This window comes from Gymnoscopelus braueri (genome assembly GCF_963280865.1).
Source record: "Gymnoscopelus braueri genome assembly, chromosome: 11".
In the NCBI taxonomy this organism is placed as follows: domain Eukaryota; kingdom Metazoa; phylum Chordata; class Actinopteri; order Myctophiformes; family Myctophidae; genus Gymnoscopelus; species Gymnoscopelus braueri.
The window spans coordinates 47501814-47560645 of NC_137613.1; the positions used below are offsets into that span (position 1 = coordinate 47501814).

Genomic DNA, 58832 nt, shown 5'->3' on the forward strand with positions numbered 1-58832 from the left:
TTGTTTTTTAATCGACACATTTCCTGAAAGAAATCATCAACAAAGCCTATTGCATCATTTTCAAATAGAGTGGCAAAATCTTTTTCCCATTTAGACAACACTTGTGAAGTCTCTCTTATCAAATTTCCCCCTTCTCCCCATACTTCCATTGGAATTAATTTTTTACGTCTTGGTCCTAACTTATTAATTTCACTCCAGAAGTGCTGAGGGCTTGATGATTGGATTTCTTCCAGATACAATAGCTGACCTCTTTGGTATCTCCGTTTAAAGAAACGGTATCTCTTATCAAATGCATGCTGACATTGTCTGAAATTATCTAACAGTTGCTGCCTGTCCCCTATAGCTCCTTTACATCTTAAAAACAATCGTTCTGCACTATGCATAGAGTACCACAGATCCTGCAACTCTTTATTCCAGTATGGTTTGCTTTGCTTAATTCTCTTTGTTTTAGTAGTATATGGCTTGTCCTGGGAGTATTTTCTCATTTCATCATGGACTAATTTACATAGATCACCATACCAACTATCTAACATCTCCTGTGTAGTAAAACAAGCCTGCTGTCTATCCACCAGGTCTATCAATGCTTTGCATCTCATATTAGAACACAAAAAATCATTTGGTAGTTTTCTGCTTACACTTCTTTTATAAGGTTTAAGTTGTTGGTCACTTTCCCTCGCTAAATCTACATCTATCTTAGTTCCATAACCTACTGTAAAATCCATTACTAACAGGGAATGGTCAGGCACTTTACTACGTTCTCCAATGAGATGCATGCAACCAGTTAATTCTACCATTTGATTAGAAGTTATCACTTTGAACAATGTACATGTTTTCAAACACTCATAAGGAGTTGCTATATAATCTACAACTGCTTTTCCTTTTATAGATACTGAGGTGTAGTTGTCATTTAGTGGACATATTCTGCCATTTACAATACACATTTTGGAGTCTTTAAGAAATTCTATCAATGATTCTCCGTGTTTATTTACCCCCTCATCTAGAACAACTCTCATTGGCACATCATCAATTTCCCTCACATAGTCCTCTAGGTTACCAGTTCTACCATTTACATCACCACAAACATAAATGGCATCCACATCGGAATATAAATACATGTGACTCAGTAAATGACCAAAAAAACCGGATGCATCTCTTCCCCATGGGGATGTCTCAGGGGGAAGGTAGCATGAAAAAACAACAAAACAATATTGTGAACTCAAGCTAATAAAATGTAAACCAAGAATTCCATCCACCTCTTTACTGATCACTTTAATTTTATATGAACTTAATAAGTCACATTTAACACAAATACCAACCCCCCCTGAACCCCTTGGTGCCTTAACATGCTTTTCTCTATTATTCCCATACCAGACATACCCATCCAAGTCAATAGAAGCCTCTCCCGTTAGATGAGTTTCATTTAATGAGATTATGTCTGGTCGTAGGTGATTTAAAATCACAGTTCTTAACTCACGGTTCTTGTCTGTCCATCCGTTTACATTCCAGTGGATTAAAGAGAGATTTTTGGCATCACTCTGTGTGGTTGTAGACGCGGCTCACTTCTCTCCTTTTTTCTCTGACGTCACGACCCTGCCAACTCCGGAACTTTATCTCCAGTTGTGTTCAGTTCCATCTTAATCAGCCCCGGGCCCCGTCCTCTCGGTACCAGCCGTTCCACGGCAACAATCACCGGTACCGGGTCGCACCGCAGCCCCTCAGCCAGCAGCGCGTTCATTCTCTGCATAAGATCCTCACCATCTTCAAACAGCAGGCCCGAGATAACGATGGAAACATCGGGGTCGAATTCTGCACGTTTAACTTTCTTGTTAAAGTTGGCTTCCACCTGGTCGATTCTCGCAATTACGTGCCCGATTTCCATATCCACATTGGCTTGAATCTCGCTTTGTTTTTTTTGCAGTTCTGCTCTCATGTTGTCTTGGTTCTGCTTTACCAGTGTAACCATCGAGTCACGCAGACTGTTGATTTTACCATCAAGTTGTTTCTCCAGAGAGGAACCCATTTGTTCAATTTTGTCTTTAAATGTCTTCTCCAGCGAGCAGCGTGTCTCGTCCATTTTCTCATTTAGTTTCTTCAGCTCTTCCATGACCGACATATCGTTTAGAGCCGTGTCTTTTTTAGCACTTCTGAGCGATATCTTATCACCTCCTTCACTCATATTTAATACTCTTCAATTTGATAACACTTATATGTCGTTTCGATTTGTTTGTCTCCGTTTATCTTAGTTTGTTCTCTTAATTTGTTTGGAGCACACGCCTATAAGTCTCACACCTATAAGTCTTTCTCACCATGCCCTTGCCCCCCCCCCCACTACCTATGTGATCTACATCATTATCATACTCATACCTCACAGAACCTACAGTCCTCTGACACAGGTCTCCTCTCCTAATACTGCACTATCATACAAACGTTTGGTGACAGAGCCTTCAGTGTGGCAGCCTCCATGCTGTGGAACACTCTCCTGACAGAGAATTGGAATGCCCCAATGCTGGATATTTAAGTCAGCCCTGAAAAGACATGTGTTCTGTTCACCAAGGCTTTTGTTCTAGTTTTCTTTTTCTTTTTCTTCTTTTCTTGGTGTAAAGTACCCTTGGGTTTATTGAAAGCTTTATAAATGTACGATATTATTATTATTATTATTATTATTATTATTATTATTATTATTATTAATAATAATAATAAGATAAAACCACACATTCACAAACTGTAAATTAACTTAAACAAAAAACGTGTGTGTGTGTGTGTGTGTGTGTGTGTGTGTGTGTGTGTGTGTGTGTGTGTGTGTGTGTGTGTGTGTGTGTGTGTGTGTGTGTGTGTACAGTGTGTGCACAGGTCTCCGCCAGGTCAGGTAGGTTATTGTGGCCTACTGGTGGCGCTATAATAGGCCAATGTGAAAAGGGTGGCATTTCTTCCTCGGCCTAGTGGGAATGTGCATGCATTCATGATTTTGAGTGTGTGTGTGTGTGTGTGTGTGTGTGTGTGTGTGTGTGTGTGTGTGTGTGTACAGTGTGTGCACAGGTCTCCGCCAGGTCAGGTAGGTTATTGTGGCCTACTGGTGGCGCTATAACAGGGCAATGTGAAAAGGGTGGCATTTCTTCCGCGGCCTAGTGGGAATGTGCGTGCACATTTTCAGGGAAATCGCACGCCGCGTTCATGATTTGAGACATTTTGTTCAAAACGGACCAATCCTGCAAACTTTGGAAGCCAACCTTAGCCAATCAGGATGGAATATGAAATATCGGACAGATGCGTCTTGATCACATGACTATAGAGATACTGTGTACCGATTTGCGTGATGTTTGGATAAAATCTGAAGGATTAATATCCAAAAATGTATTTGACATAAGTCGGCGCTGTAAAAAGCAGATGTGAAAAATGCAGTGCAGATGTTTTTCCTTGGCTTCTAAGGAGTGTGCGTGCAAAGTTTCACGCAGATCGGTGCAGTTATAGTTAAAAATGCAAATCGGCCTGTTATAGCGCCACCATGAGGCTGATTTGAAAAGTTTTAAGTGGCATTTCTTCCTCGGCCTAGTGGGAATGTGCGTGTGCAATTTTATGGAAATGGCAAGCTGCGTTCATGATTTGAGGCAGTTTGTTCAAAACTCACCAATCCTGCAAACTTTGGAAGCCAACCTTAGCCAATGAGGATGGAATATGGGAAATTGAACAGATCCGGGTTGATCACATGACTATAGAGATACTGTGTACCGATTTGCATGACGTTTAGTTAAAAGCTGTAGGAGTAATAGGAAAAAATGGGTTTTGCACACATCGGCCTCCAGGTGGCGCTATAACAGGCCCATGTGAAAAATGTGGGGCAGAGGTTCTGAATTGGCATCCAGGGAGTGGGTGTGCACAGTTTCGCAGCGACCGGGCCAACGGTGCCGGAGATTAGCTGCTAACACACAGACAGGACGGACACACGGACACACACACACACGGACGGACGGACGGACGGACAGGGGGCAAAACATACTCTCTCGCCATGCCTTTCGGCCTGGCGGAGACAATGAGAGTGAGTCAAAGAGATCAATATCGTATTCATCCCCTGCCCTGTATTAAAGTTTGTATAAAATAATATATGTTTTTTATTTTTTTTTATTAGAACAGTCGTCTGTCTACAAATGCGATATCCTCCCATAATTTGAGAAAACTGTTTATTAGCGTTTTTGTGTAAAACACTGTTGCCATGGTTACGGGGCTGCCTCCCGGGTTGCCAGATCATGTGCACATATCCCCTCACGGATGCGTCGACCGGGTATGGACTAGTTGAATAAGTTCGTCAAGATATGAATACACCTTCAGTAGCTGGAATTATTTGACATGAATACTTTCACTCTAGTTTTGGCTGTCATTGTATAGGAGTCGGTAGCATACGTGACGGTGTGTTTGAGTTTCTATAAATGTTTCCTTTTCAGATCTAAAGTATCACAATTAGCCAAAGTTAAGAGAATCTGACTTGAAAAGTCTCAATCTTTAATGTATTATGTACTATATCGTCTCTGTCTCCACAACTATTATTTTCAGGATTTAAATTAAGAAATAGCAAAAATAGCAGATCCACAAGCTCAAAACACGTTGCTGCGCAAAGCAACGTGTTTTGAGCTTGTGGATCTGCTATTTTTGCTATATCTTAATTTAAATTAAGCTTTTTGAGCTTGTAAATCTGCTATTTTGGATACTTTCGTGTGATGCTATAGTATGATCGAGTAGGGCATTCATTTATGAAAAAACTCAACAAGTTAAATATGGAGCTAAGAGGTTTCTGCCTGACAGCAACAATATGTTACTGGATGTTAGTGTTTATTTGAGATGTCACCTTGCAAAGAAACAAGAATACAAATCACAATGATGCACAAATTATTTATAGATAAATATTATTAATTTCAGGTGTGATCATTTGTCTTTTTTCATTTTTTGTCATTGTCATTCATAGATACACAATACAGACCATTGTTGACATGTACATCACTGTATTTACAGTTTGCATCATTGACTCAAATGAAAAATAATAACATTAAGCCTGAACCATATCAAGATATTCATTGAACAATGGATGTGTCCCCCTCATTGACTTTAACTATTTCTGCCTGATGTCATCTGCTTTGAATTTGACAAAATACTTGAAAGAGTAAACAAATACTACACAATAGAGTGACAGTTACGCTAAAGCTTGTGAATGTGGACTTGGAGCCGGGAATTGAAGCGGGAACCTTTTGATATCCAAGCGGCCGCTCTACCACGTAGGCTACTGCTCCCCATCTCTAGTGGACACCTAATGTGCCATTAGTGTCTATGCCAATGTGCTAGCTAGACATTTCTTAAATGTTAGTATTTCATTTTTTTTTTCTTTTTTTTTTCTTTTTTTTATTCAGTGTCATACCATAAAAAAAAAAATTACCAGCAGAACAGATGGTCAAAATGAATGAATGAGATAAAAGGTCTGTCTATAATGTAATAATAATATAATTAAAAGTAATGATAAATAAGCCCCTGAATTTATTGTTTGAAAAGATCCTTATATTTTCATGTTCTGTTTGCATATAGGAGTGGCAGGGTCAGGGTGTACAGGACTCTACTGTCACCTTGTGTGATCTTTTGATTCAAAATCATGCCAAGCTGTTGCCATTATGTGCTTCAGCCAGTATCCTCCTTATTAATGAGTACTGTAGGCTAACTATCATATTCATGGGTTGTGTAGTTGTGTATGTTAGTGAGTACTGCAATCTAAATAGTATAATTATGGATTGTGTAGTTGTGTATGGGTTGTGTCATTTATTTTACTCAAGGCCCCAGAACATGCGCGCCCGTGGTTGTGCCCTTCTTCGCACCCATTGGTTGTTTCTCGGTTGGACAAAATAATTTCTCTCCATCCACTACCATTGAAAAAACTTTTTTTTCAGTTGCTTCATATTGATATTCAGTGTATTCAATCCTTATCTTAAACTTGGTCTCAGTAAAAAGTAACATCTCAGGTGCAGTATAGTGACCGGCCATAAAGTATGTTTTTTAATATTTTAGCAAATTCAACATAAATAACCATAAGGTGGAACCAGGGCAGAACCAGGGCAGAACCAGGGCAGAACAAGGCAGAAAGGGCCTGCTGGTTAGTCAGCCAGGGACCTATCAGAAGGCTGACAATGGGTCAGTTGGACTGAACCGAACCCATATCCATCAGATCCAAAGTAGACAAGGTCATTTAGACCATATAGAGACCATGTATTATGCAAGTCGCCTACATAATGAAGTTGACCAAAGTTTCTCAGCTGCATTTAAAATACATTTTCGTTATTATATTAAGCCTTTAAATGTCTTAATGGCCTTATATAGATCAAAATGTGCACAGTTGTGGCTGTTACTAGGCTATCCGCTACCTTTACATGCTGTAAATGTTGTTTAAACCGCGAACGGCCTTTCCCTGGGAAGTTGAAGGCGGGGGGGGGGGGGGGGGGGCGAGTCAGCGCACTGAAGTCAAGGCACAGACTAATGTGTTGTTGACAGACAACGGATGCAATTGCACGCTTATTGCACGCAGTCACAAGTGTGTGACTGGCACCTAACAATGGGTCCTGCAATCTACCATTGTGGAAATCTTGCCCGTTAATCTTTGTAAGAAAGACAGTGAAGCAAGGTTGAGGAACCGGTCTTCTTGGGTGTTCCTTTGACTTCACCAGTCTCACGGAACTCCTATGTTTGGAAATGGTACCAGGGCGTGACACCAAATAATACTGCCACCCTGCGTAACTGAAAACCAGCTTCCACTTGCCCTATTGCAATCTTTACACAACAAACAAAATTCCATGGGGGCAGTGTTGCTGCTTGGAGCATACACAAACTCAACAAAGTTGCATTACCCATGCTCAGGTAAATAATAATAATAATAATAATAATAATATATTTTATTTGTAAGGCACTTTTCATTCACAAGGAATCTCAGAGTGCCACAAGGTAAAACACATCATATAAGGTTAAAAAAGTTGGGTTTAAAAACAGATGTGGCTACACAACAATTCAACACGAAAATGCCCTCCAAAACAAAAAAAGTATTCAGGCCTATTTAAAAACAAATAGATGTGTGCTAGTCACACACCTGTGACTGGCACCTGAGTGACTGGCAGGTAATTCAAAACAAGAGCGATGATCAACAGAAGCATTTTGGGGGATTTGGCACTGTTTTGGCGCTACCTGCACGTTTAGCTGTGTTAAAAAATAAAATAAATATATAAAATACAATACCAATACCAATGGTATTATTAAAGGGAAGAAATAATTGACCAAAGATAAGTTTCCAAACGTTTTGTGGGCAGTTTTTTTGGTTACTTCACACTGGACAGGTTTACATGTAGAGCTTTTTTGTTTATATTTTGTAGAAACGTATAACAAACAAATACAACCATAAATAATAAAATAGCATAAGTAAGTAAGTCAATAAATGAATAAATAAATAAATAGCATTAAGATGGAGGTGTATTGCAGAAAGGATAACCTACTCTATCTTTGTACTATTAATATGTTTGAATAGAGCCCTACAGAACTTATTATGGGTTGTTTGCTGTTGATTTTACTTTATGAACAGAATATCTTCCCACTTCCAAATACAACAAGGAGGCTAATACAAGGGATTTCATTGTCCTTATAGAAAAAAGTAAAGCATGTTTAAAGAATTACCTTTTTACATTAAAAGTTGATTTGTGTATCGTCACTTCAAGATGTCCCACTTTGCCTGTACCCAACCAATGTCAGATGACATAAGTTGCAATATGCAACCTATGCAATGTGTGGACAATGCATGGACACTTTCAAATTCAAGAATACCGTTAATAGCTTTTCTATAGCTATTCTCACAGAATCAGAATCAGAATCAACTTTATTATCACATTGCAGGTTGGATGAAATAATGTTTTTATGCATGTGTGAAAAGGGAGAAGGATAGAGATATACAGGAAGAGCAAGAACAAACACAAACTATCAAAAGTAAATAAAAGTAATCAAAAAGATATATACAAAAATACAACATAGCATGTAGTAGCGGGCATGTACACAAGTTTAGAACAATATAGCATCATATGCAGATGCTCTCTTGCATATGAGACATGGCATGGAATGGCATCTCTTCTGACAATAGATCAATAAATGAATGTGCACAGTTCCAATTCCCCTGTAAAATAGTGAGTGTTGAATGATTATATTTTACAGATTATATTTTATACAATGTTGATCAGAATGTTTTGTCATTACTTTGATGTGTTGTTCTCCTTTCCTCTGTCTACTGACTAGATAACACAACACATTGAATCAACCAGCTGCTGTAAATATGTAAGGATAAATATTGTTTACTGTACATTATGGCTGCAACAGTGAATGGAACTAATCAATCAATCAATCCATAAACAAAATTAAGTAATAATACTTAAAAAATCTGGTTAAAGATACATAATTGGGTGATTATGGTGTGTGTTGATGATCTTATCTGATCATCAACACAATCATTGTTTAGTTAACATCATTAATGCCTCATTTCCATCCTATATTCTGGACAAACTGAACTTTTCGGTCCCCCTCCCATGAAATTATGCAGGGTTTCTTTTGTCGCCCCCCTAATTATTACTAATTATTTCTAGGCCTGATCATAGTACTTGTTCAGTTATAATACACTATTACACTAATAGTGTATACAAATACATATGATTTGAATAAGCAATAAGGGATAGGACTAGATCATTTTTTAACTTCATCCTATGCCCTTTTCGAACACCCCAGAGTACATGTATTTGTTTTCATATTTTTATATTTCTTATTTTAAGTGTATTATGTTTATTTTATGTTAGAGAGGTAAATGAGAGTGAGTCAAAGAGATCAATATTGTATTCATCCCCTTTTTTATTTACTGTGTAAAGGCATTTGTTTACCACTGCCTGAACCAATGTGATATTGCATAAGTTCATCAAGATATGAACACACCTTCAGTAGCTGGAATTCTTTGGCATGAACACTTTCACTCTAGTTTTGGCTGTCGTTGTATAGGAGTCGGTAGCATCTTTTCCTTTTCAGATCTAAAGCATCACAATTAGCCAAAGGTAAGAGAATCTGACTTGAAAAGTCTCAATCTTTAATGTATATGTACTATATCGTCTCTGTCTCCAAAACTGTTATTTTCAGGATTAAAATTAAGAAATAGCAAAAATAGCAGATCCACAAGCTCAAAACGCGTTGCTTTGCGCCTCTTCGAGCTTGTAAATCTGCTATGTTGGACACTTTTGTTCTAAAGCTGTAGTATGAAGTAGGGCATTAATTTATGAAAAAAACACAAAAAGTTAAAATATGGAGATAAGAGGTTTCTGGCCAACAGCAATGACATGCTATACTGGATGTTTATGACCAGGTGATGTCGGTTGGATTTGAGATCAGACATCACCGTGCAAAGAAACAACATTACAAATCACAATGATGCACAAATTATTTATAGATAAATATTATTAATTTCAGGTGTGATCATTTGTCTTTTTCTTTTTTTCTTTATGCAGGAGACATGGCTACCGTACAGAGCCCCGGAGTGGACATGGCAGGGGCAACGAGAGGATATCTTGGTAGGTCACCAAAGTGATTCTTATTTCCTAGATGAACCATCAACTGTTGGGGTGGAGGGAGATATGTGCTTCACACTACAACAATAATACATACAACATGATGTCATTATCATTCATAGACACACAAGACAGACCTTTGTTGAAAGTTACATGCAATGCATCACTGACTTAAATGAAAGACAATACAAAATAATAATAATAATAATAATGATAATAATAATAATAATAATAACTAGAAATAAAATGTCTAAGAAATGTTAAGTGTGCCTGCCACTCGCTAAGTGTTTTAACTCCCTTTGATTACTTGTACGTACTTTTACTCAAATACAGTACAGTAATAGTACAACACTGCATCTGGAGTAGCAACAGAATAAATATAAAATATTTTTACCTTACTTTTATTATGTTTTGCTCACTTTATTTAGCTCACTAAGTATTTTTTATCATTTTAACAACTTTTAAGTATTTTTTACTGATTTAAAAATATATTAAGTATTCTATACAGATTTTAACAACTTTTAAGTATTTTTTACTAATTTTAACAACTTTTAAGTATTTTTACAAATTTTAACAACTTTTAAGTATTTATTTTACTGATTTTTTGCAACTTTTGAGTATTCTTTTACTAATTTTAACAACTTTTAAGTATTTCTTACTTAGTTTAAGAATGACATGACAATGCCTGGAAAGTGACACCCAGGACCATGCTCGCCACTAGGGGCGCAGCCACGTCCCAAGTGCCCAGAAAATCTGGCAAGGTTCCAGTCCCACTGGAACCCGCACTGACCATGGTCCACCCATACCCCCAGCTCAGCTGGGGACAAACACACTCAGGCAGATGTATACCATCACCTTGGGATTATTTTTTTTAAATTTCTCCATTATTTTATTTCTGAAAATCTTTTGAAATAATAATGGGAGAAAAATGGTAGGAAATGAAAATAAAAGAAAAGGGATATTTACTCCTAACCCATAAAAATGGGTCCGCGACCCAAAGATGGGTCCTGACACCGTTTGGAAAACACTGGTCTAGATCAGTGCTTCTCAAAGTGCGGTCCAGGGACCCACAGGGGTTCTTGGGGGGGTTCCAGGAGGTCCCCAGCAAAATTGGTTAATTCAGCATCACAATCATGTAAACCGTTTTATCAATTTATACGTTGGCTATTCAAAAATAGCAGCGTGTGTGTGTGTGTGTGTGTGTGTGTGTGTGTGTGTGTGTGTGTGTGTGTGTGCGTGCGTGTCTGTCTGTGATTGCGTGTGCGTGCGTGCGTGCGTGAGTGAGTGCGTGCGTGCGTGCGTGCGTGCGTGCGTGCGTGCGTGCTATTTTTACTATTTTTCATTATGACAAAGCATATACAGGGGGCTTACTGTAAGTGGTTAATTGTAAATATGTTTCAATGAACACTAATAGTTTCATATGTGACTAATTACTTTATTTACTCCAACAGGTGACTTTAAACTCAACACTAAAGGCTATGCCCGGGGTATGATAGGTGAACCTGTCACCCTCCCATTTCACCTCTCTCATGAGATCAGTGCGGTTTCCATGACAATCAGGTGGTTTAAGGAGACAGAGTGCATTTACATGTATAAGAATGGTCAGATGATAGAGAGGGGCTCTGAGGGCAGACTGACCCTGAACACCCAGGAGCTGGAGAAAGGCAACGTGTCTCTGATACTGAAAGACTACAGAGAGACACATGATGGATATTACATCTGTCAGGTCACACATGGGGAACAGGAGGTGGAGGCTGCTGTGAGATTATACAATCGTGGTAAGTGATGTACTGTCACAGTGCGTTATTATTAACCTTGACATGCACAATGATGTATCTCTTCATGTACTGTATAAATGACACTGTGCTTTAATATCTAGAATTGTTTACTGTAATCATTAGAGTCTTTATTATGTTTCATATTGTGGCTGTCATTTTTGTTTGTCATGAATAAATGTCCTTTTTATACTTTGTGGTATACTGTGTCACACAAATGTAGTGAAAATAGCCGATCTGCAATGTGAGAACTTTTTCCGACAAAATGCCCCAAATAGGGACGCCGTGTTGAAAGTCTTTCTGTGGTTTTATAAATACTAGAGGTTCGGGCCGTGCATCTAGCCCTCACACTATAAGCTAAGCTGCCCTCACACCTATGTTGCACCGTCGATCCCACTGATATGGGTATATACGGAGATCTCTGAGGCAACGGCTGTCGTCTTATTTGTGTAACCGCAAGCGCTGTGTAAGTGGGAAAATGTGACGCATATCGCGTAGGAGCACTAATGAGTATTGCGCAATAATGCACAAATACACAGTGTAAGGTAAAAATGAAAGTATGAAATAAGCAAGCATGAAATGTAGTGCACTGGATTTCTCATGGCATGCATTATTATTTGTACATAGTGTGGAAGCTATTGCACTGCTGGTGTGCTAGAAGAAGGCAGACGAATAAACGTCCAACCACTAAGCAATTTTAATATAGGATTGAACCAATTAAAAGTATTAACAAGCATGTGACTGAATAACTAAATAACTACATTGGATCCATTGGAACACAGGTTTTTTCCATTTCCTGAAAAGGCATACAAGGTTTCCCTTGATAGTGACAATCACTGTCTGATATCTGGATCTTTCTGTTTATATTTGAGGTATTTTGATCATAAAGATAATGACTTCAGAGTTATTTGATCCAAGTGACACCTGATGGTGACTTCCGTCATCCAATCATTTTAGGATTAATTAAGTGACATGTCTAAATCAGTGGTTCCTGAACTTTTTAGCTGGAGACCCAAAAGACAAATTTGCTCTCTCTCTAAGTAGTGAAAATACACATCACGATGCTACGCGTTGTGAGCTTGTAGATCGGCTATTTTCACTAGTTCTTAGAATGTTTTTTTCTTTTCTAGAGTGTATTTGATAATGTTTTGATATGACATTCTTTTGATTCTTCTTTTTAATTTATCCATTATTTTATTTTTGAAAATCTTTTGAAACTAGACCACCTGTCGGGGTATATGAGCACCCAAAATATGTGCAGTGTGGGTTATGCACTGTGCACAGACAGTAGATCAGGGATGGAAAGTGACTTTATACTTGGTACCTGTATCACTTCCAACACACATGAACGCGCGTCCCGTCCCCGCTGCGCGGAGCCACAGAGAGCACACACAAACACCCGCTCATAAACAGCCGGAGTGTGTGAGAGCTTCAGAACTTGACAGATGTGATTACATTTCCAAGCATCCTCTGTGTCAGGCCCAGCGCACAAATAAGTAAATGCGTCATATTTCTATAAGAGAAGTCTATAAGTGAAGTATCGTTTTTCTAATCATGGATGTGTTTTGTCTTTTCATGAATCATGAACATGAATGGGAACATGACTAGCATGTGAGTATCAAATCTAATACAAACTGAATGGATCTTAATGTCTTCACAGTGAATTGTGATTGTCTCTTACATTGCAAGTCTAATGTTTTATTAAAAGGATTGTTTGTGTAATTTGCACACATAACCCAAATATGACATTTCTGTTAAATCCCACCAATTATTATTAAGGTTATAAGGATAACAAATCATCTGTTGTGCTGATGTCTCAGTCTACAAATGGAACCAAGTAGACCCTTATTGGTCCATTTGGTTCCATTTGTACACTCTCAGAGTTGTGGGGTTATTTAGCACTATATTGGATCACTCTAATACAATATACTGTTTCCCTCCGCACGGCGGAGGCATCCGAGGTAGACTTACAGATTAGTCCCGTGTAGCGGGTAGTGCTGCGGCTAGGGGCGGCGCTATCTGCGCCTATACCAAATTCCTACGTGGCACTTCCTTCTTCCTCGTTTCCTCTGTGTGCAGAAAGTATTCTCGCAGCTATCTATAGCTTGGAGGAGCTAAGTTAGCCCCTCCATTGAGTGCTTCTGCTGTCGCTCTGCTTGATTTGGCTTTGTGCCGTCTCATTCGGGAGTTTGTCATTTGTTGTTTACGGATTTCCTGACACTGTGTACCTGAACGATACACGGTCTGGTCAACCTGTATTGCGGCACTGAAGGTTTTTGTCCTTTTATTGTTTGTCTCTGTTTGCCGGAACCCTCCCGGTTTGCCTTTGGGCTCGAGGACAGCACCTACCCCATAACAAGGTTGGGAAAAGCAGTGTATGGTTGGCTTATGCGACCTTGCAGTTCTTTTCCCCAAAGTTGAAGCAACACACGCAAGTTCTTTGCACGCTTCTCCTCACAGGGCTGTGCCATCATGTTTTCACAAACTTGTGTGCTCCATGGTGAGCGGGTTATGATATCCCTCTAACCCAGCGTAGATCGACAACACAGGAGTGCACTTTGTATTACCCTTGTGTGTTCCTGATTTTCTCGGCCCATTGAGTGGTCATACATATGTCACAACAAGCACACATTATACAGTCCTATTTTTCCTCCCTGTATAAAGCCGCGGACTAATAAACAAGCGAGTGACAATCCATGTATGCTGCACAGCAGGTGTGTATGTACACACGGTTCTGTTTTTTGCCCCGTATACAGCTATGAGCTCATAAACAGGCTTGCATCACTTGGTGTATATTATAACACGATGGCCTTTCTCTGTGTGGTTTGCGATGTCTGCATGTCCACAGAGGACTCGCATGACAGCTGTATGCATTGCCTTGGACTAGACCATGCACGCTTGGTATCAGAGGACCCCTTGAGCTGCATGCATTGTGACATGCTAGGAGACCATATGCGCATGGCTCAATTCAGAAAGATGCAGGCCTTGGCCTTGGTGGGCGACCATCAGCAGGGTTCTAATCGATGGCGGTGTCCCCCCACGGCTACTCTGGTTGCCCCCCCTTCCAAATGCTGTGCGACTGAGGACTTGGACCACCTCGAACGTAGAGTGGCTGCCCTGCGTGAGGCAGTGAGCACTAAGGATGATGAAGACGATTTGTCTCTTCATGCCCCAGAAGAGCTGGAGTTTGGTGACAGTGCCTCTGTGTTGCATGCAGCACCGTCTACAGCTGGGTCTTTTGCCCCCTCCTACACTGGCAGTGTTGGTTCGGAGTAACCGTTTCCAGCTACTGGTGTGACACGTGCCCTCCTGGAGAAGGTGGCAATGACCCTTGGCCTCGGGTGGGAGGAGCCGGCCAACGATAGACTAATTGTCACCACCTGACCCCAATACACTGTGGCGTTCCGCGAGTGCTGGACTAGAATGTTTCCACCTTTCCAGGGAGGTCAGATCATGGACACTCATGGCAGGGCAAGAGCCCATGGGGATCGGCGGACATCCTACTATGGATGACATGATGGCGTCTATGGTCCTTCCCGATAGTAACATTATCGGCAGAGCACCGAGGCCTGGCCCTGGGAGGGTCATTGACCAACTCCTGAGCTCCACTTTTGGCGTCCTCTCCTCCATGGCCCGCCTTACGAACGCGGCCATGCTGCTTAGCTTCTCCCTGACCCACCTCTGATCCCTACTCTCTAAGGTGGAGGCCAGGACCTTGTCAACGAGGCAATGGAGGTGTCCAGGTGTCTGCTACAGACGGAACTGGCACGGGATAATGGCCAGGCCGTGGCTTCGATCGTGTCCTCGCGACACCACCTTTGACTGTCACAGACAAAATTGCCTTTGTCGGTCCAGAAGGCCTTCAGGAGGTGACCTCGCTTCTCACCAAAGGTGCTATAAGGAAACTAGAACGGCTCAGTGGGTTTTCCATCACAAGTTTCCTCTGAAGGAAGACGGCGGCTGGCGTCCTATCCTGGCCACGGTTGGCATCCACGGCTACACAGACGCCGTCACCTCATGATTACCTTCGTCCAGTGCGGGCTCCTCTGGTTCCCACGTGGGACCTCGGCTTGGTGCTGTCGCGCTTGTTCAGACACCCTTTGAGCCCTTAGACTCTATTTCCCTTAACACTCGCATGACGGCAGTTAGACCATCCCCTATGCAGCCTGACTTCAGATCCAAATTCCTGCTATTCCATTGGCCACTGTCTCCCTTCTGCGCTCCAGACGAGCTGACACCTTGTCCCCTGGCGCTGCGGGGCATAGTGGGTTATACCATTGTTGCAAAATATCTATTAGCATTTCAATTCCACTCAGCTCAGGGAGCTAAAATATTACATCACAAAAATGACTAGATGGTGCCCACAATACTCTGACTCAACTGACATGCTGAATATAAACAGTAGGGATGGAAGCACATAATCTCAAACTGAATAATGTCATTTTCGTTTAAAGAATATCCATTTTAGTGAGCTTAATAATTGAGATAGCAAATCAATTTAAATTACTTTATTATTTATTCCAATATTAACACTTTGTAAATGATGATGAGCCTTATGTGAAGTATCCATTTTCTATATTCATGAATGTGTTTTGTCTTTTCATGAATTGGGAACATGAATGGGAACATGACTAGGCTGTGAGTATCAAATCTATTCTACTTCATGTCCTCTTAATGTCTTCACACTGAATTGTGATTGTATCTTACATTGCTTGAGATTTCAAGTCTAATGTTTTATTAAGAGCATTGTGTGTAATGTGCATACATAACCCAAATGTTAGCTCTTTTTTTTTGCAATTATTATTAAGTCTAGTCCACAACAGTGATTCATGTTGCAATGTGACACATTGTGAGCCTGTAAATCTATGTTTTTCTACTGATTACTACTACTGTGTCTGTCTGTCTGCGTGCGTGCGTGTGTGGGTGCGTGCGTGCATGTGTTAGGGGTTTCACCAACTAGTTGACTTTATAGCTATTTGACTATAACCACAAGTCGACTGTACTGTTGGTACTAGGCAAATTCTTTATTTGATTACATTTTTTATGTAGGCCTACAAGGTAGCAAACTAATTTCAACTAGATTATAGTCACCACTGTACAGTTTTCTTTTAAAAATAATTAACATTATAAACGGAACATATTACCAAGTCACCCACACACTGCCTAACCCAACATCCGTCCAAACGTAGCAGCGATCCGTTGGGAAAGGGCCGGGCGTGGTAGCGAACATAGCAGCAGGTGAGGCCCCAGCTAAACAGGCCGCTCGACGTTCGTTTGTATGGAAGTATTTCACTGAAGATGTGGACAAAAAGTCGGTGGAGTGTAAATTGTGTAAGGCTACACTTAAGTGGTCCTTAACACTCACGTGACAGCATAAAGTCCACCTACCACACAGACCAGGTCAAATTATTTTTCCTGCGATTTCATTGGCCACTGTCTCCCCTCGGCCTCGGGGCTCTTTCCCATATCTCCAGAGACTCCCTCTTCCCTACTGCTGTCTCTACTGAAACCTCCGTTTCCTGTCTCCATTGAGACTCCCTTTTCCCTACTAGTATCTCTACTGAGACCTCCGTTTCATATCTCCAGAGACTCCTTCCCATACACCAACATTGTTCATGTGAAGTAGTTTGTTTATGCTCATTTATTGAAATGATAAAAATCACTATAGTATGCTGCATTGGTCTCCGTCTTTCCGAGGGGGCTATCGAAGCTCTGGATGTCATAGCTCCACTTTAATGGTAAACAGAACCCAGACAAACACTATCATGAGGATTCAATGATCATTGCGTCTGTTTTATCACCCAAAAACAAGTTTAATATATATATATATATGGTAGATAATGTTTTGTAAGAGTCATGAGTTGTGACAGTACTTTTCAAGGGGATTAGCTTGCTGTGACCTGATATATTTGACTGTGTCATTTCTTGTTTAATCATGAATGTGTTTTGTCTTTTCATGAATTATGAACATGAATGGGAACATGACTAGTACGTGAGTATCAAATCTATTCTACTTCATGTCCTCCAATGTGTTTTCAGATTTACATCAAGTTCTCACGCTCACCATAGCAGAGCACAAACTGAATGGATCTTAATGTCTTCACACTGAATTGTGATTGTATCTTACATAGCTTGAGGTTTCAAGTCTAATGTTGTATTAAAATCATTATTCGTGTAATTTGCACACATAACCCTAAATGCTAACCTGCAAGCTTCTTCCATTTGGCGGAGTCAGGTTACCTAAATGCTACCTTTTTGCTAAATCCCACAAATTATTATTAAGGTTATGAGGATAACAAATCATCTGTTGTACTTATGTCTTAGTCTGCGGTTTTAATACAATATGAATATGAGGTCCTTTAGTGGGTTCCAGGGGGTCCTATACATGTTTGATAATAAGGAACCAAATGGACCATTACCGGTCTGTTACTCTGAGAGTGTACAAATGGAACCAAATGCACCCTTATTGGTCCATTTGGGTCCATTTGTACACTTATGGGGTTCCATGGCATGATGTAGTGTTTTCCAAACAGTGGGTTGGGACCCAATTTTGGGTCACTAGTAAATATCCCTTTTTTGTTTGTTTTCTACATTTTGATTAGATTTTTTTCACAAGATTTTCAAAACAATGATTTTTTTTAATACTGCTGGTATTATCAAAATAATTTATTGAATACAAAATAAAAGAAAACCTTCAAAAAAAGTTTAAAAAGTAGTGAAAATACAGATCTATGATCTCACAACGCATCGCATCGTGGAGGGCTGTGCGCTTGTAGATCGGTAATTTTCACTAGTTGGGTCCCAGGGAGACATCAAATTACTCTTTTGGGTCTCGAACCACTGGTCTACAATGTGATCAAGTTTATCTTAATATGTTTGTGTTGTGTGTGTGTGTGTGTGTGTGTGTGTGTGTGTGTGTGTGTGTGTGTGTGTGTGTGTGTGTGTGTGTGTGTGTGTGTGTGTGTGTGTGTTTGATGTCTTTCAATCTGGTTTTAAAGCATTTCACAGTACCGAGTCAGCGCTGTTGAGGGTGGTCAATGATGTGCTATTGACCACTGACAAAGGTAACACTGCTATTTTGCTACTCCTTGACTTGACCTCTGCTTTTGACACCCTGGATCACAAGACTCTAATCTCCCGTTTGGAGCAGTGTGTTGGTGTCACAGACACTGCCCTAGACTGGTTTAGGTCTTATCTATCTGAGAGATGTTTCTCAGTCAAATTTGGAGATTTTGTGTCATTCTCCACGCCCCTGTCTTCCGGAGTCCCCCAGGGCTCGATCCTTGGGCCTATACTTTTCTCCCTTTATCTTCTCCCCCTGGGACTAATTTTTAAGAAGCATGGCATCTCATACCATCTCTATGCAGATGATTCTCAAATCTACATGCCCTTAAAGAAGGAAAGTAATAGCTCCCTGACACCACTTCTAGATTGTCTAAATGATGTGAAAACCTGGATGGCTTTTAACTTTCTAAGTGTCAATGAAAAAAAGACAGAGGTCATAGTGTTTGGGCCTAGTGGTCCTGGCATTATACCCACCAATCTGGGCCCCCTACAGTCATATGTGAAACCTGTTGTCTCCAACTTTGGAGTAAAATTTGACAATCTGCTCAAATTAGACAAACAGGTAAATGCTGTGGTCAGCTCCAGCTTCTATCATCTGAGACTTAAATCAGTTCTGTCCTTCAATGATTTTGAGCGCGTCATTCACGCCTTTATTTCCACACGTCTGGACTACTGTAACGCGCAATATGTCGGGCTAAATCAAGCCTCCTTGGCACGCCTGCAGCTAGTCCAAAATTCTGCGGCACACCTCCTGACAGGAACCAGTAGGCGTGAGCACATTACGCCCGTGCTGGCCTCACTCCACTGGCTACCTGTTCGTTTCAGAATTGATTTTAATTTTTTATTGTTTGTTTTTAAATCCCTGAATGGCTTGGCACCTCAGTACCTCTCTGACCTCATAAAGGTCTATACCCCCCCAAGGTCACTGCGGTCTGCTGGCCAGCTAAGACTCGAGGTCACAGTAAGGACCAAATTAAAGACCAGAGGCGACCGAGCCTTCGCTGCCATAGCCCCCACCCTATGGAATGCGCTCCCCCCTCCATGTTAAAAGGGCCCCCACCATTGAGACTTTTAAATCTCGGCTTAAGACACACCTTTACACCTTGGCATTTTAACCCCGCTTGAGAGTTTTCTGTTGGTCTATGTCTTATTTGTTTTATGTGTGTTTGCTGGTGTTTTCTGTGTTTTTAGCATATTTTAGCTTGTATTTTGCATGATTTTCTGTACAGCACTTTGTAAACCCTTAACCCTGGTTGTGAAATGTGCTATACAAATAAAGTGGATTGGATTGGATTGGATTGTGTGTGTGTGTGTGTGTGTGTGTGTGTGTGTGTGTGTGTGTATGTGCGTGTCGTGCGTGCGTGCGTGCGTCGGTATGTATAGCATTACATAATATTACACATTATATTACAAATATGACTAGATGGTGCCCACAATAGACTACTCCTTAAAACAGTAGAAATGGAAGCAGATAATCTCAAACTGAATAATTTTAATCATTTGAAAGATTATCCATTTTAGCTCAATGAGCTCAATAATTAAGGTATCCGATCAATTTAAATCCTTTCATTATTTATTCCACTATTAACAATTTGTACATTTTGAGTTATATCATATATTTGTACCCATGTTTTAATCATGCTGTGTTTTGTCTTTTCATGAATTATGAACATGAATGGGAACATGACTAGTTCGTGAGTATCAAATCTATTCTACTCTACTTCATGTCTTCCAATGTGTTTTTAGATTTACATCAAGTTCTCACAATAGCAGAACACCAACTGAATGGATCTTAAATGTTTTATGACATTCATTTTCACTTTTTTTTATTTTTTATGTTCTTTTGGGAGTTTTATGACCTCAATTAGACCCCAAAAACCTGAACTTTGAACATTCAGTGTTGTAAAACTGAATGTCATGAAACATTTAATGTCTTCACAGTGAATTGTGATTGTATCTTACTCTTTTTGCAATGCAAGATACAGTAGGCCTACAGTAAGACTTTTATTATATGAAATATAATATGATGTGACTCAAGATCAGTTATCACTTAAAAGGATCACTTTAGACACAATCAGTGGTGGAAAAAGTACTAAAATGTTTTACTTAAGTAAAAGTATCAATACTGCAATGTAGAAGTACTCTGTTACAAGTAAAAGTCCGGAATTCAAAATGTACTTGAGTAAAAGTACAAAAGTATTGGTATCAAAATGTACTTAAAGTACCAAAAGTAAAAGTACTAAAATGTTTGAAAATAGCAGATCTACAAGCTCACAACGCGTTGCGGTGCAACACGTTGTGAGCTTGTAGATCGGCTATTTTCAAATAGCCTAGTTATACAATAGGGCTAAAGTGGTTAATGTATGTTTTATAATGTAATAATTTATATCTGCAAAGTAACTATTAACTAAAGTTTTCAAATAATTGTAGTGGAGTAAAAGTAAAATATTTGCCTCTGAGAGTAGTGGAGTAGAAGTAAAAGTATTGAAAGTGGGAAATAGTCCAGTAAAGTAAAAAATCCTCAAAAGTGTACTTAAGTACAGTACTTGAGTAAATGTACTTAGTTACTTTACACCACTGGACACAATAAACAAACAATTTATTTGAATACATTTTCAAATTGTTTGAATTAAAATTGCAGCACCTCCAACCCTGTTCTTTATTACTCTATTCTTGTGATCCAAGAGCCGAGATGTGTCTCTTTTAAATAAACTATTTTGTGTTCAAATGAGACAAGTGCTTAACCACTTAAACCCACACTTCATTGAGTGGGGCCTCCCAGGGGTCCTTACTTCGTTCCCTCGTTTTTTCCCTCTATACCAAATCTCCTGTTGTCAGCTTGTAGATCTGGTATTTTTGCCAAATGCTCGCCTAATTTTGCCAAATGTTTTGCCTAATATTAGGATTGCTATAGGATTCACATAGTTATCACCTTGTTGTAAATAAAAGGTGAATTCAAACTCAACATTCAAACCAATAATAATACAAAGCTACTGTATAAGGATTGCATAGAGATGTAACCATGCTGAGATCAAAGAAATACATACAACTGAGATATATATATATATATATATATATATATATATATATATATATATATATATATATATATATATATATATATATATATATATATATATATATATATATTTAATATTACTAAAAGACTGCAGCAACCCTAGCAGTCAATTGTATTTGTAATGCACTTTTCCCAATTGAAATTACTTTAAAGTAATATTACAAAACAAATTGTACTAGTTTTAATAATTAAAAAATAATGACCCAAATTATCAGGTCAACCAAATGCTTGTAGTTGAGCACTGTGAGGAGAGTGACATCATTATGCACATCATACACAGGAATCCAGTGGTGGAAAGGAACTAAGAACATTTACTCAAGTACTCTTAAGTACAGTTGTGAGGTGTTTTTACTTTACTGGAGTATTTCCAATTTTCCATACTTTTACTTCTACTCCACTACATCTCAGAGGTAAATATTATACTTTTACTCCGCTACAATTATTAGAAAATTATTCTATGATAAATAAGCGAGATGTCTCGCTATGGGCGAGCTCCCTGTGGTCTCAGGGGGGCGATCGCGGCTTGTGTGCATTTGACGAATACCCTGGGGCTCAGGGACATCCCGAACGGTAGTACCATGTATTCGTGGTGGGTATATTGGGATATGAAAATAGGCGTCCTTCAGGTCTATTGATGTAAACCAGTCTCCCTGCCGTATCATGTGGAGGAGAGACGAGGTTGTTAGCATCCTGAATTTGAACACTTTTAGATACCGATTGAGAGCCCTCAGGTCCAGTACCGGACGTACCCTGTGGCCTCGGGTCCAATAAAGTTATTGTATTTTAATATAAAGTATTGGTGTATACTATATCGGCCATTAGAAAATAGCTGATCTACAAGCTCACAATGCAACACGATGCGACGCATTGTGAGCTTGTCGATCTGCTATTTTCTAAAAAACACATTTGAAAACACGTGAAATGGGACATTCTACATAATGAGTACTTTTGACTTTTGTTACTTTAAGTACATTTTGATGCCAATACTTTTGTACTTTTACTCAAGTAAATTTTAAATACTGACTTTTACTTGCAGTATTGATACTTTTACTTCAGTAAAACATTTCAGTACTTTTTCCACCACTGCAGGAATCAGTCATTCTTTACTCATTAGCTCATATTTACATTCATATTTACAATAATAGGTTTATAATTATCTGATACGTTCATATTAGTTTTAAGCTGCCTGTTCTTCATCATGTACTTGTATCCAGACATCAATGTGATTCGATATCAAATTTATAGTCTAGTCAGTATATCATGTTAATCTGATGAAGAGTTTTTATTATTTAAAACACATCTTAACTGTCTTTATGTGGTTACAGGTGCTACAGCTGAACACCATCTCAGAGATGAGAAACCAGAGAAGGAGACTAGACGAATTAAATCAAGTCGTCAGCTTGGTAAGTACGAGAGGTGATAACAAAATGTGTGTGTGTGTGTGTGTGTGTGTGTGTGTGTGTGTGTGTGTGTGTGTGTGTGTGTGTGTGTGTGTGTGTGTGTGTGTGTCAGGGGCGTAGCACCAAATTCTGGGCCCTGGGGACAAAGATTCACTGTGGGCCCCCCTAAGATTTTTTTTCTTTAAAAAAGACCCCAAAAATACTTTTTTTTTTTTTTTTTTTTTTTTTGGGGGGGGGGGGCCTAGTAACTCAGTACCACTTACACCCCCCCTGTGACGCCCCTGTGTGTGTGTGTGTGTGTGTGTGTGTGTGTGTGTGTGTGTGTGCGTGTGCGTGCGTGCGCGTGCGTGCGTGCGTGCGTGCGTGCGTGGGTGCGTGTGTGCGTGTGTGCGTGCATGCGTGCGTGTCATGACAAACGTAACATTTAATCACATTTGTGAGCAATAATGATATGTGTCATTCAGGGTGACAAAATCTTGTCATTCAGTGTAACACCAATACTTTATATTAAAATACTATAACTTTATTGAAATTTTTACTCTCAGGTAAAAATGACCTTCAGGTCAAAACCTGTGCAACCTAGACATAGGATCTAAATGTCTCAATACGAGAGCAGGGAGACCAATTATAACCATTGTACCAATTATAACCATTGCATTGTTATTGTATGTAATAACATACTCTACCATACAGATTGGACAAAATGCAATTTAATTCACAGAAACATACACTGAAGGACAGATTTTATACATAAACATATCTGATAACCCCGCCCACCCTGGAATGCCATTCTCAAACCCAAGATGAGAGGGTGACGACTCTGCTAAAAACCTGTTAAAACTGCAGAGGTGGACTTGAGCCACGCACCGCCGAGCGAGTCGCCTTACAGAGTGTCGCAAAGTCCGCTTCAGCTGACTCAGCGGCGTCTGTGTTATCCCGATAGGGACAGAAGCGTAGATCATCATGTCCACTGTCAGCATGTGACGTCACGGATACCTTGGAACGTCAAATAGTGCCATATGGTCAAATTTGTCCTCAGCCGTCACCTGTTTAATGGCTGGAGCACACACACACACACACACACACACCCGCACGCGCGCGTAACGTGTACATATATACACACACACACACACACACACACACACACACACACACACACACACACACACACACACACACACACACACACACACACACACACACACACACACCCTATACACACACACACACACACACACACACACACACACACACACACACACACACACTCACCCACACACACCCACCCACCCACCCCCCCTCCCCCCCCCACACACACACACACACACACACACACACACACACACACACACACACACACACACACACACACACACACACACACACACACACACACACACACACACACACACCCTATACACACACACACACACACACACACACACACACACCCACCCACCCCCCCTCCCCCCCACACACACACACACACACACACACACACACACACACACACACACACACACACACACACACACACACACACACACACACACACACACACACACACACAGTACATGGAATTACAATGTCTGTGGTTAATTTAAACATATATGATCTATCTCTTTGTTCTGTAAAAGAGAGACAACTGGATATGCAAGAGCTTCAGAAATTGATCCTGGACCGGGAGGACCTACACACCCAAGTACAGAAGCTTACAGTTCAACTGAAGAAACGAGAGAGTGTACTGGAGCAGACCATGATAAGTCTAGAAGAGAAAGACCAACAACTGAAAGAAAGTAATAAACTGACAACAGAAACAAGCAAAACGCTGAAGCATCAAAACACACAGCTTGGTGAGAATTGTACTATTAAAAACGTCATCTCACTACATGATTGGTCTGTCATTGGAGCTCAGCAGATCTGTCTGTTTCTTTAAAAAGTAACACAACAACAAGAAACTAGTAAATAGATTATTTTCACAATTGCAAAATGTCTGAAAATATCATAAACTTTAAGAATAATAAACTTTTATTTGTTTGGAGAAGTTGAGGTCTGAATCATACGGTGAATTAACACAAGAACATCATAGGTGTGAATGTGATGACAAACGATGCATCTAAACAGTATTTTATTTTTGGTACTAAACCTAATAGTTCCATTTAACACCCAAAGGTAAACGGTCGTACACACACATACTGTATCTTCAGGACAAATTTGACTAATCTAAATTTCACCAATTTCACTAATGACCTTCATCACATCTCTGATGATGGCAACTATGCTGAAACCTTAATGCATATTATCAATGTTATTATTCCACAAAGTATATAGTATACCACAAATAATAAAACCAACCCCCCATCTTGTTTTCAAGGTTCTTCCACAACTAAGCAAATGCTGACAAAGATAAAGATCCAGGAAGCAGAGAAGTGTCTGAAGACAGTGAGGGCTGAGTTCATTGACAGAGTCTCAGAGCCCATCCTGAATTCTCTAATGGACAGACTTCTGTATAAGAAAGTAATCAATGATGAAGAAATGGAGTCGGTCAGAGTGAAATTAGAAAGGTCAGAAAAAGCACGGGGAATTATTGACATGGTGCGGAAAAAGGGAAACAATGCAAGTTCAGAAATGATTGACATCCTTGAACAGCTGGACCCTAACCTTAGTGAACAGCTGCATGAATGTTACAGCACCTACCAGGAGGCAGAGGCCCAGGCCAAAGAGATAATTCAGAGGGACAGTGAGGATAGGAAACAAAAGGAGGAGCAGGAGATGATGGAGAGGTTTGAGAAGGAGCTTAAGGAATCTCTGAGGGAGAAAGATGAAACCATCCTAGAGCTTACGGAAAAAATCAGTGAGGTTGAGTATCAATTGACTGAACTGAAGAAACAAATGAGGGAAGAGAGGGATGAAGAGAATAAAAGAGACCTGGAACAAAAGCTGAGGAAGGAGTCTGAGAGAAAAGAGGAGATGAGGAGAAAGGTGGATATGGTTATATTCCAGAGAGAGAATGAGAAGAGAGAGATGGAGGAAAGACATAGACAGGAAATAAAGAAGATGCCAGAGGCATTTGGAGGAGAAGCGAGAGTGGAAGCAGAGAGATACTTGATTAAGGTTCTACTTCCTGAGATCTTCAGCAGCATCATGATCTCAAAGACAACGATGCAGAGAGAGTTTGAGAGACAACTTGAGGAGAAGAACAGAGAGATTAAAGAGTTAGAGGAGAGACAGAAACTAGAATTCTCAAATTCTGCCCGAACCCGACCCAACCCGACCCAACCCGACCCAACGTTTTTGGGCCTAAATCCAAGAATGTATGCCAACTGGTCGGGCCAGGTCAAGCCTAGGGATCTGTGAAGAAAAAAAAAAGGGAAAAAAAAAAATATTATCCCCAACAACAAAAAAAATCAACTGCCCCTAGCGGCCTTCCTAGCCTGTGTTATGAAAGATCAATGGGTGACAATGACCAAAACTCAATCGAAAATCGGCGATCGAAAATCGGTGAAAGTGGCCGTTTTCAAGATGCCATTATCTCTGGAACGAAAGTTCCAATCTGCTCACTTCAAAGCTTGTTGTATGCGTGACTTTGAGGACATTAAGGAAACAATGACACTTTTTCGTTTTTTCGGGCCCAAAAGTATCAGAATGATGGTGGAGAAGAATAGAGAGACGTCTGAGAGAAGAGTTAGAGGAGATTGTTCAGTTGTTCAGGAGAATCTGAACTTACTGGAAAAAAGAAAGCATACCAGCAGAAAGTGTAGGAGAGATAAAATGTGAGGGAGGAGAAAGGAGAGAGTCATGGTGAGGGACATGTTTTAGCAGGAGTAGAGAACAGTCAGGTTATGTCTGGTAATGAAGGGGGAATTATTATTAGATGTGAAACTGCATTAACTTTGAGCTGAGACTGTATTTTACAACCACATATGGTGACACTGAGAACCACTAGCTCACAATACCAGTGTGTGCATAATTTAACTATAATGTGAGTACAAGATACACTTATTCTTCTCAAGTATGTAATAATATAGTGGTGTTAATCTATGTAAGTTTCTCATCACATTACATATAGAGTAGCTCTCTGTTACACTTTTATATTTGTGTTCTATGTAAAAGGGTTCTATTATTTTATTATGTAATGTTGCATTGCTTGGTAGCCCCACTGAAAGTCATTAATTCAGCTCAGACCTGGCTGGGAGGATACCTTCCATCAAGCATCAACCAATCAATCATGAAGAAGGCCTACTTAAACGCTATCAGCAGCTGTGTCAGTTGTCAGTGTGTTACATGCTGTCCATTGAGTTGCATTGGGTACTAAAAGTTTAGTGACCCTCTGTGCTAGTACACCCCACATATTTTGAGTTTGTGAACCCGCTAAGTGACTATACTGAGTGATTCCAACCATAACCCTGTTGTGGCTTTTGTTTGTAACTACCAGCGCCAGCTTTGTGTAACCGAACCCTTTTGATAAAGATTAGATTAGTTAAATTAGATTAGATTTCTGTTGTAATTTTGATTTGGTGTAGGTTAGGATAGACAGAGGTTTATAGTATAGGTTTAGCTTGTTTTATTGCTTTGCCCCTGGGGTTATTTTCTGTTTGTGTAAAATCAATTTCTTTCATTGTAAAATTCTGTATTGAAATTCCTTTGTAAAACTCATTTAAAAACTCACATAAACCAAAAAAAGAAGGTAAATAATAAAACTTCACAACTTTATGTCATAGTCCTTTTATTCCCCTAGACGGGATTGTAACACTCATTAGCAAAGCTTGTGCTGTATGAAGTTTAAACGATATTTCTCTACATTTCCATAATAAATGTTCTGTAGTTTCTGTTAATTCATATCAATGATTATTAGGATCGTGGTGATGGTGATACTGATAAACTATGTTTCATATGAATTGGGGAGATTTAAAGTGATGTTAAGTATTTCATCATTCATATGAATGGCCAGATAAACTTCACTATGACTCCATAGATACACTGGTCTCAGCATTAATACAATTATTTTATAACTCCTGCGTGATGCTTAGCAGAAACACACTGGTCTCAGATCAGCATTAATATAAATACACTTCTTTGATAACTGCTGTGTGATGCTCATTGCAGAAACTCACTGGTCTCAGATCAGCATTCCTACACTTCTTTATTACTTTATAGCTGCTATAGATGCTTAGCAGAAAGTGATGAAGAACATTGGGGAGTCTTAACCACTCGAACCCCAGTATCCATGTTCTGGGGGGAACATTAGCCAAGAGTAGATGACCTACAAGCTCACAATGTGTCACAACACAATGCGTTGTGAGCTTGTAGATTGGCTATTTTGGCAAAGAGATTTGGTGTAGACAGGAACAAGTCTAGATGGTTTAAGTGGTTACATCTTTATTGCAGACAGAAATAATCCTTCCACACATCACTTTAGAGCCACTGTGAAGATGGATCATTTTCAGTGTCATGACTGAATCTGTATAAAGTTTAGATCATTCTGCTGCTCTACACATGATTAACCACCCAGCATCCATATCCTTGGGGAACATTGGCCAAAAAATAGCAGATCTACAAGCTCACAACACGTCACAACGGAAACGGGGGAAAAGCGGACCAAGTACAGAGACAACTCAGGTCCACTTTACTAAGTCTAGAGGAGTGATTTCCAAACTGGGGGTCCCACATACTCCCCAGATGATTAGCTTAATGTGCAACATTGTTTTCTCACTCAATAGTAAACAAACCAACATACAGTACACATTTCTAAAGTTACAATTTAATGACCTTTAAGACCTTTTTAATACCAAATTGGTCAAATTATTGTCAAATATCCGTAAGAAAGAGGCAAACATTGTGAAAATAGCCAATCTACAAGCTCACAACGCCTCGCACTTTGTAGATCGGCTATTTTCACAATGTTTATCTGTGGAACCGAGTCAAACTAAATGTAATGCCTACAATTCAAGTGCTTGTCAGGGTGGGGGTCCTCAGTTCAAATATGATCATTTTGGGGGATCGTGGCCCGAAAAGCTTGTGGGTTTAAGTGTTTCAGTATTACTTAACTTAAAGTTGCAATTTGTATGTTTTACGTCCAACCTGAGGTTCAGACGCTGGTCACCCACATGAGATCACATTTCTACCACTCAGTCCAGAGCGGTGTTGCCATGTCTGCTTATTATAAGCGACTTTGGGCTTGTCTGTAAAGTTACTTGTAAATATTGGTAGTTGCGGATTGCTCTTTTTTTGGCTTGCTAATTTTGGACTTGTTTTGGCCTTATTTTGGCCTGGTCTTGGCCTTATTTTGGCCTTGTTTTGGCCTTATTTTGGCCTTGTTTTGGCCTTATTTTGTCCATTGGCCATGTTGTTTAAATCAGTTTGGCTCTCAAACATTTTTATGTCAAGGACCCCTCAAATTAATATGTATTTGTCCCCGGACCCTCGATCTGAAAACATTTTGTCCCATGGACGCCCATGCAAGATTTGTGTATTCGAATGTTTAAAAAACATTCCAAATTTTTCAGTTTATTTCAAGACTTAAAAAAAGAAAAGAAACAAGCTCACAATGCGTCGCATCGTGATGTGTTGTGAGCTTGTAGATCAGCTATTTTCAAATATCCAATGTGTTTAAAGTGCTCATGTGGCCTAATCGTTTCTTTTAGGCTTGTTTTCGTAGACCTGGTTGCTTATTCCTCTCGCAAAATCTGGCAACAGAGGCTGGTATTACGCTCATGAGCTTCAGGCAGTACTTGTCAACCAGTAGGTGACCACGTCCAACCACTGCACATGTAGTTGTATTGTAGTAACTATACAGACTGGTTAAAATAAAATATGATACATCCATTAAAATATTTTAATCAACACACATGTTTATTTTTTTATTTAAAATTCACTTCATGCAGATGAAATAAAGAAAACATTTCCCCTGAAAACATAATTAATAAAATAAGTAATAATATACAATTTAAAGGAGAGAGATTGTGCAGTGAGTTATACTGTGATGCCTTTGTATTGTCTTGTAAATGTAGCTACAGTACAGTACTTCATCCATAACTGTACACAATTTATAGGTAGCAATACCATGATGTTGCATTTGGTTTGTTGTCCTTTTTATTTTAAACACCCCTAGAGAGAGAGATGAAGCAGAGACCCTCGGCTATACATGTTGTATAAAATTGTGTTGCAGATTAAACTTTTTCATATATTTCATAGATGGCTTCACAGACTTGTTTGACGGCACTATCATGTTGAATAAATTCATGTAAAAAAAAAAAAAAAAACTAGAAAAAGTGCTCCTCGGAGCACAAGTCTCCGCCAGGTCAGATAGTTTATTGTGGCCTCCTGGTGGCGCTATAATAGGCTAATGTGAAAAGGGTGGCATTTCTTCTTAGGCCTTTCAATCGACACTGCATTCATGATTTGAGGCATTTTGTTCCAAAAATGTGTTTTGCTAAATTAGACCTGCTGGTGGCGCTATGACAGGCCAATGTGAATGTGAAAAGGGGGGCATCCTCGGCCTAGTGGGAATCTGCATGCAAAATGTCACGGAAATCGCACACTACGTTAATGTTTTGAGGCATTTTGTTCAAAACTGTCCAATCCTGCAAACTTTGGAGCACGTAAGCCAAATAGGATGGAATATGAAATATCGGACATATCCATCAGAATCACATGACTATGGAGATAATTGTGTACTGTTTGCCAGTTTTTTGGACAGAATCTGAAGGAATAATCTAAAAAAATGTATTTTACATAAGTCGGCTTCCTGGTGGCGCTGTAAAAAGCAGATGTGAAAAATGCAGTGCAGATGTTTTTCCTTGGCCTCTAGGGAGTGTGCGTGCAAAGTTTCGCGCAGATCGGTGCAGTTATAGTTAAAAATGCAAATCGGCCTGTTATAGCGCCACCATGAGGCTGATTTGAAAATGTTCAAGTGGCATTTCTTCCTCGGCCTGGGAATGTGAGTGTGCAATTTTATGGAAATGGCAAGCTGCGTTCATGATTTGAGGCAGTTTGTTCAAAACGCACCAATCCTGCAAACTTTGGAAGCAAACCTTAGCCAATGAGGATGGAATACGGGAAATCGGACAGATCCGGGTTGATCACATGACTATAGAGATACTGTGTACCGATTTGCATGACGTTTGGTTAAAAGCTGTAGGTGTAACGGGGAAAATGGGTTTTGCACAAATCGGCCTCCTGGTGGCGCTATGACAAGCCCATGTGAAAAATGTGGGGCAGAGGTTCTGAATTGGCATCCAGGGAGTGTGTGCACAGTTTCACAGCGACCGGGAAAACGATGCCGGAGATTAGCTGGTAACACACAGACAGGACACACGGACGGACACACGGACACACGGACGGACGGACGGACGGACGGACGGACGGACGGACGGACGGACGGACAGACAGGGGGAAAAACATACTCTCTCGCCATGCCTTTCAGCTTGGCGGAGACCATTAGGCCTAAATTCTCTATTAATTCATGTGTATTTTCAGACATTATTTAACCACTTAAAGTCTCAATACTTAGTTCTTGGCCTCAATCACAAAACCCATCTAACCCCTACTCATTTTGCTAGGATTGGATGGCTTAGGGTTGAGGACAGAGTACAGCAACTTACAATGGGCCTGGTCTTCAAGATACACCACAACATTGGTATCCCCCTGTATTTGTCAAGATACTTCCAAAACGTTAATGAAGTCCACGATCATAACACCAGAGGCAGCTCCACCAATCATGTTCAACCCAGATTTGGCTCAACAAAGGGAATGAACTCATTCTCATGCTATTCAACAACAATGTGGAATGCCCTACCAAAAGGAGTAAAGGAGTGTAAAACCCTTCTCACTTTCAAAACTGCCCTAAGATCCACCTTCAGGAGGCTGCAATTCGAAAATGGCCCCTGTCTAAGTCTTACCCCCTGTGTTCACCTGTTGAAGACCCATGTCTTTTAGACTATGCATGTTGGCGGTGAGTGAGCCCATCAGTTGTCTGAGTCAACACTAGAGGGCAGCATAGGACTAAAAGCATATACTTTTTAACCAGCAACCTTATCCAGGTCTTGGTGGTATTCATAAGTCAACTTACATTGATCTCTGCTGCACTTACATTGCTCTATACTGACTTGAGATCTACTATAATAATATTAATAATACTTAAAAATATATACGAAAAAAATATATACAAAAATATAGCTGTCACTAGCACAGACGTCTTCCTCTTTGTGAGCCTCAAACAACACCAATCCTGTGTTTACCTGTGTTTTTAGATTTGTTTGGTCTTTGTTGAGAGTGGCCACTTTTAACATGGGTTACTTTGTAGCCTTGGCAGTGTAGGGGTGGGTGGCATTTCCTTTCCTTTGATATCCATTTGATTATATTATGTGTTTTAGTGTCTTTTCTGTTTTCTGTTATTGTGGAGAAAGCTTTCGTTGAAAGTAGCCGATCGACAAGCATTGAGAGCTTGTCGATCTTCTATTTTCAGAGAAAGCTTTCCCCACAATACAGATGCTGGGGTTTAAGTGGTTAAAGCAAAAAACTGCTGGACTGGTAAAACATCCACCCTCCCGAGCAGCAGGGCGGCGGTAGTGCGCCAACCCGCGGCAAAATATCAAGAAATCCGGAACTCGACCCGGAAGCGCTCTCTGCCCATCCATAGCATACGTTTGTGTGAAACAAACTGTTAAAAAAAAATCTCTCTCTCGTTTCGTCGACATAAAACGACTTTCTGCGTCTCTGTTATTAATTATTTGGTCTAAACTAAACGAAATAGAAATGTGTGACATAGAGACTTTGAGGCTGTTCGTCAACGAACGGCTGACGGCCGTGGCTGAGGACATTTTAGCCGTGTTTGTCAGAACTCTGGTAGACTACCAGCAGCAACTAGACATGCAATGGAGACATTCTGGAGTCACAGCTCAACAACAAGGTTTGTCATTACTTTTAATTACATGTTAACAAGCAGATTTGTAATTGTATATAACCTTTTATCACGTTTTAACAAGCCAGATTTGAACTTGGCTTTAACATGAGATGTTATGTATAGCAGTTGTGTAAAGTAACCAAGTACATCTACTCAAGTACTGTACTTAAATAACAATTTTGAGGTATTTTTATGATTACTGGAGTATTTCCAATTTTCTGTACTTTTGCTTCTACTCCACTACATCTCAGAGGCAAATATTGTGCATTCACTCCTGCAATTACTACAATTATTTGAAAACTTTAGTTACTTTGTAGATTGTATCATTATTACAAAACATACATTAACCACTGTATACTTTGGCTATTTGAAAATAGCAGATCTACAAGCTCACCGACGTGTTAACTTGTGGGCTTGTAGATCTGCTACTTCAAAAGACGTGTATACACAAACAGGACATTGCACTTTTACTTTTGGTACTTTGAGTACATTTTGATGCCAATACTTCTGTTTCTTTTACTTGAGTCAATTTTGAAGTCCGGACTTATACTTGAGAATACAAGTATAAGAGAGCTCTTGACTTACTTGACTTATTCCTTTAGGCTCCTAGATGGAGCATAGGGCCGCAACAGAGAATTTCTATATTGCAGTATTGATACTTTTACTTAAGTAAAAAAAAATGAGGACTTTTTCCACCACTCTGTATACCTTTCAACCAAGAGAAAAGCATGTGTGAGGGATAATAGTCTGCTTTCCACCAGTTGTTTTCATTCATTGTCTTCACTTAAGTTGATAAATTCTAATACTTTATATAACAGCGGTTCTCAAACTTAATCGTGACAAGGACGACCAAATTAATATGCATTTGGCCACGGACCCCCATCTGAAAATATTATGTGCCAGGGGCCCCCATACAAAATTGTGTTTTTATTTTATTAAGGGGTTAAACTGATTCTGATGGTATAGTAAGTCATTTTGCTGGGGACCCCCTGGAAGCCCCCTTGGGGCACCTAGACCCCACTTTGAGAACCACTACTTCATGAAGTTGTTTTTGTTTCTCCACTAATTGACACCCAGTGCCAGTTGGTCTTCCTGTACACAAATGTTAGAGAAAGCACATGTCCTTAATGTAAACAAAAATACAGAGTACCAGCTCTCCCCCCTAACAGTTGTTAGCCAAACATGACACTTTCACTGTCATAAAACATAATAAAATGATAACATCAAAACCATAAGAGAAATGGCACAATTTATCACTTTAAGGAAAACGGTTTGTTAATGGGCACTTCATAAATATATGAGTATTTGATTTATTAATTTCTGCTTTATTTGCTGCTCTTGTTTCATGAGTGCGTTTGTTACTAACAAGCATAACGTTGATAATGAGTATGGCTATTTTACACACATAGGCTATATTATATTACACACAGTTATCCTGAAACAACAGACACATTTTAGTTCTGTAGATTCTTTGTTAGTGATTTGTAAGTCCATCGTTTGTCACTTTTGAAGTGGAATTCTGGCCATTGGCTAGTGCTGTTGGATGAATGCCAGTTATTGCTCAGGAAACAAAGCAAATTGAATTAGTTAGAGGAAGAATAATCTAAGCATTTCAGAGGTTTATATGGCACGCACTCTTGGCCCATTAAAACCGGGAAAGCATCTGTGTCTTTTTAGATTTTAGCTATGTACTTAACAGCAAGATATGTTTTTCTGAAAACTCTAGGCTTTAGAACAGTGGTTCAGAACGGTGGTTCTCAATAGCAGATCTACAAGCTCACAGCAGGTCATTTCGTGCGGCACTGCAAGCTTGAACATCTGCTATTTTTGAAAAATCTTGAAACTTCGAATTTCTTTTAACACAAATCTTCTCTTCTGGGACTCTCCTGCAACAAAACATTTTCAGATGGGAGGGGGGGCTCAGGTCTTCATGGGTTAAACAAACAAACAAAACCGTCTTTTTCTGCTGGTGACACCAGGGTGGGCTCATCCATGGGTGGGCTCATTGTGGTTTTAACATGGCCAACAGGCAGAAAGTTGTAATCTAGATAGCATGTTATTTAGACAGATGCTAGTTGCATTGTTTACTATCCTATATAGTTCAATATACAGATTGTTTTGCTAGTATATTGTTTAGACTGATGCTAGGTTCTTGGTCTACCCATTAATCTTTATATCTCAACGAATAGGCAGAAGGAACAAAATGCATTTATTTTTTTCATATAATTTTACACTTTGTAGTACAAAAAAAATGCATAAAAGAAAAAGGGCTATCTACAAGCTCACAAGGTCTAATATCACTATGTGTTGTGTGAGCGTGTAGATCTGCTATGTAGATCTGCTATGTTTTGGCTTATGTTGACTGGTGGATGTCTCAGATTGGGAACACACAGAGTGGGAATCTAAGGCACATTCGCTCTCACTATTTAAAGTTGAAATCCATATCTTTCATGATCTACCACAGATTCGAACCCAGGTCCCCTGCGTGAGTTCTGAATGTTTTACTGGTGAGCAACTGTTGAGCAATAATGGACAGCCTTCTTGAGCAGAGGTTTCATTTAGTTTGACTTTGATGCAATACCTCTAGTCAACCAGTAGGTGTCCCACTTGACCACAGAAAGTAAATGCCTCAATAGAAGAGCAGAGAGACTTAAGTATTTTATATTGCATTAACATGCTCTACCATACAGATTGCCTAATTTACGTTTTATTCACACAGTTACAAAAGTTATGGATTGCAGATTTAAATAGCAAATATGTTCAATTTCAATTAGGTGTGTGTGTGTGTGTGTGTGTGTGTGTGTGTGTGTGTGTGTGTGTGTGTGTGTAATTTTTGTAATATATTTTATAGGTTAAATTGCTGCTATAGAGTGTTTGTTCAGGGGTATCCTTGTCTCTCTAGCTCATCCAATCAGGAGAGTGCATTCACCAGAAAGTGTAGAAGATGTAAATGTAGTGTTTGCTGTTCCATAATGAATGAATGTGTCTGCCCACCAGACAACCCACCATCTAGATCAGTGGGGGGGGGGGGGGGGGGTCATGAGGGTCCCCAGATGATTAGCTTAATGTGCAACATTGTTTTCTCACTCATCAATAAACAAACCAACATACTGTATAAGTGTTTACAGGGTATCTGCACATTTCTAAAGTGACAATTTAAGTGCTTTTAAGACTTTTTAAGTACCCCTAAAAAGAATTAAAAATAAGACGATTACTGTGTAAAAAGTAATCAATAAACTATAATATAAAAGCATGGTCGAACAAATGGTCAAATATTACCTAAGAAAGAGGCAACATATTTTTAAATAGATCGGCTATTTTCACAATATTTCTCTGTGGAACTGAGTCAAACAACATTGTATGCAAGTGCTTGTCAGGGTGGGGGGTCCTCAGTTCAAATATGATTATTTGGGGGGTTGTGGCCTGAACAGTTTGATAACCACTGATCTAGATATATTGGGCTGGCCGATATATCGGTCACTATTCCCATTTTGACAGCATTGGTATTGCCAGTTATGCAGCCGATATGTCCCGATTTCTAACCACTTTCAACCTTATGTCCCTATATCTTGGGCATTTAATTCTTGGTGAAAATGCTCAGGTTTTCAAAAAACTTCAATCTAGTTTGGGATTAATTGTTTAAATTTAATAAATTCTAGTTAAAGCAGCACTATGTAACTTTCCTCTTCTACCCCGGATTTGAACCCGGTTTCCTGTGCAAGTGCTGACATTTTTACCATTGCGCTAATATAGCCGACCTGCTTGCTCAGGGGATGAATTGAATCTTGTGAGGAAGGTAGTGCATGCACATCCGTGGCCCAGGTGCAAGACAAGCAAAAGTATCATGAAAGAGAATAGAGTCTGCACACTGGTGATGCTGAAAAAGCTCCGCTGTATTTTTATTGCGTCAACGCTTCGATCAATTCAGATCTTCATCAGGACGTATACGTCCATACGTATGGTATATATCCTGATGAAGATCTGAATGGATCGAAACGTTGACGACGCAATATAACCACAGCAGAGCTTTTTCAGCATCACCAGTGTGCAGACTCTATTCTCTTTTATAAATTGAATCTTGACCATCAGGTCAGGATTTGTGTCAGATCCTGTGTCTAGGTGAGACATGACCTTAAATCTTAATGTCTCAATAGAAGAGCAGGGAGATAAAATACAACCACCCAAATTGTATGAGTTATATTGTATTAACATACTCTACCATACAGATGAGTTACATAGTGAGGCTATGTTCTCAAATATAAACTTTAATCAAATCTTACGTTTTCCCAAATCGATTAAGAAAATATTGGCCAAAATCGGTAATCGTCGTCTAGGACTCTCCAAAATCGGGATCAGCATCGGACTCAAAATGCGGGCATCGGTTTGGCTCTAGAACCATCCAGCTCTGTTTGCCCAACTTCAGGTAAAATGAATTAACATTACTGTTAATTTAGGTCTACTTAGCTTTAACATAGCAAGTGACACATTTTTGACGTTTATTTAAATGTTCGTTACATTGTACTCATGCAAACTAAATTAAGCTTGCTTCAAATTAGCTATTTAGCTTCAAAGCTAAGATGTGAGTTAATGTTTAACTAGCAACTCAACAATAAAGGGATATTTAAATATATCTGCAACTTCCTGCTACCATTTTGAGTGCCTGCAACCTACATTCTCTTGTTAGGCAAATGTTATCCAACTAGAGGTTGGAGCCGCCCTCACATCTAGAGTTCATCGCACTGCAGATGGGCTCTGTCATAGTACCTTGTACCTGTCTGCCTGTGTCCTTTATGTGCCCACTGCCCATATATGGAGATCTCTGCATCTGTCATAGTGACGTGGCCGTGGTCCTGCCTATATATGTGCGTATCGGGTTTTTTTATGGTTATGTCTGAGTCAGTGACGTGGCCGTGTTAAAAAAATAATAATAATATCCTAGGTGGTTTGAAATGCGAATTCAATTCTGATTTTAAAAAATTGTTCCAGTCTGGATGCTCTAGCCCAATGGTTCTCAAACCTTTCAAGCCACGACTCCCAAAATAATCATATTTGAATTGGAGACCCCCCACCCTGACAAGCATTTGGAATAAGAGTTGAGGCATTACATTTTATTTGACTAGGTTCCACAGATGCAAATTGTGAAAATAACATCATGTAGATTGGCTATTTTCTTAGGTAATATTTGTATAGTTTGTTGTTTACGTTTGACTCAGTATTATCATTATTATTATTGTTTTAAATTGTCGGTATTAAAAAGGTCTTAATAGTCCTTAAATCGTAACTTAAGAGATGTGCAGAAACCCTGTATACACTTCTGCTGTATGTTGGTTTGTTTACCGTTTAACTGAGAAAACAATGTTGCACATTAAGCAAATCTTCTGCAGTGCAAATCATCAACGCATCACTTCACATCACTTCCACTTCATGGAAACGATTATGATGATTATGGTAAAATTATTGTGATTGTCTCAAATAATTGTGATTTTGTAATAATTCTGACATGCCTACCCCATTAATCCGAGGGACCATTATTTTGAGCTCCCTGACCAATGGTGCTTTGGAACAATGGGCTGTCAAACCAATGGCATGGCACCCTTTTGGCTGGACTCACACTTCAAGTAAACTGTCAATCGGTTGGCGGACTCATCAATTACTAATAGAGACCCAATTCAACCCCAATTAGTTGCTGGCTGCTGCAATTCTACTAAATATTTTTTTTTGGAGTAAAGGTCCTTACACACCGGGGCAATTTTTTTTCATGCGAATAATACCTTTTTTTTAAAAAACCTTATAAAGTCAATGTAAGCTTACATGGTGCGAAAAAGCGAAGCGAAAAAGCGTCTTAATTATTCGGAACGAGTCCGAATTTTGCGTATATTCGCATATTCGTCGGTGTGTAACCGCCTTAAAGGGCAAGACCACTTTGGTAGAGGTTTGGGTTGTGTGGTTACCTTGCCATGATGTAACTCCAAAGGTGGACAAGATATCAAAAATAATTGCTCCATTGATTAGAAATTGATAATTCTAAATTTGCTCCTAATTGACTTACATTGTACGGTAAAACAGCTCTCAAAGTCACTCTTTTAGCACGTAAACAAACGCAAACAAAGTTGATTCAGACAATATAGAACATCACCAAATTCGATACTGTTTTTTTTTTTAATAAAAATGTTAACTTCCTGTTGATTTTGCTATTTTTATTAAGAAGAAAACCCGGACTGGATTTGCGGATCCGCATCCGGATCTTCAAATAGTAAAATCAGCAGGAAGTTAACATTTTTATTTAAAAGAAAAACAGTACTGGGTTTGGTGATGTTCTATATTGTCTGAATCAGCTTTGTCCGTGTTCATTTATGTGCTAAAAGAGTGACTTTGAGAGCTGTTTTACCGTACAATGTAAGTCAATGAGGAGCAAATTTAGAATTATCAATTTCTAATCAATGGAGCAATTATTTTTGATTTCTTGTCCACCTTGGAGTTACATCATGGCAAGGTAACCACACAACCCAAACCTCTACCAAAGTGGTCTTGCCCTTTAAGGCCGGTCCTTTTTGGCAGTGTATATGCTGTCCGAAGAAGGACGGCTGTTGTAGCTTGTAAGTAGGCTGTGTTCATATTGCAACATATAGACCCCTCCCCTGGTGGACCCCGGTCAATGAAGTACATGCTGTAGAGTTTTAAGTCGTGCGAGTGCGTGTGAACTCTGGTCGCGTTGAACCCCACGCGCACACCTTTTGGTGTAACAGTTGTAGAAATTGTGTACCACTATTGTTTAGTTTGAGAACGGCAAACAGCAGGAGTGTATCTTCTTTAAACTGATAGACCAGTGGGCAAGGAGCTTCAGAGAATAATTGCAGACTTTACATTTTAAATGTAATTAGACATTATCACGGTTTTATTGTTGGTGAATGAATCAACACAAACTAAATGTATTATGTTTATACTGTATGAGTTGTAAACACAAACTTTTCACAATGTGTTATGAGCCAAAGAACACACAGACAGCTTTAGAAGTTTACCTCCAACCACGACTAATAAAAAGGAAAAATAATGAAACGGTATGAATGTCTCTAAATTGATCACCGTTTGTCTCATTTTCTATTCGACTAGACTTCCTCCCTGGCTGTGAAGAGGAGATTTCCCCTAATCGGCAGAAGAGGAGCCCCATTCTGGTCCGGGAGGAACCACAGCCTCTTCAGATCAAACAGGAACAGGAGGAGCTACTTCTGAGACCCGAGGAGGCTGGTGGGTCAACGTTGGCATCTCTAGCAGTGATGACAAGTGGAGATGATAATATAACCAGAGACACAGAGCCTGTAGCCAGCACCTCGACTCAACACATGAACTCAACACAAGACTATGGAATGTCACAACCAACCAGTGAAGTCCAGCTCCTCTCTTCGAACTGTTCCGAATCCGACGTCACCGAAGACAGTGACGAGTGGGAGCCTGGGGAGACCAGCGAAGATCAGTCAGATCTTCGCTGGTCTCCGACATCGCACAAAACGAAAAATGTGAAAAGACAACCATCGTCTTTGAGCAACAAAGTGCCCATGGACCTGAAATCAACCAAACAAACTGTATCATCCACGGCAAATCGTAGAGGGGAAACCTTTAGCCGTTCAAAGATTCAACGAGTACAAGGGGGTTCGTTCATGATTCACTCATTCAAGTACAAGCAGCAAACGGTCGGTCAGTACAGCTGCACAGTTTGTGGTAAAGCGTTTAGTCGAAACGAAAGCCTGAAGAGGCACATGATGACGCACACAGGAGAGAAACCTTTTACTTGTCCGATTTGTAGCAAAGGTTGTGGGCAAATGAGTGACCTGAAGAAGCACATGAGGAGCCATACAGGGGAAAAGCCATTTACTTGTGAGGTTTGTGCTAAAAAGTTCACTCGTACTGAAACTCTGAAGAGGCACATGACCCTAACGCATACAGGGGAGACACCGTTTTACTGTACAGTTTGTGGCGAACAATTTGGCCAAAGTGCAAGTCTAAAGAGCCACATGGAGATTCATGCAGGACAGAACCCTGGGCAACAGTGACACGTGCTTAAAGACGGCATCTGAGCTGAAACCCTCATAATGTAGACCAAACATGATCAGTCATTCTAATGCAGAATGAGAAGTCATAGTTTCTAGTGTAGTCTTTTTTTTTGGGTCTATGTTTTGATATAATGTTAATATGGACTTCTGCAAACATTTTTGTTTTTTATCTTTAGCTGTAGTTGACCAAGACTAACCGTTATTATTATATGATTTTCCCCCCATACACATCTCATGTAAACTCGATATAACCCTTTAAATTATACCAGTCTATCACTTTCAATAGCCAAACACTATTTTACACATTTGTTAATTGAAGAAAATAATCATTAAATCTTTAGTCGAGGACAGCCCAAATTTGTAGTGGACTTAAGTCCATAGTGCAGTATGTAGTGTATAGTGTCAGATGTTTAACTAATTAGTTTACATTAATCTATTGTTGGTAGGAAGACCATTAACTGTGACACTACAGTGCAATCTTGTTGGTTTTTAACTCGCAGGACTCATCATGTCAATAACATCTGAATCAGCTTGAGTTCACCAGGTGTAAGACTATGACTTTCTTAACATGAGTTGTTTCGCTCAACTGCCAAGAGGATGCTAGCTCTTTGAGCAGGGCTCCAGCACCAAGGTTATTATAGATAACAATATAACGGAAACTGGAATTGACAAAACATTTCAGTTAACTGAAATAAAACAGTAAAATGAGGCTGTGTAAAAAAAAAGGTTAACTGAAACTAGTATACGTATTTACAAAACTAACTAGAATCATAGAGAAAATGCCTTATGTCTTAGTCTTTCTGAAACATCTTAAAATACAGCAAAAATGCTAACTACAATCATAGAGAAAATGTCTTGTTTTAGTCTCTCTGAAACATCTTAAAATACAGCAAACTTGTAGATTGACTGTTTTTGCTTTTTTCTGACCTCGTTGAATTTTGTCCCCAACTACCCCGTACTACAAAACTAATACTAAAACTAAGCCTTTTGAAATAAATAAACTAAACTAGCAAACCTGCTTTAAAAAGTAATTATTAGTCAAATTGAATACATAAATAAAAGTGTATGAAAAATTATAATAACCTTGTTCAGCTCCAGATACATAATGTCTTAATTTGATGGCATCCACTGCAATTAACATGGGAACCAGTGGAGACAGACACCGATCACAATTATAATTGTTTTTCTCCATGAATTCCCTCTATTTCAAGTAGAAATATTGTACTTCGTTTGACTCCACTACATTTCCAGCAAGACTCATCGGACCCAAACAATTATGACTTAACCACATAAGCCCTATTTAAAATATACTGAAAATAGACGATCTACAAGCTCTGCAAACTTGCAAGCGTGTAGATTCATATTTTTTATTTTTCAATTGTTCTAAATAAAATGTACCACGTAATTTTTACTTTTGAATGCGTGAGTATTCACTTAAATATATACTTTGTCCACCACTGTTCGAAATCAGTTTTGAAAGCTCAGATGACAGCAAACACAGGCAACCAACAAAGTCCAACTAAAGACGGGGCAGAGACAGAATGGACTAGTACATCTTGTCAACATTGCAATGTACACAAAGTGCAATTTCGTGACATTGCAAAATAAGGCCAAGGTCAATTAGGCCTGTCCCATTGTGCTAAAAACCCTTTCACTTCATAGAAAATGAAAACTAGCAACGTTAGCATTTCCTATTACAAATCTGGAAGAAAAAAAAACAGTGCAGGCCATTCACACGGGTGTCATGTTGAGTCAACCAGAGTATTGGACAACTACCTTAATTCACCCTTTAACACACACATACACACACACACACAAACACTTGTATTTATTTTTGTAATTTACATTTTTCAAATATTGAAATATAGATATATGCAGATCTGGCATATATCTGATGAAATGACTGTATATAACTGGCTTTTAAAATATTGTAATGCATATTATGGAAAAAAGCAGTGTACATTTGTTTATGATGTAGATGTATATTGTATAGAGTGATGCCTTTACTGTACGTGGTTCCAAAATACTTACTAGACAAAGGACCTGTATGTGAACAAGGATTACATAAGAAAAGTCTCTCTTCTCAACACAGCCATTGTCTGTGTGATAACAGCCTCACGTTACTAGACTCTATAATTATTTAATACAATTCTAACATTCTTTAGTAGTGCGTATGTAATAACAGTCTTATCAGTGGTGCCTAGTTATGGTGAGATGGCACATAACTTTGTCAAAGCTGATGTCATTCTCTTGTTCATGTCTCATCCGCACCTCATTGTCAATATCAGACATGCAGGGTTGTAGGCTACATAGTACAGTGCAAACTTTTAAATTTGTCTGTATTCTGATAGTAATCATTGCTACAGTGTTTGTTCAGTAATGGGTATCCAGCTCTTAAGTAAAAAAAAAAGTCTGGATACCAATTTAATCCAATCAGGAGAGAGAATTTGTACAGGGTACCAGATAAACACGTGACAATTAAGTAAAATGAGACAAATTTGAAACCGGTACACTATTAAATTAAAGCTGAGAAATGGGTTCTCTTTCCCGATGGGATGAAATCGGTGACCCACCTGGAAATGTATTTCCTGTTTAGTAATCATTACTATCGGAGCTTCATCCTAAAAATAACTTTCAGCACCTTAAGTAAACATGAACAAACATAAAATAAATGTGTCGAGTAAGAGGACAACTTATGCATATTAGCAAATAATTAGCATACACATAAATGTACATAATACACACATTATGCATATTAAAGTAGACCATAGAGAAGAGAGGTATGTGCATTGCCAATTCTACCATCTGAGTAGTGTGGGCAAATGAGGGATTGGTGGACATGCATAGCAAGACTATATAATAAGTTGTGCGATGTGCATGTACCAGTTTACATATCTGGTTATGCTACATTATAACTGGTGATAAATAATTCACTGATAAAGGGATGTGGCAGGTGTTGTCCATGACAGTTAATTGTGTCATGGTGGTGTTATACTTCTGTCCCCCCCCCCACACACACAAGATTGCATGTTTGCTTTGACAAGAGGGTCCTCTCTACCTGTGATGTTTGTCCGCAGTGTGTATGTAACAACAGTCCCAACATGGTAACAATAGTTTGTGTAATAACAGTTCAACATGCTATCAGTGTAATAACTAGGGTGGGTATCATTTGATTATTTTCTTTTTGTACTTTGCTCTCTCTGTAATATCACAAATGTCGTTTAAGTTGTAAAAAAAAAAAAAAAAAGCCACATTTCTCAGTTTCAGATGTGTTGTTTATTTGTAACATGTTATTTATTTAGAGCATGTTTTGTTGCAACACACCGTGTATGAAAATGATTATTGTTTTACACTAATTATTTTACACTAATTATCCAAATACTTAATAAAACATGCTACGGCTGTAGCATTACCAGAAGGTGTGTGTGTGTGTGCGTGCGTGCGTTCATTCTCAGTTTCTTAGTCTATGGGCAGCACCCACTGAAACTAGAGGTCCTCCATGGAGGATGTAAACGGTTGATCAGTAACATATTGTATGTGGACTTTATATGGAAATAGGGCAACTGAATGCTAATGACAAAGTAATATTATACCACCTTGTCCCTTGGAAAAGACATGCCAACACACACACACACACACACACATATTTATATATATATCTCTGCTGTCCAGCCTGAAACCGCTAACTCCAAAGCGCTCATTGTTCAGGAAACGAGAAAACAAAATATACGTTTTTCAGGAAATGAAGAAAAACGTATATTTTTTTAAACAAATCAATACTGCCTCATCAAAGTTGGTATAGTGACTTTATATATTGTCAGTTACTTGCATGTGTCATTATATTATCAACACTTTACCCAAATCGCGGGTAAATCAACACTTTACCCAGCGCTAGTGGAGTTAGTAGTTTCAGACGAGCAGAAATCAAGCTGAAATGGAGTTGTTGTCCAAACAATAGCTCCACTCGCTGCTGAGGGAGAGGTTTCAGCGCGACAGAAATGCTATGAATGCCTTTCTTCTTGTCACATTGCTCTCCTCATTGAACACTTCATAGATTTTAGAAATATAATTACTTGTTTTCATAACATTAGCGTCAGTGCTAAGTTTGATAAACAGGTACACTGCATAGTTTTAACAGACTACGGGGAGTTTGTAACGTGATCCTCCTCCTCGTTCACTGCGCAGTGCGCTCTACTCATGCTGATAAAAGGCAGCGCTGGAGAGGAGAGGGGGGAGTTGTTTGTTTTTGACGGACAGTTTGAGGATCCAATGGAGTTGGGAGTTTTCGTCAGAGGCGCTTTTTAATACTTTCCATTGGTTCAAATGTTTTGATTTTTTACACAGACGTAAAGGGTGTTCAATAGCGTTGATTTATGAAGAAAAAAAAAATAGCTGAAAATGGAGTTAGCTGGTTCGTCCCGGACACTGACGAATATATATATATATATATATATATATATATATATATATATATATATATATATATATATATATACATACGTTGGTGTCCGGCAGAAACCAGCTAACTCCATTTTGACGCTTTTGCATTTTTTTCCATAAATCAGGGCCATTGAACACCCTTTACATATGTGTGTTGGTAAAAAAAATATTGAACCAATGAAAAGCATTAAAAAGCGCTTCTGACAAAACCAGCTAACTCCACCGGAGTTAGCTGGTTTTGCTGACTCCAGGCTCCACCCCCTTTTGACCTCCAACCTCATTGTGAGCTTGGAGGTCCATTCAGCTGTTCTTATCAATGTTGAACAAAACCTCCTAACTCCACTTTTTTTTAATTTCCTGAAAAATGAACATTTTGGAGTTAGCTGGTTTCTGCCGTACAGCAGAGATATAAAGGTGCCTTTCACATCTAAAGTAGACTTAAAAGGTCCAGAGCAAGAACCAAATTGTTAAGTTATTAGATCATTAGGAACTTGAGCGGCAATGAGGCACTCAGGTCAGGAGTATATTAGATAACAACCAATACATTAATAGGAATGAAATTAGCTGTCTCTGAAACAGTGTTAATATGTTATTTAACACTGCAGTTTTTATTAGAAGCCTAGTACTAGTAGCCATTATTTGTGTTTATGTTTACAGTTAGTTGTTGGATTGTTTGTGCATGAATGTTGCCCTTCTGTCCGCTATTCTATAGCTCTTTTCTGCTGAGAGGCACTTTATAATCTGCTAATGGAAGAATAGCGTCACTCCAGGTCCAGGACCCAAACAATCCGTAATATTTTTAGTGAGGGGACCTGGGTTCAAATCCCGGGTAGGACATGAAAGTTCTGGATTGCAGCCTTAAGTGTCAAGCAGATTCAAACACTGTTTGGATCAAGCCTTTGCCCCTGACTGTGTTGTATCGAATGCCTAACACAGGGGTCTTTACGTGTGTTTCAGGCCAAGGACCCCTTAGCTAAGAGAGATCGATGAAGCAGGGACCCCCACTATATATTGTATAATGTGTTGCAGATTAAACTTTTTTGGGAGATGTCATAGCTTCATTAGACGTGTTTGACAGCACTATCATCAGTGTTTGTTTACACATTATCATTTCTATTAATATGTTGGATTCATGTTAATGTGCATTTTCAGACATTTAACCATTTAAACCCTCAGTACTTAGTAAACTTGACATTTGGCACATACTTAATGTGCCATTTTTTCCCCTCTACACACCAAACCTCTTTGCTGAAAATACTGAGCTTGTAGATCTGCTATTTTTGTCTGTGTCCCCCTCAGAAGATTAACCACTTAAAACCCCCATATGGTTGAGCGGAATCCCTCAGGGCCCTATGTTAGTGTATTTTCTGTTTTCGCTCTAAATATCTTCATTTAAAATAGCCGATCAACAAGCTCACAACGCGTTGCGAGCTTGTTGATCTGATATTTTCTGCGAAAGGTTTCCCTCAGAATATGGATCCTGCTGGGGTTTAAGTGGTATAAAATACAAATATTTAAAAAGACCTATCCCCTGAAGCAACTCTGAGGACCTCCTAAGGGTCCCGGACTCCCTATTGCAGACCCATGTTCTAAGGCATATGTGTTTATTTTGGGGCAAACTTTCAACATTTTCACTGCAAGCCATTCAGAGGTTGTTTTTTTCCCTGAAATTCTGCATGACTAATTCTCAATTCTGCCGTACTAAAATCCATGGCAATCCAATTGCCTCTTTGTTTCTCCTTTCATCAAATTGAGGTAACATTTATTGTAATACTTTTATTTTTTAATAATCTACTAAATCAATAAGTCTGATTAACCACTCAAGCCCTATTGTATAACAAATACAGGATAGATTTCAAAATACTCCCCACCAGCTACCTCTTTGAGTGGCCCTCCTCCACCACCACAGCCCCTCCTCTTCCCTCAGGTCAGGTGACGCCAACCTCCTGGTGGTCCCCAGGACAAAGCACCGAACCTGGGGTGACAGGGCTTTTTTTTGTTTTCGGTTGCTGACCCCTCCCCCCGGAACTCCCTACCAATACACATCAAAGCTGACCCCACCCACCCCTTGTTTAAAACTGCCCTCAAAGCACACCTCTTCAGACGGTAACCGGAACGCTCGCCCCAAAACACATTCGCCCCCATTTCTTTCGCAGACCGCTCGCCCCCAGCGGTTCTCGTATTCTTTTATTTGTTTTACTGAGGTTAAGCTTAGGAATACGTTTACGGTTAGGCATAGTTTTACTGAGGTCACGTTTAGGAATAAGGTTAGGTTTAGGCATAGTTTTACTGAGGTTACGCTTGGAAGGAATACCTGGTGCCGGATTTGACCGGGGCGAGCGTGTTTTGGCGCGAGTGTTCTTGTATTCCTTCAGATTTACGCATTGTTGAGAGCCGTAACAGTTCCCAGGACTAACAACTGTGCATTATTTCAGGACATCCACAGAGCTCCTCAGTGCCGAGAAGAGACCAGGGCAGCCAGCTGGAGGTCGTCAACACCACCCTGCACACAACTCAAAGTAAGCTCTTTGAAACAGCAGCGGGGGCAGAGCATTACAAAAACTAGACACTTTACATAACGTTGATGTCGGGCAGAAACCTTCTGCCCGACATCAACGTTATGTAAAGTGTCTAGTAATAATCTCCTTATTTCAACGTTTTATTATAATTTGTTTCGTAAATTAAAGGTAGGGTAAGTGATTTTCGTTGGTTAAAATAAGTGCTAAATAGCTCTATATCGTGATAGTAACCCCTGTTCAGTAACAGTTGTTTCCATGTCCCTCCAGCTCTATATTAGACAGAAAATGCATTTTCAGGTTGGGATACAAATTGTATCCAATCAGGATAGAGAACAAATGACATTGGAAGTGATGACTCAAAGAAATGAGCAGACAAAATTGGAACTGGAACACAAAAGAAGCTGTTAAATCTCCTGATTGGCTGAAATGTCACCTACATGATTTTTTTCCTTCTGTGTAATAAAGAGCTGCAGAGATGAGGAGACCCCTGTTACTGAACAAACAATCTATAGCAATGATTACTATCAGAATATATATTTTAAATCTTTTAACAAAAACCTTTTTGTTACAAGCAAAAAATATCACTTTAATGCCCTACTTTGTCATATAAGAAAGTCAAGTAAAAGTAGCAAAAATAGCAAAAAGTGTCGATCTACAAGCTCAAAACTGCTTGCATGCAGATGAGTTGAGATCTTGTAGATCTGCTATTTTCGCTATTTTTTTAAACAATTTGAAAGCCAGAAAGTGTTTAGGTCTGTGTGGATTTTATAAATATTTAACCAATGAAAGCATTAACAAGAGCTTGTGACTAAATAATTGGATCCATTGAAACACAGGCTTTTTTTTTTTTACCAACAATGTCCTTCTCTTAGCATCGGCGCAGAATGCTGCACCGTGGTTTAGAGCTGGTGAGGACAGCTGGCATGATGAGGCTGACCACCATAATATGCCTGCACTCCAAGGTAAGCTCCCTCAACCAGTAACAAAAGAAGACTATTGTTGTATTAAACCCATTAAGACCTGAGGCAGATTCTACAAAATGCCTTCTAAATCAGTAGTTCTCAAACTTTGTCGTGCCAAGGACAACACATTGATATATATTAGGCCGCGGACCCCAAATCTAAACATCTTTTGTGCCAAGGACCCCCAGAAGAGAAGATTTGTGTTAAATTGAATTTTTCAAAAATGTTGTGAGCTTGTATATCTGATATTTTTGAGTACTACTGTTCTAAACCACTGTTCTAAATCCTAAGTATTTAAAAATGATGTTGCTATATACACTATAGCATAAAAAAATATAAAATCTAAAATGACAGATGCTTTCCCGGTTTTATTGGCATAATATAAATAATGTAAATAATAATAAAGGTAAGTGCACTAACTGGCTGAGCTACCAGGCATGTTTAATGTTGAGTGGGCCAAGTATAGACCCCTGGGGGACTCCGCTCAACAAAGTGTATAGGGTTTAAGTTGACTTCAGTTTGTATCGTCTTGGTAAATAAAAAAAGCTGATAACTAAACTAACTGCTAATGTCCTTTGAGAAAGGAGAAATATATATGTAACATTTATGAACTATACATTTAAATATGAATCTATAAATCAAAAGTTAGACCAAAACAACAATAACGTGGAACCGCTTTCCTGAATATAGATTACATTTAATGGTTGACTCTCATTTTCGTCTAGACTTCCTACAGCCCCCTGTCTGTAAAGGTGAGGTTTCCCTTGAACAGGAGAAGAGGGGCCCTAGTCAGATCCTGGAGGAACCAGAGCCTCCACAGATAAAAGAGGAACAGGAGGACTTAATTCAAGGACCAGAGGAGGCAGATGGGTCAACGCTGAATTTACTGTCAGTGAAAAGTGAAGTTGATGCTAAAAACAGGACCTCAACCGAACACATGAAAACACGAGTTGTAGAGGAGTGTGGAACATCACAGCCAACTAGCGATGTCCAGCTCCTTTCCTCACACTGTTCTCTATCTGACACTGAAGACAGCGATGAGTGGGAGGAGACCAGGGAAGACCGGTCGGCCTTAAACACAATGACATCACACAGGACAGAAAACGTGTCAGCACTAAGATCGCCTTTGATTAGCAATACGTCCCAGGGCCTGAACTCATCCGATAAACCTCAATCCTTCAGAAATTGCTCAGCGAATAAACCCTTTAGCTGTACAGTTTGTGAGAAAGGTTATTATCACGTCGATGATCTGAGAAAACACATGATGATTCACACAGGCAAGAAACCCTTTAGTTGCGTAGTGTGCGGCAAAGGTTTCACTCGAAATGGAAGTGTGAAGATGCATATGAGAATACATACCGGGGAAAAACCCTTTAGTTGTACAGTTTGTCGCAAAGACTTTTATCATATGGGTGATATGAAAAAACACATGAGGACTCACACAGGGGAGAGGCCTTTTTATTGTACAGTTTGTGGTAAAGGCTGGACTACCAAGGGATATCTGACGCAACACATGAGGAGTCACACGGGAGAAAAACCCTTTAAATGCGCAGTGTGTGGCAAAACCTTTAGCGTAAGTGGAAATCTGAATGTGCACATGAGAATACATGTAAGCAAACCTGTTAGTTGAATAGAAACAAGGAAGCTCAAGGCTGAAACTTGTCTCACATAATCAAACGTATCTCACACAAAACAAACACACACATTATATATCATTTACCATATACATTTCACATTGCTCATATTAACAATGTTTTCTTTCTCTATCTCTTTCCAACTTTCTTGAAACTTGAATGATGGAGTCAAGGCTTCAAAAAGAGGGGGAAAACAATCCAGGAATGCAGTCTTTGGTATTTCGTATTATTTAAAAAAAAGAGGGAAAATGAAATAAAAAAGCTAACCGTCACATGTACAGTGCAGGCCAAAAAGAACTGAAACACATTTTGGGTGCAAATTCATTCAAAAGACCATTAACATAAGATTGCTTTTGAAAATGGACAAACCCCCCTCCTCCTCTATAGTGTTAACGTGGTAATGGCTGACTGGGTCTCGGCAGTTCCAGGTCTCGGCAGTTCCAGGTCTAACGCAGAGAGCACTGCCAGTTCTGCAGAGGAGAGACAGGTCACAATCAATGTAGCCTCGCGTAGCCAGACAACTATTCCACAATCTCTGAATGCTATATAGAGTCTGGAACTACACATCCCGGACACCGAGACCGGAGGCTGGCATCTGTTCGTTATTTCCGTTCACGATAATATATTTTAAAATATCTTTAGATTTTATTTTTGAGTTTCCATTTCTGCTAACCAGCAAGCTATATATGCTTAGATGATATAATTAGAAATGTCCGTGAATGTAAAAACGAAACAGAAGCCGGGAGAAGGCTTTATCCGCTTTATCGCTTGATCATTTTCAGAGCTTCCGTGCTCCGGACTGTATGACGGAAGCGTTTGAACATTCTGGGAGACAACAGTCTGGCTTGCGAGACTACAATCAATGTAACTTGTTAAACACTGCTTTCAATAAAGAGAAATGTTGAAGCCCATGAGTAGTCATAGTGATGTTATTCAAGAATGCATTCTGATGTACACATGATGAAAACACTGAAGCTACTAAACAGACAAACACACTCTCACATACACACATACACACACGCACACATACACACACGCACACATGCACACGCATGCACACACACACGTGCGCGCTCGCACGCGCACACACGCACGCACACGCACACGCACACGCACACACACACACACTGCTGACAGTAGCTTAATGAGCTATATCTCTATGGGTGGCTGGCCCACACACAGTCCAAGCATGGAGAAAGTAAACACAGATGAGGCTCATCAAGTCCTCTATGCAGCATGAAATCCCAGCACACACACACACACACGCATGCACACACACACGCATGCACACACACACACACACACACACACACACACACACACACACACACACACACACACACACACAGCATGAAGTTCAGCATGAAGACACGCAACAGCAACAATAATCATAATAATGAGCCATGTCATCGCTGTCAGGTGGAAACCTTGTATGTCCAAAACTGTTTGAGTTTTTACTTTTCCGGATATGTAAAAAAAAAAGAAGAGCCTTTTGTTCCAATGGATCCAATGTAGGTATTATTCTACATACAGACTTGTAACCTGACCTCCCTATTCTGGGCATGTCAAAATGATCCAACATTTACATTAATTTTAAAGTGTTAATTTATTTTCACAAACAGCAGAAATAGCATATCTACTAGCTAACTTTACTGCTTGAGCTTGCTCTTATGTCTGCATTACACATTACCAGTGTTGGGACTAACGCGTTAGTAACACACTGAAACGCAACCACTTTTTGCCCTAACTAGTAATGAAAATATTTATTCTGGACTATATCTGGAATATACGCATGACACATTAACCAACATGACCATCCAAGTCTATAAATGGATTATTACATTTCGATTGGTCATATATTGAAAGAGGGGCATTAACTTCCCAGGCGTTAGGAAAAAACGAGGTCATTTCTTGTTTCCTTTTTTACGCAGGAAAAATATGGGCTTCTGTTTACCAGTATGCATCTGTTCTCCACCTTGAGGGTTATAAAACAGAACCATTAGTCAGTGTGGAAGAGCAACTTTTAATTTTACTGCCTGCCCACCACTGCAGAGGTTGTGGGTTTGAATTCACTTTGTCAAGCGTCTACGAACACAATTGGCCTGTGGTTCGACAGCAGCCATATTGGAGAGAAATTGGGCCTCTTCCTTCCTTCACAGGCTTTTACAAATGATACTAATGAAGGCCCTAATCCATTTTATGTAGCCCAGTGGTTTTCAAACCTTTTCATTTCAAGGACCCCCATAACTCTGAGAGTGTACAAATGGAACCAACCTCTCAGAGTTACACATCTTTTAAGGGGACATTTAGAACCCCCCTCAAGGAACCACTAGGGTCCCTGGACCACACTTTGAGACCCACTGGTGTAGTAGTGTTTCCAGTGAGCCAACATGCACAATATCAGCACTCTGACTCTGTTTGACCAGAATGGAACAGAGCCTTCAATAGCATCATTGGTAACACCTGTGATATGAAGGAAGTAAGGAAGAGGCCCAATTACTATCCAAAATGGTTGCTATGCATAGAGCCTATTGTGGAGAAAAGGGTAGAAGCTCCAACAATTAATAAATGAGTTTGTTACTTTACACTATTGGTTCTCAAAGTGGCGTCCGGGGACCCCCAGGGGTACTTGAGGGGGTTCCAGGGGGTCCCCAGCTAAATGATGGATACGAACCAAATGGACCCTTATGGGTCTGTAACTCTGAGAGTGTACCCTAGCGGGTCCATTTGGTTCCATTTGGTTCCATTTGGTTCCATTTGTACACTCTCAGAGTTAAATTAACAATTTAAATTGGTGTCCCAGGGATAGAAATGCCATTAAATGGGGGTCCGTAGCCTAACGCATGTCAAACTGGGGGTCCTTGAAATTATTATTTTTTACGGCTAGAGCCGTAAAAATCTTCTCTTATGGGGTCCCTGGCTTATCTTTTCAAATGGGGGTCCGTGGGCTAATAAGTGTAAATTTGGGGGTCCTTGACATGAAAAAGTTTGAGAACCACTGCTTTACACTACTGTTATAATAAAATGATAGCAGTGCTAGCACGTAGTGGATGTGCACTCTCTCAGTCACTCGGACACCCTCCATGTGTGTTCACATTCCAACATGCTCCACTACGCTTCCATAAGCGCCTCCATGCTGTGGCACGATGTTTCATTACCTTTCAAATGGTTCATCCTTCTACCGTTCTGTTTGATGTTCCTCTACGACTGTGTGGAAAACAACCAAGTACATTTACTCAAGTACTGTGTACCTGAGACTTTTTGTTTGTTATGTTTACTTTACTTGAGTATTTCCATTTTTCAATACTTTATGCTTCCACTCTACTACATCTCTAAAGGTAAATATTGTACTATTTACTCCACTGCAAAATTTTTAAAATGTTGCAAAATGTTACATACTGCAGATTTAGACTATTATAAAACACAATTAAGCTCCATAATTATGCTTTGGCCATTCACAAATAGCCAATAAGGAGTTGTGATTTGACACATTGCAAGCTTCGAGATTGGCCATTTTATTGAATAATTTTGAAAACGACAATGTGGGACCATTTTGAAAAATTTGAATATAGGCCTTTTATTGTAACTTGAGTATTTCTATAATTCGGCCCTGCTACTTTTACTTTTTTTTACTTTTAAGTAAAACAAAAACAAAAAAATTGAGTACTTCTTCCACCACTGGCGTAATGTTTCATTAAGTCTCAAATGTTTCGTCCATTCTACCGTTTTGTTTGATGTTCCTCTCCGATGAACTTTCCCGCGCTACAGTGATCTGCTTTCTAATTGGCCGTGTCGGCATTCCAGGAGCGTGCGTTGCTCAGCTGCCTGCCGTCCAATAGGAAAAGGAGGTGGAGGAGGAGGGGAGGCCTGGCGTTCCATGTCATCGGGTGACGTCCTTGAGTGACGTTCAGAACCAGAACGGGGATGCACTCAAAGACAGAGAATGAGATGGAGGCGGCAGGGCAAGAAAGAGACTGAGAGAGAGGGGGGTAAATAGAGACAGAGAGAGAGAGAGAGAGAGAGACAGACAGACAGACAGACAGACAGACAGACAGACAGACAGACAGACAGACAGATGTATTCAGTCAACAAAGACAGTAAAAGAAGATGGAGAGAGGAAATTCACCACTTTTAACCTGGCACCCCTAATACATTTTCAAAAATGCACAATTTCTAAATAAATAAAGGCTGAACGCCTCCGTCTGGATTCCAGGCTATACAAGTATTGCCATCAAAATATACCTACAGTTAGTACAGTACCAAAGTAAAAGTATAACAATTGTTCCAAATGTGTCCAACTATTCCTAAAATAGCTGATCTACAAGCTCACAACTGGCCTCATCCTTGGTTCTTGGTACTGGTGACTGATGTTGTTGTTTCAGTTGAGTACATGTACTTATAGTTACTTTACTTCCACTGCTTGAGCCTTCACGATGTAACCGGGCGGGCGGGCCCAAAACCAGGAAATGACCCCCAGCAGCCTGTCGATCATTTAGGAACACCACTGTTCCTCTTCTACCAACACCTCTGTTATTACACTGTGTGTGTGTGTGTGTGTGTGTGTGTGTGTGTGTGTGTGTGTGTGTGTGTGTGCGCGCGTGTGTGTGCGTGCGTGCGTGCGTGCGTGCGTGCGTGTCTAAGTTTGGCCTTTGCCTTTGCGAGGGCTACTTGTGTGCATGTATACGCACATGCTTCTGATTCAAAGAAAGGATGTAGATTCAGGGGCACCTCGGGAATATGACATAATGGGCCCTATTTAGACATTATGGCACACGGTCTAAACGCAGGGCGCAACATGTGTCAGCGGTGTATCCGCCTCCATTTCACTGTTTAGTCGTTATCTGTGTGCAAAGCTCCGTTTTAAGCTCAAAAGTTTCATCCGTCTTCCTTAAGCCTCTATAGTGTGTTTCGGATATATTGTGAAAGGCCTGTGTTCAAAATGTTGAAGTACAAAAGTATTGGCATCAAAATATACTTAAAGTACCAAAAGTAAAAGATTTTTTTTTTTTGAAAATAGCAGATCTACAAGCTTGTAGATCGCCTATTTTCAAATGACCCATGTATAATTAAAGTGGTTAGTGTATATATCTGCAAAGTAAGTAACTAAAGTTTTCAAATAATTGTAGTGGAGTAAAAGCACAACATTTGGATCCGAGATGCAGTGGAGTAGAAGTAAAAGTATTGGAAATTGGAAATACTCAAGTAAAGTACAAATACCTCAAAATTGTATTTAAGTGCGGTACCTGACTAAATGGACTTACTTTCCACCACTGCCTTCCTCCAGCAATGCCTCCTCGTTTATTTCCAAGACATATCAGCTTAATAATCACTCGCTCATTCTCAGTTATGTCCCATGCGCCCTCCTGTCGGAGCTCTATGGATATTGACGACTGTTAACCGCTGTCCATTGAACAGAGACAGATAGAGAGAGCCAGGGTGCAGTGGATTTACAGCATTCTTTTTTGAAATTGTACTTAACCCATTAAAGCCGGGAACGCATCTGTGTGTCATTTTAAGATTTCTTTGGCCTATTCAAAAATAGCAGATCTACAAGTGAGTGCCGCGCTACGAGCTTGTATTATATTTTTATCGTGAAAAATGTGTGCAAATCTTTGAATATATTTATATATATTTTAAAGCGAAAATCTTTACTCAAGTCTTTGCTTCTGGGGGGTCCCTGGAACAACATATTTTGAGATGGGGGTCCGCGGCCAAACACATAATTTTGGGGGTCCTTGACATGGAAAAAGTTTGAGAACCGCTGATATTATAGCAAAAGTAAAAAAAAAAAAAGGATTTAGAAGACATTTGTAGAATCCCCAAAAGATTTGAGTTACAAATGTTCGCAAAAAAATAGGAGATCTACAAGCTCATAGCGCGGCACTCGGTGCCGCGCTATGAGCTTGTAGATCTGCTATTTTTGAGTAAGCCAAAGAAATAAAAGAAATTACACACATATGCCTTCCCGGTCTTACTGGGTTAAAAGTGCAGAACTTGTGTACATGATGTACTTGGTTACTTTCCACCACTGCGCTTTAGGGGAGGAGGGGGAACATATATTCCCTATAACCCAGTCAAAGATACCGTGATGAATTAGATCCCGTAGTCTAAGCCAGATGTCAGGAGGACATCCATCTTTGAACCAGGACCCTCGGCGATTACAGAACGGTTGCAACATCACCCGCTCTTTACTCCTGTTTAGAGCTATCACCATGGTAGCACATCAATAGCTACTGTGTGTGTGTGCGTGTGCGTGTGCGTGTGCGCGTGTGTGTGTGTGTGCGTGTGCGTGCGTGCGTGCGTTTGCATGTGTGTTTTGGAAACTACCAGCTGTCGAGGAGGACAGTGGGTGTGACAGAATGTGTGCCGGTTCCAAGCCAGTAATGGGATCACAGTAAGAGGTACAGGGCATGTGAGGAAATCTTTTGTGGTTATATATATATATGCAGGGTAGCGCTGTCGCCTCACAGCTACCCAGGTCCTTGGTTCGATTCCCGCCGGGGACGCTGTGGGGCGCGTTCTCTCCTCCGCGTCAAATTGAAAAGTGAAATTATGATTCCTAAATGGCATGGCACTGATCAAATAAATAGACAGGATTCAAGAAGTCCTTCTTCGTGTTCAGTTTATAGTCAGGCCGGCCTGGGGATACAAGCGATTCTCCAACAAACACATTTTATACCGTTAACTTACGCAAGCTTAATTAACTTTACATACAACTTTACAGCAAGTGCTGAAATGTTTACCATTGTGCTAGGTCTAGGTGAGACATGACCTTTGACACGATCTAAATGTCTCCATAGAAGAGCAGGGAGACAAAATACAACCACCCCAATTGTATAAGTTATATTGTAACTTTAAGTTACATACTCTACCATACAGATTGGACAAAATTTCATTAAAAGTTACATGGCTTAAGTAAAAGTAGAAAGAAATACAATATGATGTGTCCTTAATCCACCAATGCCCAGAACCAAAACGTTTTCCTCATCTGAACGTCAAACTGGATTGTGATACAGTGGAATAAGACCATTTTATAATCTCACATAACGATCTGAGGGGGCAGTTAATTTAAACCTCATTAAAAGCACATTGACACGATCGCTGAACTCCAATGCGGAATCCCTCCATTTGACTGTCCGGAAGCCAATCGCAACCGCAATTATGTCGAAATTAGATTTTCCTAATTTATGACCGGGGCGCTCTGCGTATCGGCTGAGGGAAACATCACACTATGACTCAGGAGGGATTCCTCCCAGCATGGGCTTTCACTGCTTGGCTGACAGATGAAATATTAGCATCAACTCATCCGGATTATTTTGATCTTGATTAGACAGAGGCTGCCTTCACACAGCACGGGCCCTGGGGTGTTTGACCAGAGATCTATGGGGCCCCTCACGGCCCCCCCGGGATCCCAGTTATTTACTGACACACTCATTTGGCAGAGAAGAAGAGGGATGATTGATAACTGTAGCCACGTTAGCCACGCTAATTCAGGAAGGCGTAAACATTGGGAAACGGGCAGAGGGCAAACACCGCCCTGTGTACGCGAGAAAGGTGGTTTTGTTTTGAGGGCGGCTACTGTGGAATCACTCATTTAGATCTTTAAAAATGATTTTTTCTTCTGATTCATGGCGGTTGGCAATGAGCTTGTTTCATATCCATCAACGTCCCTGCATACTTCCTCATTCACTAATGCGGTGGTTCTCAAACTTTAAAATGTTCTTTTGGTAAATGCATTAAGGCCTTTGATGCATATACATGCATTAACGCCTTAGAGAACCAAATGGCCCATGAGGGTCCATTTGGTTTCCAATTGAACACTCTCGAAGGTACAGACCTATAAGGGTCCATATGGTTCCTAACTATCCATAATTTAGCTGGGGGACCCCTGGAACACCCTCAAGGACCCCTGTGGGTCCCTGGGCCCCACTTGAGAACCACTGCAATAATGCATGCATATATTGAGGCACTGATTGGAGTTTGGTGTGTGCCGTCCAGAAAAAGTCACTTAGTTATGCTTAGTTGCTGAACGTTAACTAGTTACTAGAGAAAGAAACGTTTGCATATTTTTATAATTTATAAATGTTTTGCTTCAATATCGATGTATACATTTTGGCATTGTGGCTGTGGCACAAATCGACAACTCTCAACTTTCATCTGTTTTAGCTCACTATAATGAAAACTAGACATAGAAAGCATGTCTTCAACAACAACATACCGGGAGATCAGTCTTTAGTTCTGGCTGGTCTAATAGACTGAAGCAGACACTCAACATGGAGGCGCGTTCCGGCCAGAGTTTGCAGAAATTCTACCACACATTGTTCTTGTTTGAACAGACCAAAGTAATTTGTTTGAGACCACCAGACATGCACGCGTAGTCTACCATCCATCTCTGTGTGTGTGT

The 58832-nt window shown here is 39.8% G+C and overlaps 3 protein-coding genes across 4 annotated transcripts; all 3 read left to right on the forward strand.

Annotated features, from left to right (window-relative positions):
* The first annotated feature begins 9011 nt into the window (after positions 1 to 9011).
* On the forward strand, positions 9012 to 18441 carry LOC308095754 (butyrophilin subfamily 2 member A2-like). The gene is made up of 4 exons (XM_080442795.1): positions 9012 to 9095; positions 9543 to 9605; positions 11054 to 11389; positions 18376 to 18441. The coding sequence occupies exons 2-3, from the start codon at positions 9548 to 9550 to the stop codon at positions 11386 to 11388; spliced, it is 393 nt and encodes a 130-aa protein (XP_080298921.1). The 5' UTR covers positions 9012 to 9095; positions 9543 to 9547; the 3' UTR covers position 11389; positions 18376 to 18441.
* Positions 18442 to 22821: 4380 nt separating this feature from the next.
* Positions 22822 to 27578, forward strand: LOC308095403 (uncharacterized protein). The gene is made up of 3 exons (XM_080442462.1): positions 22822 to 22924; positions 24559 to 24774; positions 25296 to 27578. The coding sequence occupies exons 2-3, from the start codon at positions 24573 to 24575 to the stop codon at positions 26276 to 26278; spliced, it is 1185 nt and encodes a 394-aa protein (XP_080298588.1). The 5' UTR covers positions 22822 to 22924; positions 24559 to 24572; the 3' UTR covers positions 26279 to 27578.
* A 5000-nt stretch (positions 27579 to 32578) lies between these two features.
* On the forward strand, positions 32579 to 51219 carry LOC308094601 (uncharacterized protein). 2 transcript variants are annotated; one of them, XM_080441357.1, is made up of 4 exons: positions 32579 to 32831; positions 47749 to 47832; positions 48705 to 48794; positions 49520 to 51219. In XM_080441357.1, exons 1-4 carry the CDS (start codon positions 32678 to 32680, stop codon positions 50422 to 50424), a joined length of 1233 nt encoding a protein of 410 aa, XP_080297483.1. In that variant the 5' UTR covers positions 32579 to 32677; the 3' UTR covers positions 50425 to 51219. The 2 variants fall into 2 exon arrangements, with proteins under 2 accessions (XP_080297483.1, XP_080297484.1); XM_080441358.1 differs by lacking the exons at positions 47749 to 47832; positions 48705 to 48794; positions 49520 to 51219 and adding an exon at positions 39936 to 44295.
* Positions 51220 to 58832: the final 7613 nt, after the last annotated feature.

Excerpts from the sequence above, each read along its gene's own strand:
- LOC308095403 (XM_080442462.1), top strand. The coding sequence starts at position 24,573 with ATGCAAGAGCTTCAGAAATTGATCCTGGACCGGGAGGACCTACACACC. Across the intron at positions 24,775-25,295 it reads GCATCAAAACACACAGCTTG|GTTCTTCCACAACTAAGCAA; the intron begins GTGAGAATTGTA and ends CTTGTTTTCAAG.
- LOC308095754 (XM_080442795.1), top strand. The coding sequence starts at position 9,548 with ATGGCTACCGTACAGAGCCCCGGAGTGGACATGGCAGGGGCAACGAGA. Across the intron at positions 9,606-11,053 it reads GGCAACGAGAGGATATCTTG|GTGACTTTAAACTCAACACT; the intron begins GTAGGTCACCAA and ends TTACTCCAACAG.
- LOC308094601 (XM_080441357.1), top strand. The coding sequence starts at position 32,678 with ATGTGTGACATAGAGACTTTGAGGCTGTTCGTCAACGAACGGCTGACG. Across the intron at positions 32,832-47,748 it reads AGTCACAGCTCAACAACAAG|GACATCCACAGAGCTCCTCA; the intron begins GTTTGTCATTAC and ends GCATTATTTCAG. Across the intron at positions 48,795-49,519 it reads TAATATGCCTGCACTCCAAG|ACTTCCTACAGCCCCCTGTC; the intron begins GTAAGCTCCCTC and ends ATTTTCGTCTAG.